The 72,089-nt window shown below is 45.7% G+C and overlaps 1 protein-coding gene and 2 long non-coding RNA genes across 8 annotated transcripts; 1 reads left to right on the forward strand and 2 right to left on the reverse strand.

Annotated features, from left to right (window-relative positions):
- Positions 1-14,103: 14,103 nt before the first annotated feature.
- LOC120699065 (probable pectinesterase/pectinesterase inhibitor 6) lies at positions 14,104-21,111 on the reverse strand. The gene is made up of 2 exons (XM_039982928.1): positions 20,616-21,111; positions 14,104-14,184 (listed from the first exon to the last, which is right to left on the reverse strand). Exons 1-2 carry the CDS (start codon positions 21,076-21,078, stop codon positions 14,153-14,155), a joined length of 495 nt encoding a protein of 164 aa, XP_039838862.1. The 5' UTR covers positions 21,079-21,111; the 3' UTR covers positions 14,104-14,152.
- Positions 21,112-37,210: 16,099 nt separating this feature from the next.
- LOC120699066 lies at positions 37,211-39,046 on the forward strand. The gene is made up of 3 exons (XR_005685195.1): positions 37,211-38,087; positions 38,177-38,539; positions 38,753-39,046. It is a non-coding gene; the product is annotated as an uncharacterized LOC120699066 (long non-coding RNA).
- Positions 39,047-51,465: 12,419 nt separating this feature from the next.
- LOC120699067 lies at positions 51,466-58,690 on the reverse strand. 6 transcript variants are annotated; one of them, XR_005685198.1, is made up of 7 exons: positions 58,043-58,690; positions 57,305-57,365; positions 53,975-56,746; positions 53,624-53,857; positions 52,839-53,083; positions 52,062-52,144; positions 51,466-51,943 (listed from the first exon to the last, which is right to left on the reverse strand). It is a non-coding gene; the product is annotated as an uncharacterized LOC120699067 (long non-coding RNA). The 6 variants fall into 6 exon arrangements; XR_005685197.1 differs by having other exon boundaries at positions 57,305-57,408; XR_005685199.1 differs by lacking the exons at positions 57,305-57,365; positions 58,043-58,690 and adding an exon at positions 57,144-57,216.
- Between the last annotated feature and the right edge of the window lie 13,399 nt (positions 58,691-72,089).

A 72,089-nucleotide genomic window follows, 5' to 3' on the forward strand; every position in this document is an offset into this window, starting at 1 on the left:
CGCGGCGCGACGATATCGGCGGGGACGACGGAGCTGACAGGTGGGCCAGCGTCGGCAGCAGCTGAGGCGGGGACGGGCGTGGGACGCTGGCAGGTGGGGCCAGCGGTTCAGATGGGTCGCGCGCGCGGAGCGTGCCGAGTGCGGGAGAGGGGGGAGTAACGGTGCTGGGCTGGCCGAGCGGAGGGAGGCGGTGCGCGCTGGGCCGCGGGAGTGGGCGCTGGGCTGAGCGTGGGAGTGTGGGCCGGAATGGGCTGGTTTGGTTGCTGGGCTGCCTGGGCTGAGGGTTGGGTTTGGGTTTCTTTCCTTTTTCTAGGTTTTCCCTTCTTTTCTTTTTCAAACAATAATCAACTCTATTTGAATTCAAATTTAAAACTTGAATTCAAACCCTATCACTCAACCAGAATAAAAATGCACCAGCATGAATGCAACAACAAATTTTAAACTTAGACAAATTTTAATTACTTGTGAGGGAAAATTAATTTAAATGCAAGTCTAAGCATATAAAACCTTAGAAAATTAAATAAAGCCAATTAAATTTATTATTAAATGCTGAAATTTAAATTAGGGTGTTACAAAGACCTTTTGGATAAGGGTTACATTCGACCAAGTGCTTTACCTTGGGGTTGCTCAGCCCTGTTCGTGAAGAAAAAGGATAACAGTTTGAGGCTATGCGTGGATTATAGACCTCTCAACGCAGTGACAATTGAGAATAAGTACCCTCTTCCCCGCATTGACATCTTGTTTGATCAGTTAGCCGGAGCTATAGTTTTCTCCAAGATTGATCTTCGTTCCGGTTACCATCAAATAAAAATCAAGCCACCTGACATACCGAAGACGGCCTTCTCTACCAGATATGGACTCTATAAGTATCTGGTTATGTCTTTTGGCCTCACCAATGCACCGCTTATTTTATGTATCTGATGAATTCGGTGTTCATACCAGAGTTGGACAATTTTGTGATCTATTCCAAGAATGAAGAAGATCATGCTAACGACTTGCGAGTTGTTCTTCAAAGACTACGGGATCATCGATTATATGCTAAATTCTCAAACTGTGAATTCTGGTTGTATAGTGTGAAATTTCTGGGACATACTATCTCCTGTGAAGGCATATCCGTTGATCCAAGCAAGGTTCAGGAAGTAATGGATTGGAAGCCTCCTACTTCAGTCCATCAAATTAGAAGTTTCCTTGGCTTAGCCGGATACTATCGCCGTTTCATCCCGGACTTCTCCAGAATAGCTAAACCTATGACGGAGTTATTTAAGAAAAGAGTTAAGTTTGTTTGGGATGACAAATGTGAAGAAGCATTCCACACTCTTCGAGCGCAATTAACCACTGCTCCAGTGTTAGCTCAACCAGATAACATCAAGCCATTTGATGTGTATTGTGATGCTTCTGGTACCGGACTTGGATGCGTTCTTATGCAAAACAACCGGGTAATTGCTTATGCATCACGAGCACTTCGGACCCATGAGAAAAACTATCCTACTCATGACCTTGAGTTAGTAGCAGTAATCCATGCTCTCAAGATATGGAGACATCATCTTATGGGAACCCACTGCAATATTTATACTGACCATAAGAGTCTCAAGTACATCTTTACACAAGCTGATCTGAACATGAGGCAAAGATGATGGCTAGAGCTCATCAAGGATTATGATCTTGAAGTACATTATCACCCTGGAAAAGCAAATGTGGTTGCGGATGCACTTAGCCGCAAGTCACACTGCCATTGCTTAGAGGCAGAATCATTCAACGAAACTCTATGCAATGAAACGAGGAAATTGAACCTAGAGATGGTTCCACAAGAAAGCTTGAATCACCTAGCTATTGAGCCTATGATTCAAGAAAGTGTTATCTCAGCGCAACTACGTGATAAAGGTGTCAAGATCATCAAACAAGAGTTAGCTCAGGGTGAAGAAAAGTACAAGTGTTTTCATCTGGACCACAAGGGAGTTTTATGGTTTGACAATCGTATTGTTGTTCCTAAAAACCATCAACTCCGAAGGCAAATTCTTGATGAAGCACACCTATCAAAGTTCTCTATTCATCCTGGCAGCACCAAGATGTACCAAAATCTTAGACAGAATTACTGGCGGACCAGAATGAAGAGAGAAATAGCCAAGTATGTTTCTGAGTGTGATGTTTGCCAAATAATTAAAGCTAGCCATCTCAAGGTAGCAGATACACTTCAACCCTTGTCAATTCCATCTTGGAAATGGGAGGACATTAGTATGGACTTCATCGTTGGCTTACCCAACACATCCCAGAAGCATGACTCTATATGGGTGATCATTGAGAAACTGACCAAGACTGCTCATTTTCTCCCAGTGCATACTACATACTCCGCTAAAAAGTATGCAGAAGTCTATCTTGATCAAGTTATTTGTCTCCATGGTGTACCCAAAATGATCATATCTGATCGCAGAGCACAATTTGTTGCACATTTCTGGGAGCAGCTACAGGCTTCTCTAGGAACTAAGTTGATTCGTAGCTCTGCCTACCATCCTTAAACAGATGGACAAACAGAAAGGGTAAATCAAATACTCGAGGATATGCTCAGAGCGTGTGTCATCCAATACGACAAGAACTGAGATAAATGTCTGGCTCTAGCAGAATTCTCATACAACAACAGTTACCAGTCCAGTTTGAAGATGACACCGTTTGAAGCATTATATGGCCGAAGATGTCGGACTCCTTTAAGTTGGTCATAGGCCGGAGAACGCAAAATTTTTGGACCCGACCTAGTAACTGAAGCGGAGAACCAAGTGAAAGTTATTCAGTCAAATCTAAAAGCCGCTCAATCCAGACAAAAGTGCTATGCAGATAAAAGAAGAAAGCCATTGCAATTCGAAGTTAGGGATCACGTATATTTGCGGGTATCTCCAACTAAAGGTGTTCAACGGTTCGGCTTAAAAGGAAAGTTAGTGCCTCGCTACATTGGACCCTTCGAGATCCTTGAAATATGTGGACCCATGGCTTACTGAATTCGACTTCCTTCTCGGTTAGCAGCTGTCCATGACGTATTCCACATCTCCCAGCTCAAGAAATGTGTTAAAGTCCCTGAAGAAATTATTGAGCAACAAGACCAAGAAGTGGAGCCAGATCTGTCATATGTGGAGTACCCAATGAAAATCCTCGACAGCAAGGAAAGAAATACCAGAAGGGAAAAAGTTAAAATGTATAAGATTCAGTGGAATCATCACACCGAGGAAGAAGCTACTTGGGAAACTGTGCATTATCTCCAACAAAACTTTCCCGATTTCCTTAGGATGAATCCAGGTACCTAATATCCCAGTCCATTTCTAATCTCGAATCTCGGGACGAGATTCTTTTTAGGGCGGAAGGTTGTGACACTTCAGGTGTCTAATCATTATAACATAAGATAATGAGTGCATTTTGTGTTTATCTTTGTTTGATAGTTAAAATTTTTTCAGTGCAAAGACAGGGGTATATTTGTAATTATGAGAAATTACTAGCCCCTTTGTGCAAAAAGTTTTGTCTTAGGGAGCAAATTCAACTTTTTGAAGGGCCTTCTTGCAAATATGCTAATAATCATTACTTTGGCAACTTTGTTGCAAATAAGTCCCAAATTTATTGAATTTTGCTACCAAAAAGGTATTTTCTTTTTATTAATTCAAGTTCATTCAAACTTTTCAAAATACTTCAAAATCCTTTGATCTAGTGAAAATTTTCACAACATGAAAGTTGTAGATCTTGAAAAACTGAACAACTTTCATTTTGGGCACTTTTTCATTTAAGCCCTAGATCAGTGGGAAATTTCAGTTTACAGTTAAACCCTTAGACTATTCTATTTTTGCAAAATGATCCTCTTTTCATCTTCTTCCTCATCCCGCTTGGCCGGAATAGCACCGCCGCTCGCCGCCGCTGTTTCCCTCACCCACCGGTTGCCCGCGCCACCGTTTGGCGTGCCGCAGAGCCTTCCCAGCTCCTCATGGTCCCACCTCACCCCTCGCTGGCCTCGTTTCCCTCCTCCACGTCGCGCCGCAGCCGCCGCCCCCTGTTTCCCTACTCCGGCGAGCTCCCCGCCACTGGATTCACCTCCCCAAAGCACCTCGCTGCCTCCCCGCGCCGTGTACAAGGGCCTGCCGCCTCTCCACCGCCTCTTGTTGGCCTCCCTGCCCCGTGCCACGCCATCCCCAAGCTTCCCGCTCGCGCCACCTCACCGGCCGCTGTGGTGAGGCAGATGCCGTCGCCGAATTGCCCTTCCCTTCTGTCAAACTTGATCCCAAACTAATGAGGAAATCACTCCTATGGATACAAACGACCCTCCTCAAGAAGATATATAAGGTCCTATTACTCGCGCACGCGCTCGACAATTGAACTTGCAGGGGAGCTCGTTCCTAAGTAATGTTTATTATGAATATGAGAATAGATTGCTACCTAATGACTTAATTGTACTTATGAACAAAGGAGAGGACCAGCAATGGCGTGGAGAAGGCCTTGGAGGCATGGAGGACAAGCAAGGACGTCCGGACCAAGATGGAGGCCCAAACCGATTCGACTTCATTTCAGTTTCAGACTCCAGGAACAGATCGCACTAAAATGGACAGCCAGGTTGTATACGGAGTCAGATTTGGGTGAAATTGATATGGATGGAAAGATAATTTCAAGAAGTTTTTGATGGCACTGGTCTCAGGCCCAAATTCATCCGGAGTCGACAGGAATCGTCCATGGAAGTTGACGTCCAGAATCTGTCCCAGTGCTGCATCACTGTTTTTGGGCCGATGGCCCGTGTATCGTGTTGGAGCCCAATAGGGGCACGTCCAGGGGGTCTTGCATGACCTAAACCCTTATTAGCAGCCACCGCCGCCATCGTGAGACTTGGGTTTTGCTTAGATTCATTATGTCAAGAACAGTTGTCGCCGTTCATCGGTTTGTGAAACTCTAACTCGTGAGATTAATCATTCATCTGCAGAGTCACTTCATTTGAGCTGCGTTTCTTTCGAGTTCTTGCTTGTGTTCTTCATTGCACTTGCAGGGATTAGCCTTCTTGGCAAGGTCAACCGGGTTGTGACACGGTTGATAACCAGAGAAGTTGTGGTGCTAAGATTTCTGGATTCGGGTCTTAGGATCTGAAGCCGGATCGGTGTGTCTCGCTCCGCCTACAACGAGAGTTATCCAGAACCTAACGGAAGATTGGGAATCCACGTCCCCATTATTTGGTAATCAGAGACTCATATTTACCGTCAGGTTTACATCTATCTTTAGTTCGCATGTTTTCTGTCTTTCGTCCCATAGTCCACGAAAAAGCCAAAAAAAAATTAGGGTTTAGTTTTCTCGTCCCACAGCCGTGTTTAGCCTTTTTCATATTTCTTTTTCAAAGTCCGTAGTGTTGAGTTTTGTGTCCTAGTTCATCGTCTTGTTGCTGGTTAGTTCGTGTTTTGGTCCAGTAGTGTTTTCCATCCCTGTTGCCTTCAGATCCACCATCGCCTTCCACCCGATTTGGGTTTTGCTCTCTACCGAAACCCTAATCGGGCCCCCGAACTTCAAACGGCTATAACTCTCGCATACAGATTCGAAATCAGGCGAAATTTAACTTTTCGGACAAGAGAAAAAATTTTTGCATCCGTCTGTCCCTTGTTTATCTTAGGTTGGGCGAATTCAGAATTTCAAAATTCGGCTCAGAAAATTGTTTGTCGGAGCTCAGAAGTTTCTGCACGCTTTTTAAAGTTTTTGCAGAATTTCCATAGGCCACATCTTATATCCGTTTGAGCTGAAATTTTTTGGTGCACCTATTCTGGTGAGGCAGATTGAGAAAAAAAATATCAAAAAAATAAAAGCAAAAAAAAAGAAAAGTTGATTTCTACTAGTGCCTCCACCTCACGACGAGCTCATTTGAGCCCGGTTCAGTGCTGTTTATCATATCTATACTTGATCTTGATCCTGTTTGTTACCATTACTGTTCTAGGACATGTATAGGCCAGCAACTAGGACAGGTGTGCTTCTGGACCATTATTCAGTGTTGCTATCTGAACTTGAATTGTGTTCCACATACTTATATTTTGGAGCCTCCCAAAGCTCCACATATTATCTTCAGATCAATACACCCAAAGGATCTTGCAATCTTGGTACCACTTCCTCACAGGTATCACGAACCAGCCATCGGTTGTACCATCTACTGCTAGCGCTGGTAAGAACCTTGTAAGGGCTTGGTAAGACGCTCTCTTTAGTTGTGACCTTGAGAGGCACCACCCCACCTGAGTAGTCAGATTATTAGGGATAACCTTCACTGTTTGTTCCTATTTTTGTGTCTACCATGGCATGTGATGATGGAAGTGGGGGTCATACTCCCAAGGACTTCAACGAGTGTGTTAGACAAGAACAACTAGATGATGCCAAGAGAGAGATGCAAGAGGTCGTCACCAAGGCAGTCACCGAGGCGATCATAGGCCTCAAGCTTGGTGAAATCATTGAGAGAGTTGACAGGCGGATATCCACGCTTACTGACAGGATCGATGTGCTGGAGGCTCGTCAACAGAACAATCAAGATGAGGACATGGTGTATGATGACCAGGGTAATATAGATGAAGCGGCCACACGGGAAGCACGGCTACGCCATCGTCTTCGCCGCAACACGCAAGGTATGGATGGTACTCACAACCACAACCACCAACAAGGTAATCAGAATCGTGTACCCGATGATCCTTATGCTAAGGTTAAGTTTACCATACCTTTCTTTTTGGGATATTATGATGCTGAGGGGTACCTTGATTGGGAGATGACAGTAGAGCAGAAATTTAGTGCACACCTTGTACCTGAGCAACATAGAGTTAGACGAGCCACTAGTGAGTTTAAAAATTTTGCTATCGTTTGGTGGACCGGTCTAATTGCTGAGGATGCTGCACCTACTACTTGAAATAATCTTAAGTTTGCTATGCGTGATAGATTTGTTCCCCCATCTTACCATAGAGATTTGCGTAAGAAATTGATGCACTTAGAACAGGGAGATAAAACTGTGCAGGATTATTATGGTGAGCTTCAAAAGGGTTTGATGTGTTGTGCCATAGTTGAGGGAACTGAGGATGCTATTTGTAGATTTTACTTGGGTTTGAGGCGTGACATTCAGGACATTGTTGATTACAAAGAATTTCACACTGTCAACCAGTTGTTTCAGTTTGCCATGCTTGTAGAGAAGGAGTTGCAGGGACATGATTTGCAGAGCAGGAGCAAGGCCACCTACACCCCACGCTCGGAGCCGTCTTCGGGGCTGACCAAGCCTTCCTCTTTTCGATCGCCCACACCTGTGAGCAACAAGCGACCAGCAGCTTCGGAAGCTGCCACAATGCCAAAACCATCTCCTGCGCGAACTTCAGACTCAGGTAAAATTCTTTTGCAGGAGCTAGCCAAGAGTTCGTCCTCTGTGGCCTCGACGGGAGGCACGACCGGCATTTAGTGCCACCGCTGCCATGGATTTGGACATGTGTGGAAGAATTGCCCAAGCCAGCGGGCATACATTGCTACAGAAGACGGCTACATTAGTGCCTCCGAAGACTTGGGATTTGGGTGCACTTGATATGGATGGAAAGATAATTTCAAGACGCTTCCGATGGCACCAGTGTCAGGCCTAAATTCATCCAGAGTCGACGGGGATCGTCCATGGAAATTGACATCCAGAATCTGTCCCGGTGCTGCGTTAATGTTTTTGGGCCGATGGCTCGTGTATCGTGTTGGAGCCCAATAGGGGCACGTCCAGGGGGTCTTGCATGACCTAAACCCTTATTAGCAACTGCCACCGCCATCGTGAGACTTGGGTTTTGCTTAGATTCATTCTGTCAAGAACAGTTGTCGCCGTTCATCGGTTTGTGAAACCCTAACTCGTGAGATTAATCATTCATATGCAGAGTCACTTCATTTGAGCTGCTTTTCTTTCGAGTTCTTGCTTGTGTTCTTCGTTGTGCTTGCAGGGATTAGCCTTCTTGGCGAGGTCAACTGGGTTGTGACACGGTTGATAACCAGAGGAGTTGTGGTTCTAAGATTGCTGGATTCAGGTCTTAGGATCTGAAGCCGGATCGGTGTGTCTCGCTCTGCCTACAACGAGAGTTATCCAGAACCGGACGGAAGATCGGGAATCCACGTCCCCATTACCAGCCATTCCTGGTGCTCATCCACTCTCTCTTTGGCCTATAAAAGGCCCAGACGAACCCCATCGCCGGCAAACCCCGCTTCGCCCCATCTCCATCGCCGGCAAGCACCTGTCTACCGTCGACCCGCCGCCACAGAGTTCCCCCAGCCACTACGACCCTTCGATTAGCTTCGCCATAGACCTGTGAAGCTTTCCTGCTCCCTCTCATCGCCATTCCTTCACCGGAATGCCTTCGCCACCGTCGACCTCCGCTGCCGCGCTCTGTTCTCCATCGACAACCCCTCTCCGGCCACCGTTTCTAGCACCCAAGCACACCAAAAGGTGTGCCATGGTCCCCTCTAGCTCTCTGTGTGGCAGAACCGCCTAAGTTAATCTGGTTCAAGTATGTTAACCATTATCCTAATAGCTAAAATGGTTAACACGCACTTTAACCTAAGTTTGAAGATTTAAATGAGATACGTCAGGAATTTGAAGTAGATAAGTTCTTCAGAGTTAAACAGCTGAAAAGAAAATGATATTTAATGACGATATATGACATCATGATGAAGCCCGTACATGACATCAATCTCACCATCTATTCTTAAAGTTACCTGAAAACAAAGTCACAAGCAAGACTGATTATACTAATACTCAGCAAGGTTTACCCGAAGAAGGGTATATAATATCCCTTTAACTAGACATGCAAGGTTTGTGAAGGCTCTAGGTTTCTTTTGCTGAAAAGCAACAAAGAGTAGATCCTTAATTTCAAGTTTTAGCTTTCAGATTCTAGTTTGATTAACCAGTCTATGTAAGCATCTATCTACACAAACATGGTAGAGGAATTATTTGCATCCAGTAAGATTGAATATCATCACTCCATTGGCAAAGTGATTAAGCAGTCTCAATATCCGTGAGAGGCGGAACAGTTCGAACCGAATTTCAATCCTTGCAAGGTAAAACCTAAGACACACGCTTGGAGTACCGTTGAGTCACTCCAAAGCAACCTTTGGCTTCTCATTCCGATTCATGGATAGGGCCACTCTCCCCGACTATAGGGCACCACTCCTCGTCCTTATAGTCGTAGTGAAGCTCTACGATTTAATGGGCACCACTCCTCGTCCCTTAGTCATGTTATTCAATTATCCCTAAAAGAGAGTGGGAAGTATGTCCACTTACCAGGCCGAAGAAGTTACTAGGCTTGCCGCTTACCCATAATTCACGGCATGTGGCTAGTACTTTCAAACGCTTAACCACAATCACCAGCACACTGCGGCCTTAACAAATTTATCAACACAGATGGATTTCAAATGAAGAGGTTGACCAAATCTGTCCATGGTCCTTATAGTGATTGCATAAAGTAAACAATCAATCCTATAAATCTCGTGAGAGATAGGAAATCCCTCAACTTTTACCGATCCTATTAGCAAAGCATTTAGTCGAACTCTATTTCTAGTGTTCAATCAATAGGTACCTAAGATTATGCATCTAGGTTTTCATTCAACTCCAATAACTTAAATGCACAAGTAAATGGTAATAAGTTGCATAAAATAATAGGATTATGCACCGGGGCTTGCCTTTAGAAGGGTTTATAAAGTCAGTAAGCATTAGCGCTTCTGAATCTGGGTTCGGGACTTCAGTTAATTCCACGATGTTGGTTGGACTTCATGTAGTTCATTCTTGGACTTCGGATTCACGTTCAGGTCTTCGTTATCTTCCGTAATGTTGACTTGGACTTCAGAAGTATCCTTGTCTAGTTCCTGGAATAGTTCATATGTTCCGTCGACAAGCGATATCGTTTCTTAGAAAAGATTTGGGGCTTGCAATCAGGTCCTCAGACCATGGCCGGCGGCAGAGGAGATGGAGGCCGGCCAAATCCCGGCGAGATGGCTCGTCGGCGGCGAGTGCCGAGGGGCCTGGAGGCACGAGTGGACCCTGGCGAACCTGTAGGTGGCTCGGGATTGTCTTAGGACGGCCGGACAAGGCGCGGCGGAGCAGGCGGTCAACGGCGGCGCTAGGCCATAGCGGCGGCGCGCTGGTGAAGCAAGGAGAGGATGGCCGGGCTTGGGGGCTTCAGGGAACTGAGAGAAAGGTGGCTGCGCTCGCTCTCTGGATCGAGATGGGGTGGAGAGGGGGTTTCCATGTGCGACCGGCGAGCGGCGGCGCTAAAGGGGCCGGCGGCCTTGTATGAGCAGGGAGGGGTCGGTCGTGACAATATATAGGCTAGAGGAGGGAAGGATTAGCATGCTGGGGTAGGGGATGAGCTCGGCGAGGCCGTGGGCGAGCTCCAGTGGTGGGAGTAGCTTTCCAGCGGCGGCGGCGGTGATGTGGCGGGATGGGGACGGCGTGGCGTGCGTGCAGGAGGCCAGCGAAGGCGGTCCGAGGGCGGTGAGATGCTCGTACGTGGCACGTAGAGCGGCGTGGAGCAGCTGACGATCCTGTAGGTCGGCGGCGAGAACCGGCGGCGGGGCAAATCAACGGCGACGGCGGCGCCCGCAGTTTAACAGAAAGGGAAGTAGGGGAGGAAGAAGAAGGTGTGCGGGATGATTTTGTAATTTTCCAAAATTTTAGGGGCCAAACTGTAAAACAAAAATTTCCCGTTGATCTAGGGCTCAAATGAAAAAGTGCCCAAAATGAAAATTGTTCAGTTTTTCAAGACCTACAACTTTCATGTTGTGCAAATTTTAATTAAATCAAAGGATTTTGAAATATTTTGAAATCCGCCAATCCTTTTAAAATGCAAAAGAACGCGACTTGGTTTTTAAAAATTACAAGGGTAACTTTGAACATAAATATATCCTTTTATGAGGATAAAAGTGAAAAACAAAATATGTATTTTAACCCCTCATAAATTTTGAAATTTTTCCTTTTGCAAAACTATTTTGTAAAAAGGACTTTGTATTTTTCAAAAATAATAAAAATACCCTTGCTAGGATAAACTTGGTTTAAATTTTTAAATGAACACAAAAATTTTATTTTTATTGACCCTTAAAACCTGGATTGTCACATTCTGGACCCCTGGCCCTCGCCGCCGGCGATCACCGTCGCCGGAATCGCCGGTCAACTCCCTCTCTCATCTTTGACCCCGACCAAGGACCCAATTGCTTTGACTAAAATCATTCCAAGGTCCTTTCTGTAAAAGTTCAAACCTTTTCCTTTTTCTTTTCTAGTGAAATTTGATAAATCCTAGAAAAATGAAGAAAAATAAAAAAAATGTGAAATTAATTTTGTTTTGTTCCTTTTAATTAGCTCTATCATCTGGTGTGAAGAGTTTGAAATATTTCCTTGTGTGACAAATTTCAAAAAATAAAACTTAGTAATAGCTCTTTTTATTTATACCCTTTGTTTTAGAGCTCTACTTTAAATTATATTTGAACCATGTGTTCTATAGACCACATCTAGCTCTTTAAAAATTTTGTAAATCTTTACTAAACTCTAGCTCAGGCTTTTAAAAATTTAATTAAAACATTTTTGTGGATTGTTTAATTGGTCAATTTCCAATTTTTAGTGAAGGAAAGCTATACTCAAGCACTTCACTAATTTCCAATTATTGCATTGCATATAGAAACAACCTCGTTAGCAGACGGAACGTACGAGCTCATCCAGGATCCCGACGGGGATTTCTCTGAAGCTCTAGTTAATGTTGTTAACATAACTGAAGCTCCGAACCCCAATTCGGAGGAACCCTAGTTTACTGACCCTATAGACACCACTACAGGCAAGCCCCGGTGCATAATCATATTATTTCAAATTATAACTACTTATTATGCTATTTACTTGTGCATTTAAGTTATTGGAGTTGAATGAAAACCCTAGATGCATAATTCTAGATACCTATTGATTGAACACTAGATCTGAGTTCGAAATAGATGATATGCTAATAGGGCTGGTAAAAGTCGAGTGATTGCTTGTCACTCGCGAGCTTTATAGGAGTTGATTGTTTACTTTCTCACAATCACTATAAGGACCATGGACGGATTTGTTGAAATCCGTCTGTGTTGATAAACTTGTTAAGGCCGCAGTGTGTGGTAGCGGTGGTTAAGCGTTTGAAAGTACTAGCCACATGCCGTAAATATGGTATGCGGCAAGCCAAGTAATTGATCAGGTCTGGCAAGTGGACATACCTTCCACTCTCTCTTAGAGATAGGAAATTAAATATATTGAAAGTTAAGTTATATTGCAATAACCACGGGTGTAGAGAATGGCGGTTCTCTATAGTCGGGGAGAGTGGCGCTGATCCACGAACCGGAATGAGAAGCAAACGGTTGCTTGGGAGTGACTCGTCAGTGCTCCAAGTGTGTGTGTTAGGTTTACCCTTGCAAGATTGGAAATTCGATTCAGAATCGTCTGTTTGTTGCGGATATTAAGACTGCTTGATCCCTTTGCCACATAGATTAAGAATTGAAACATTTATAATACTTAATCTTGTTGGATGCAAATATATCCTCTACCATGTTTGTGTAGATAGGTCCCTATCTAGACTGGATAATCCAACTAGAATCTGAAAGCTAAAACTTGAAAATAAGGATCTACTCTTTGTTGCTTTTCAGCAAAAGAAACCCCAGAGCCTTCATAAACTTTGCATGTCTAGGGCTACTATATACCCTTTGACGGGTCAGTCTTGCTAAGTATTAGTATACTTAGACTTGATTTGTGACTATATTTTCAGGAATGACTTTGGAAGACTGTAACACCCGGTTTATAAAAGGACATAAACCGAGCAATCATATACGTGCCAGGATCAAGTCACACATATATACAACAGAATGAACAATATATCACAGCACATATCACGCAAAAGATATAATAAAGCGAATACGAATGTTATTTATTACATTAATGACAAAATGACTGATACAAAGTATGCGGAAGCGTAAAACATATACGAGAAACTCTCGGAAGCAGGGCGCCATAGGGACGTCGACTGGGAGACGAACGCCTAGAAGTCCTCGTACTCCGGTAGCTCCGGGTGAACTCCCTCGCGTCGGCAGGAACTGAGCAGCAGTAGAGTATCCCCAAGAGGAAAAAGATTAGAGTAGGCAAGAGTGAGTATACAACTTGTACTCAACAAGTATAACACAAACTATGCGGCTCTAAGGTTGGCTGACTCAACTGCATTAGCTTTTAAGTCTTGGCAAAATTTTATTAAAGCTAATTACTACAAGTTGATGAATTACCATAAACCCAGTTACATAGTAATTAATCAAAATTTATCATGTTACTACTGAGAACCAAACCAAACCAACCACCCGGGGAAACCCTCCTAACCAAAGGAAGATAACCCCACTAATCAAAAGTAGGATCTAGGCCGTTCATGACCGTGAGCACGGCTAGTATACCAGTTTTACACTCTGCAGAGGTTGCACATATTTACCCACAAGTCGTGAGCTACGCTAGTTGTTCATCACACTTCCTTAGGTGAGATGACTAGCAAACTCACTACGAGGCCGTTACAAAGGATCACGTTGGTAAGGTGTAACCGCTAAGGATTCAGGCAATGCAACAATGGTGCCCACCTCGAGGGGGTACACAGACCAAGCCTCGTAGCGTAGGGACCATTGAAGCTCAACCCCCCTCTTGCCCCGTCGGTAAGTTACTCCCGAACCAAAATGACCTAATTATTAAGCCAAGACCGTCCCATTCCAGTCTTGTGGCAGCGCTATTGTCCCAGGTTGTCACTCTATGAACCGGTCCATATGGAGAGTGGCCAACCTAGCAGTAAGCACCGTGCTGGCCCCCTAAACCATGTTTCTAACAAAACCATTTTATAACGAGACGTGATCCACTCAAACGGGCCACTCCCAGAATTAAGTTGCATATACCATTAATCAAATTAATTAAAAAGGATCAAGTGTGTTATAGCGCGGCACCTAGCACAACTAACCAAAATGCAACACAAGGATATATATAAAGGATATAAAGTGGCTAGGAAAGTCCTTATGGGCATACAGCATTAAAATGCAGTATGAAAATGTATTTAAAGTGATAGGTGTTGTTCATGTTATACTTGCCTTCCTTGAACTGCTCCTACTACTGCTCAAACTGCTCAGAAGATAGCTGCTCCGGGTACTAGTACTGGGGCTCCTCAGATGGATCAACGTCTACTCACGAACACATGGCCAAAAACAATACACAACATAAACATACAAGCAAACAAGAGCAAACATTAAGAAACAGTACAATAATACATAAAAAAAGCTAACAAAACTAAGCTAAAACTATTCAACGTGTTACAATGATCGCGTGGACATAAAGAACACCTAAAACGGAGTGAAAACGCGAAAACTAGGCCTAAAACAAGGTCCAGGGGCTTTTCTGCAAGAAAAACTAAGTTTCTGGGGGTTTTCTGCAAAAAACCAAGGGCCTAAACATAATTAAACCTTGGATCCAGGGACTAACATGCAAAACCGCCGGCTCTAGACTGCGGGTTCCATTTCTAGAAAGCTTGGGGGGGTTTGTTCAAAATTCTGGGCCTAACTGGAATTACTTTTCAACTAGCAGGGACTGCGGATTGAATATAGAAAAGCTGAGGGGCTCTTTAACAATTGTGCCAGGCCGAAGGGGTACGCGTGATCCTCGGCCGTTGGATCTGGATCTGGCGGCTCGGATCTAACCGTTACGGCATTCTAATCCTACGCGTCCAACACAGATCGGACGGAACAGGTGGAAAGGGGGTCGACGGCGGCGGCGCTGGTCGCCGGGAAACCCTTTCCCGCGGCGGCGCCTCGCCGGAGAGGCTCGAATCCGGTGTTCCAGGGGTTGATTCGAGCTGGGTTTTGGCCGTGGAGCACCGCCATGGCATACGTAGTCCACTAGCGGCCTTGTCTTTGCTCGTGGGGGTCCGTGGCGGCGAGAGCAAAGGCGGCGGTGGCTCTGCACGGTGGCGCATCACCAGCGCGCGTGTTCGTGTGGTTCTAGGCCTGGATCAGGAGTGCAAAGCATGCGCAAGGGCTCTGTGCAGCACGGGCGAGCCCGTGCATGACTCGTGCGGGGCTGTGCGGGGTTGCAGAAGGCTCGCCATGGCGAGTTCACGGTGCGGCGGCGACGCTGCGCCGGCGTGCCAGTGTTCTGGTGCCTGGGGTGCTCTACCAACCCTAATAGCTAGCGCAAAAGGCAGCGGAGGCCGAGGGATTGCTCACCGAGGGTTTGGATCGGACGGTGCGGTGGTGCAGGGAGACCGATGTCGATGGCGAGCAGCGGCGCAGGAACGGAGCTCGTGGACGGGGCACTGCCGGGGTACTCCGGGCCTCGGATCTCCTCGAGTTGAAGCGGGGTGTTGCTGCGGAGGCGTACAAGTGGTCAGGGCGAGCTAAGGGCCACCGGCGGTGAGGAATCGCAGTGGCGGACAGGGTTTACCTGAATCAGGCTCCGGTGGAAATTCCGGCGATGTAGTCCATGAACCGGAGCGTGGCTGGCTTAGGAAGTCTCCCGGGGGCCGAGGCGGAGCTGCTGCGGCGGTCGGTAGGGCCTGGGGTGCGGTGGCGTGGCCGGTGCATAGCGGCACAGGGAGGTCTGCGTGGCGGAGCTAGGTGGGCACGGCTGGATCTCGGCCTCAGGCAGCACTGGAATGGAAGGTGTGGCGCAGGGGGCTGTGGGGGTGCCATTTAAGAAACACAGCTGAGGATTTGGGCGTCCGTGCCGTTGCAGGCGAGGCGAGATTCGCGGCGGTGAGCTCGGGCGGACGCGCTGTGGGAAAGAAGGAAAGGGATGGATCCGACACGCGGGCCCGGGCGAGCAGAGAGGGATGCGCTGCGGGAAAGGGGCTGACAAGCGGGGACCACTGGGCAGCGGCGCACGCGCACGCGCGGGCGAGCGGGAGCGGCTGCAAGCCGAGCGCTGCGGTCGAGCGGGACCGGGTGGTCTGCTGGGCTGGTCGCGGGGAGCTGGGGTATGGGCCAGACGGGAAAATGGTGCTGGGCCGGGTGAGCGGGACGGCCACGGGAAAGAGAGGGGGTCGGGCTGGGTTGGATTGGTTTCCTGGGCCGGGTTTTCTTCCTTTCCTTTTCTTTCTCTTTTCTAATTCAACTCAAACTAAAACCATTTGAATTCAAATTCAAATTTGAATTTAATCCTATCACTCAAACAAAAAGAACAATGCACCAGCATGAATGCAACAACAAATTTTAAACTTAGACAAGTTTTAATTACTTGTGATACAAAATTAGATTAAATGAAAGACTAATCATAATAAACCTTAGAAAATTAAATGAAGCCAATTAAATTTATTATTAAATGATGGAATTTAAATTAGTGTGTTACAAAGACCCAAACACTAGCTTGACTTGGCCTAGTGTGTCACCTCGTCTCCAACTAGTGATAATTCAACTAAAAGATGTCATGTTCAGGCTTATCATGATATCTATCCTACGATGGTTCACTAGTTTGACTTGGCCTAGTGTTTTACTTTCCGCTGCAGAACTTCTCTCTTATACTTAGTTTCTGTGAAACTTCTCTAGTTTCCTTTGGAATAAAACTTGTAAAAGCTAGAGCTTCGGCTCACTAGCTTCAAAACTCTGAAGTAAATTATACCTCTTACCTATGTGATGTAAAATATTATGGAATTGTTGTATCTCTGACTCACCTTCGTGCGGGATGTATACTTGTGTTACGATCCAATATCAAGTGGTTTCATCGGGATATTACCCGACAGACCAATAATTATACCGGTTGAAGTGTGTGTAGATGTTTAGTGCACTCAAACTGGTGTAATTTAAAATGGTTCTGCCACATGAGACAAGGTGATCCTTTATCTCTCCTTCTTTTTGTGTTGGCAGCTGAACTGTTACAGTATGGGGTTAATGACTTGTTTCATCCACCATCCACCAAAAATATGCACACACTTGCACATCTTGATCAAGGTTCATGACTTGTTTCTTCTTTGGATCCGGTCTTTGACTTAGCAAAATATGACAAGCAGGTTTGCCATCATACCCTCCATACCTATGGATCTACCAAAATGAAACGATTAGAAGTAGAATGGAAAATAAAGGCACATAAAAAGGCCTTGGTGAGGAAAGAAACACATTTGAGCGATACGAGAGATCACTCGTGGAACTTACAAAATTCTTTTCAAAAACTGTATAAAACCTCCGGATTGACAGTTGAACAAAGAAGTGGATAAATGGTACTCTACAAGCTGTTCTGACCCTCAACCGCCAAAGATGAGGATGATGTTATAAGCCCCACAGGAGTAAGGTAAAAGGTGCGAATAAGACCAACTTATTCAGAATAAAGGTAAGAACACTCGGTTGTGCCTTTTGCATAAGTCAGGAATGCGACATTGTAGCAACTCCTGATCAACAACCTAAGTCTAAAACTTTGCTCGGGACTGAGAGAAAGGCTAGCTTGGGGGAGTTGTTGATGGTCCTTAAGTGCCAAATCCGACTGTCATCTATACTCAATAATAAAGCAAAACTATACACTTTACTCACATATTTGTATCACTAACCTTGCTCCACAATTATTTTCGAGTTTATATGATTTCAGATGAGCAAGAGTGGAACAAAATGAAAACACGCAGCAGACGCCATACAATTACGCAAGAGATCAGATCCGGCGTCACACACTTATTAAGAGGGTCCACCTCACAGAGCAAACGGGCGCGCCACGCATAATGCACACAAGGAAAGACATCAGGGCCCACACGTCAGCCTACCAGAAGAAGATAAGCACGAACGGCTGATAGGTGGGGCTGGCCGACCCCTAAGGTCCGCCGAACCTGGCCTGAAGCGCATCCAGGTGCATTTCGGGGAGGAAGTCATGGCCAAGGCACCTGATCACCTTTCATATGTGCGTTTGGCGGGAAACCGACCTCCACTAGTATAAATAGGCCTCTCCTCCACCCACCTCAGCACACACACTTCATTCCACCATTCCAAGAAGGCTCGCCTCTCTCTTGCTGTCTTAGCTAGGTAGTGGAGCTAGGCTAGTTTCTCTTAGCAAAGCAAGTCGTCTTCGGGGTCGTTGAGCTATCCTCGGCTCCCAGTATGGCTTTGTATTCGACTTGTCATACTTCTATTCATAATATAGAGTTGTGACATGGTTGCTTTACTATTTTGATAGTTTATCAATCCATGCTTAGTTCGTTCATGAGTTATGCTAAGGTCTTCGTTAGGCCAGATGATCCGGGTACGGATAGGGTTCATTGTGCTTTCGGGCTTGCTCTAGCGTTTTACTTGTCCATCCGAAGGGTAGGAGACTCGGGGACACTAGCGTAGTGACTTCATGCATGAGCGTGGTGCTCGGGTATGCGGGATCCTTCGGATATGACCGTACTCCATGGTGTGACTGGGGTAGATGGCAGGTGGTGACAGCCCTGTCTGTCCGGCGTAACAGCTGTGTTGCGTTTAGTGTACTCCCCGACGTTCGGGTTCAGTGTAGGAGTTCATGAAAAGAGGTAACGGGACTGGATATTCTCCAGTGCGGGACCTTCTCCCCGCTATCCCATTTTCCTGGCACCTGTAGTCCTAACCATGTCCTAAAATGACCCCAACTTTGGATAGAAGCACTAGGACACCTAACCTAGCCTAAGCTCCAGCTGACTTGATGTAGGATAGAGTAGTCCTTTGTTTTGTTGTTTATCTATTTTATTCCTTTCTCTTGGAGTGTGGTTGTGTGCTGTGACACATTATCCTTGCTTATTTATTTACCAGGACTTACCCCTGCTAGAGTTTTATCTATTGCTTGAGGTATAATGTCATGGTTAATGTTAAGTACAATACCTTATGTTAAGTACAATACCTTTGCCACCGCCATTCCTTTGGGAAACAAATAAATAACAATATCGTTACTGTCTGGGTGAAATATTACAACGGTATATCCGTGCACTTGCGGACCCATCTGTAATTGTATAGATTATACCACGACAGTGGCACCCCTTGGGTGCAGTTGCTAGGACGGGTTGGCGCCCTCATTTCTAGTGATTGCACTAAGGACCGCCAACAGGCAATTCTGAGGCCCTTGCCGAGGTCTTCGCAAACCCTATATCGACTTAAGAAATGCCAACAATCATCCACCAGCAGCAGGGAGTAAGCGTTTCCGCTTAGTGTCGCCAGGCGCCACCGGCCCATAAAAATCTCCGTGGACCAGCTCCAATGCGCGCTCCGCCCGCCACAACGCTTGGTCCATTAATGGCGTCCTCCTCTGTAGGCCTCGCACAACTGGTCCACCTACTCGATGGCCGGCAGCCCTCGCACCAGCTCCTCGCGTGCCATCCTGCGAAGGGCCGCCATGTGACCGAGCCTGGCATGCCAACGCCAGGCATTCTCCTCGCCACGAGCCGCACAATGTCGATGTCGAGGATGTACAGTCGATTCCCCTGTCGCGGTACGCGCGCCAACAACCAGCCATCAAGCTCATGGAGCCGCATCACACCAGACTTGACGTGGATGTCATAGTCAACCACGTCAAGCTGTCCCACGCTCACGATGTTGGTTGCGAGCTGGGGGATGTCGTTCTTGCACGCGAACACGACCGTGCCACAACCCTCAATCCGCGCCACCAAGTCGTCGCCGTAACGCACCGTGCCGCAGACGCCCTTATCCAGCTCCGCGAACGCCGCCCGGGACCCCGACATGTGATTTGTGTCCCCGCTGTCGAGCTCCCACGACGCAGCATTCTTCTCCTCATCTTCTCCAAGGTGGACGAAGACGTTATCCTCCCGCAGATGGACTTGCAGCCCCTGAGCCCCGGCTTCCTGGATCTAGTGCCTCCTGGACGTGGGCGCTGGGCCTGGTGCAGGGGACGGAGGCCGCGTCGGGGGCAAGTCCCTGGACGCAGGTGGTGAGGCTGGTGGCGGCGGAGTCTGTGCGTCCCGCGCCGATGGCGATGCGGGGGAGATGTGGATGTCTGATGTAGACTGAACCAGCTGCATCATCTAGAATGATCGATCAAGCTAAAGAATGTTAGCAGCCCGTCGCCATCATCTACCGGGTCAGGAACATCACGGCAAGCAGGAGGCCCAACAGCTGTCCCGCGCGCCGGTTCGGACCGGCTACTCGCGCTTGCAAGCAAGCCTCTCTCCTTCCTGCCCCAATATATTCCGCGCTCTCTGTTCTCACATTCCAGTTCTTCCTTCTCGCCCCCGCTATTCTGTGTTAACGTACAAAGAAGCTACCCCGGCCCAGCTAAAGAAGCTACCCCGGCCTATCGATCAATGCACAATAATGCCCTTTTTTTTTTCTTTGCCCATTTAAGATAGGTATGTAGCTTGCTTGAAGAAAGGGATCATTCGATCCATATGTACATGATGATGGATGTAAAAAGATGGAATTAATTTGACAATGACGAGATGACCAGATAGATCAAATTAAAGAGAAGCAACTATGATACATATACTAGTACGTACGAAATAAATCCGTTCCGAGCGAGCAACGCAGGCATGTACGACATCAGAAACTTTTAACACGCGGATCGATTGAGTAAATCACGCCCCTACCAACGTATGTAAGCAATGCAAGTAGGTAACTGCCTCGCAAAAAAGTACGTAGCAAGGTAACTGAAGGACAGCGGAATATTGAGGAAGATAACTTACTGACGGTCGCTGTCTGGTCCATGAGGGTTTGCGTGCCGTTGCTCTTACTCCCAGTTATCACGGTCCTGTCAGCTCCCTCCCCGAGCAACATGACGTTTTTCCTTGTTATTTTGATGAACGGTTCCTCAGAGACGCCGGACTTGACGAGGACAACGTAGCGCTGCTTCTCGCATGGCACGAGATCCGGTGCTGCCTTAAGAGCTTGTTGGATCGTCGTGAAGCAGGCGAAGTCGTTGCCGCAGCCTCCCTCCTTTGCCACAACGGCATCCGCACGCGGAGGCCAAGTAGTGCCCGCCGCCGGAACGCCGCCGGGCGGCTGGCGAGCACCGCGGCACCCCGCAGCAGACAGCTGGGTCTCGGGCTCGACGGCGCCGCTGCTGCCGCTGCTGGCATCACCAAGCAGCGCAGGGAGCAGCAGCAGGGCCATCACGGCCAGCCTGCAACTCCTGCCTGCTAACATCATCCCTCAGCGCATTAACTAGCTCAGTGGAGTGAACGAACACATAAGCCCGTGCCGCACCCAGCAGCAGCAACCTATATATATAGGCAGGCGGCACAAGGAACTAGGACAGCGCCGCCGGCCCGGCCCGGGTGGACTGGGCCGATGGGTTTTGAGTATCAAATTAATTTTAGCTTGAAATTGACGTGGCATGGTGATGGGATTCTTGTTGGATTGATCTCCTTCCTAATAGGTATTAGGCCCTTAATCCGCGCCCTGGTCGGGGACGCCCAACCCTTAATGGTTGGTGGGCCCCCGCTGTACAGCACCAAATAAAAGGAGTGAGGGGCCGGGGCACTCGGTACGAGGTTCACCGCGCCGCCAGCACCCTCACCAACATTTTCTAAACCCTAGCCGATCTGGAGGGGGCGCTGGAGCAGCGGGAAGACTCACCACCGCCGCCATTGACCCTGGTCCGTCACTGTTGGCGTCGTCGTCCACGACAACGCCGCCACGACCGTGAAGCCGCTGTATCGCTCGCCGCTACCCTAGAGCAGATCTTCATCAGCAAACCAGTGATGGCCGCCTCAAGCTCCTCCGGTGGTGATGGTCTCTCCCTCTCTCCCTCTGTGTACTCTCTCATTTCTCCCGTTCTAGATCTAGGACTCTTGTACTCGGAACAAAGGAAAGAACATAGAATCCTCTCGATCTATGCACTGTGTGATCCTATGGGCCGCCTAACAATGGTATCAGACGCCTACACTAGAGTGTAGATCGAGTTGGGAAAGGATGGATTCGACCACGAATCGAAAGAAACAGAGGACAGAAAAGCATATCAATGAAAATCGAAAAAGAAAAGAAAATACAAACCCTAACCCTTGGGGATAAAGGCGGCAGGACCTACCTGCGCACACCACCGCCGACCTTCGCCGCGCGGCACAGGCGCCGGCTCGCCGGCACAGGGCCGCCACTAGCCGCCGGGATGCATGCGCGCGGGATCCAAAGCGAGGCACCGTCAACAGCGAGCTCGACGATGGCGCGCTCACCCAACGGCGAGCGCACGCGCCGGCGAGCAAGCCACGGCGGCGCCGCCTCGTCACTCCTCCGCGGCCGCCATGGCCGTCGCCCTCTAGGTCGCCGCCGCTCGCATGAGAGAGAAAGGGGGAGAAGGAAATGACTTAGGGTTTCCGCCGGCCGCCGCGTTTTGTTCCGCCGAGGTGGGGGGGCGGCGGACGGCCGTCGGATCTGATCCGATGGCCAAGAGCGAGCTTTGGCCTCGCGGGCTGAATGCGGCCCAAGAGGTGTTGCGCGGGAGGCCGCTTTGCCGGCCCAGGCCCAGGCTGCGGCCTGGGCACGGGTGACGCCGTGCGCGGGGTTAGACCGCATGCTGCTGGGCCGCCCATGACGGGCTGCCACCGGCCCAAGAGGGAGCTGCGCGCGCAGTGAGCGCGAGTTTGGGCCGCGGGCTTAATTTGAAGTCGGGCCGCTTGAACAGTAAAAGATTCCGAATTGTTTTACTCTTTTTCAGAAGCATTTTTTTATGTTTTTTGTGTAGTTTGATTCTTTATTCAAATTTGAACCAACGAGATAATTTGTCTTAGAGAAAAGTAAAGTTTTACAGTCATATTGCTTCTGAATAAATGTATTTTACAAGTTTCCGCTGCAAAGTTTAAAGTTATTGCTCTCTAATTTAATTCGAACCAACGAGACAATTAAATTTAAGAGCATGTTAAAGTATTTTTGAGGATTATGGTATTGTTATTTTCTTACCAATGTTGTTAATAGCAATACTGTAATTTTAATGTTTTTTGCATTTATTTCTATTTCTGCCCAACAGTGATATAGATTTAATTGGATAGACAGTTATATGTTTTAATTTTGACCAACGTTGGAATTATTACATGCCATCATTATTATTATGTTCTCACTGTTTTTTGAAATTTTCAGCGGGGATGAACTTGATGGGATTCATCAATCACATCCCGACCCTAAAAGGAGATAACTATGACGAATGGATCAAGAAGGTTGATCTTGCTTTCGTCTGTGGAGAGGTGGATGAGATAATCATCACTCCAAAGCCCACTGAGCCACCGGCTCCAGTGAGAGGGGAATCTGACACTGATGCTGAGTGGCAGAAAAAGGAAAGGGACTATGCTCCCTTAAAGATGGCTTATGATCTCAAAAAGACAAAGTGGAATAATGCCAACAAAAAATGTGTGGCAGTGATAAAGAACACAATTGATCCTAACATTTTGGCTTCAATTGGAAAGTGTGATTCTGCTGCAGAGTACCTTGAAAAGATAAAGAATAAGTTTACTGTTTTTTCAAAGACTTATGCCACACAGATCATAGAGCAGTTGATCACAAAGAGATACTATGGCAATACCAGTACTATAAGAGATCATATCATGGGGATGTGCGTCTTGAACTCCAAGCTCAAACAAATGGACTTGGACCTCAAGGAGGAGTTTCTGGTTCACCTGGTGTTTGCTTCTTTGCCAAAGGAGTTTGCACCATTTGTTGTAAATTACAACATGCATCCAGAAAAATGGAACATGGAAAAGGCAATTGGCATGTGTGCGCAAGAGGAAGATAGACTCAAGAAACAGAATGGTGGGTCTATCAATTTTGTGCATAATAACAAGAAAACGCCCTTCCATGCTGCTTCTTCCCCTAAGGCAAAAGATAAAGCTCCCATGCCATATCAGCATCAACACCAGCGTCCTCCAACAGGTAAGAATGAGTGCCACTACTGTTACAAGGAGGGACATTATAAGCAAGATTGTCCCAGCTACCTGAAAATGATAATGGCAAAGAATGGTGAGAATGTTATTTCATTTGTAAATGAATCCCTGTATATAAAGTTTTCTAAATCTACTTGGTGGATTGACTCTGGTGCAACTGTGCATTTTGCAAATTCTTAACAAGGGTTCCGTTCGACAAGGACTACGCTAAGAAGCGAAAGACACATTAAAGTCGTGAACGGAGTACAAGCAGATGTGGAAGCTGTTGGCGATGTCTCCCTCGAGCTAGTTAATGGTTTCATGCTTGTATTAAAAGATGTTTTATTTGTTCCTTCGCTTCAGAGAAACTTGATCAGTGTATCACGCTTAGACACAGATGGTTTTGGTTGTCATTTTGCGAATGGCAAATGTGAACTATGGTTTGATAATAATTGTATTGGTAATGCTTTCTTTTACAATGACCTTTATTTATTATCTATGCGTGATAAAGTGCATTCTGTATGTGATGTTAATGTGAATGAATCCTTGTCAGAGAAAGAAACAAAGAAAAGAAAGAGAACTCAAGATACTTCATCGAAATTATGGCACTGTCGTTTAGGCCATATTTCGAGGGGGAGAATTGAAAGATTAGTAAAGAGTGAAATTCTTCCTCCGCTAGAGTTCTCTGATCTTGAACAATGCATTGAATGCATTAGAGGAAATTTTTTAAAGCAAATTAAAAAGGGTGCCAAACGAAGTGCAGGAACGTTAGAAATAATCCACACTGATATATGTGGCCCGTTTCCTGTGAAAAGTGTGGATGGCTATGATTCATTCATAACATTCACAGACGATTACTCCCGCTATGGTTACATTTATCCAATTAAAGAAAGATTTGAGCATTGGATAAATTTAAAATATTCAAAACTGAGGTTGAAAATCAGCTTGACAAAAGAATTAAAATAGTAAGGTCAGACCGTAGAGGGGAGTACTACGGTCGACATACCCCTTATGGACAAGTTCCTGGACCTTTTGCAAGGTTTTTACAGAAAAATGGTATAGTTGCCCAATATTCCACGCCGTGGGAGCCTCAGCAAAATGGAGTAGCTGAAAGGTGCAACCATACACTGATGGATATGTTGTGCAGTATGATGAGTTATTCCACACTGCTATTGGGTTTGTGGATGGAGGCGTTAAAAATCGCCATCTATATTCTCAACAGAGTGCCAAGCAAATCGGTGCCCAAAACACCGTATGAGCTATGGACAGTAAGAGAACCCTCACTGACTTACCTGCGGGTTTAGGGGAGCCCAGCTGAGGCTAAAGTGTTTAATCCAAGTATTGGAAAACTGGATCCCAAAACTGTAAGCTGCCATTTTATCGGCTATCGTGAAAAGTCGAAAGGTTTTCGTTTCAACTGTTCAGACAGACATACAAAGTTTGTAGAAACGAGACATGCTGTCTTTCTAGAAGATGAAATGATCAGGGGGAGCATGGTACCTAGAGAAATTGACCTTGAGGAGAAGCGGGTGTATGTGCCTAATCCTATGATTCAAGAGCCATTTTTCTCACTACCTGTTGATGCTGCACCAAAAGTTCCAGAGATAGTGACGCCAGCACCTTCTTCGGTTGTTGCTGCGCCAACTATTCCAGATATTATGGTGTCAACACATGTCGCAACTCCACCCATACCAACAGTGAGTGAAGGTTCGGAACCTGTCATCCAGGAACCGCCTGAACCCGCGGTTGGACATGAGGAGGAGGAGCTACAGCCCCCTATAGAAAATGTGCCAGAAGTTGAGGCACAAAATGTGCCACAAGCAGTGGCCCTTAGATGGTCACAAAGAGAAAGAAGGTCGGCTATTTCTAGCGACTATGAAGTATATAATACTGAAGAGATTCATATGGAGGGTGATACCACTTCATATGAAGAAGCCATGAGAAGTGTTCACTCATCTAAATGGCTGGAAGCTATGAAGGATGAGATGAAATCAATGAGTTCCAATGTTGTTTGGGACTTAGAGGAAATTCCTAAAGGAGCCAAAACAGTAGGCTGTAAATGGGTCTACAAGATCAAACATGACTCCAAAGGTAATGTAGAAAGGTTCAAAGCACGACTCGTGGCAAAAGGCTTCACGCAAAGGGAAGGGATAGATTATAACGAAACCTTTTCTCCAGTTTTGTGTAAAGATTCCTTCAGGATTATAATGGCATTAGTGGCACATTATGACTTAGAGTTACATTAGCTGTCGGAAGCCTACAGTATGCTCAAGTTTGTACACGCCCTGACTTAGCATTTGTTACCGGGATACTTGGCAGATATCAAAGTAATCCAGGACAGGCACACTGGATCATGGTAAAGAAAGCTTTACGTTATGTGCAAGGCACAAAAGGCCTCATGCTAACATACAGAAAATCCAATTCTCTAGAGATAGAAGGGTACTCAGATGCGGATTTTGCGGGGGACATCGATGACCGAAAGTCCACGTCTGGTTATGTGTTCACACTCGCAGGGGGAGCTATATTGTGGAAAAGCTCCAAACAAAGTGTTACTGCATCATCGATGATGTACACTGAATTTGTGGCATGTTATGAGGCCTCGGGGCAGGTTGAATGGTTAAAGAAATTTATACCCGGATTAAGAGTGGTAGACAGCATTCAAAGACCACTCAGAATGTACTGCGACAATGAACCAGCAGTGTTTTATGCTCACAACAATACGTCAAGTGGTGCTAGCAAACACATTGACATAAAGTTTTATGTTGCGAAGGAGAAAATCCAAAATCACTCTATTACACTCGAGCATATAATTACAAAGAAAATGCTTGCGGATCCGCTCATTAAAGGCTTACCACCCAATGTGTTCATGGAACACATAGCCGGCATGGGTTTAAGGGAAAGCCTGTGATTTGTGGAGAATAAAAGGGCCCAAAAGATAAAGAATTTGTTTAAAAACAGTGATGTGTGTGGTAGCTGTTGAGTCTATCGGTCTTGGACCGTGAGGATAAAGCATGCTCTATTCATTAATCTGTGATGGAACAATTAAAGGAAAAAGTTTCAAGTTAAAGTATAAAGTGAGATCAAGGGGGAGAATGTTGGATTGATCTCCTTCCTAATAGGCCCAACGGCCTATTAGGCCCTTAATCCGCACCCTGATCGGGGGCACCCAACCCTTAATGGTTGGTGGGCCCCTGCTGTACAACACCAAATAAAAGGGGGTGAGGGGCCAGGGCACTCGGTACGAGGTTCACCGCACCGCCAGCACCCTCACCCACATTTCCTAAACCCTAGCCGATCTAGAGGGGGCGTTGGAGCAGCGGGAAGTCTCACCATCGCCGCCATCGACCCTGGTCCGTCGCTGTTGGTGTCGTCGTCCACGACAACGCCGCCACGACCATGAAGCCGCTGCATCGCTCGCCGCTGCCCTAGAGCAGATCTTCATCAGTGAACCAGTGATGGCCGCCTCAAGCTCCTCCGGTAGTGATGGTCTCTCCCTCTCTCCCTCTGTGTACTCTCTCATTTCTCCCGTTCTAGATCTAGGACTCTTGTACTCAGAACAAAGGAAAGAACATAGAATCCTCTCGATCTATGCACTGTGTGATCCTATGGGCCGCCTAACAATTCTATAATATTTCGAGCTACATTACATCTTTAAGTTTGCCGGAAATTAAAAAAACATATGTGATGAGGTGCTGAGTGCACTACCCCAAACTGGAATTGCCTTGGCAGCCAAATACTGCCAAGGAAAATACCAAAACCGCCAAGGAAACGATCCTTGGCGGCTGGCCGCCAAGCAAAATCCTCCAAGAGTAGAGCGCCATTGAAATTCTATTAACTTGGCGGCTAGCTGCCAAGAATCATTTACTTGGCGGTTTGGCTGCCAAGAAAAGTAGAGCACCACTAAAATTGCCAAAGCGCCAAGAAAATGTTCCACCCTCCAAGAATATAAATTTACTTGGCGGTTGATGCCCGCCAAGAAAATGTATTAACTTGGTAGCCTTCAACCGCCAAGAAAAGGCATTAACTTGGCAGTTGATGGCCGCCAAGGAAGGGTATTTACTTGGCACAGAAATCATAATTTCCATGGCTACCAACCACCAAGGAAACACATACCACCAATAAAAAAAATATAAATTTTGAAACTCTAGCCACAACTAGAATTCATAATAGCTGTCATGGATTTATAAAGCACAAATTGGCAAGAATACACGCATTTGCCTCAAAATTCACATACTCTCAAGATCATTACATATCTATTTACCCTACAAGCCTCGATTAAACATCATGCATCACAATACATAGCTCTATCATTTAACAATATTACCCATAGACTGACCTAACCTCACATCACTACAATCACAGCCATCGTCGTCATCACCATCTGAAAATAATGAGGAAATAATTAGTATATCAGCTGACAAAGCATGGCACATTGTAATACAATGTTTTACCAAATGTGTAAAATGGAAAGAAGAAAAACACATATCTCTAGTGAGTGATAAGCATCTGCTGTTCTTGCTAGTTTTTAGAGATTGAAAGATGGAACTTGCTGCTCAATTTATGTATTTATGTACTCATTGTAATACAAGTGGAACTGTGCCAGCTACCATGTATCTGAGTGACCATCCTAGGCACTGAACCACAAACAGAAAGGATCAATAAAGGCTTCAAGTGACAAGGTCAACTCAAATTGGAAAACTCGCAGGGTAGCATGTTCTATCTATCAATCTGCATTGTGAATCATTTTTTTTAACTTGGTATAAAATGATTCAAATCATACCCAATCTTTGCTGAAAGGCTTTCATGTTTGAAATACAAAGGTTGGGATCAGAAATATGTAAACCTAGCTGAATCTAGATAGGAAACATGATTCAGAAAAATTATCTACATAACATTCTAACCTCAAATGCTTCCATAGAAGTATATTTTTCAGGATGGCTCCACAACAGCAGCTCTGTCCACGGCTCCCCCTTCTCCCCATGCACATTCATCCTGAAAAATAAAAGGGCATTCGTTGTAAAAACTTATCCGTATGTCATCCAATCAATCCAGGCACAAGAGGGCGTCAATAGAAACAAATCTGACAGGTGTGTTTCATCAAACACATGACAAGTAAGCTACAGTGAGAAATTAAAAGCTCAGCTGCCCATTTAGATTAAAAAGGTAGCAACTGCAAGCACAACAACATAGTCTGATCTCGAGATGCACCAAAGCATAACATACAGAAAAAACGCTGCAAATAATAACCATTTAGATATATGCATATCGAAGGCCCAGAAAAATCACTATATGCTGCCTAATGATCTTTATTTACACCTAAAATTAATAAGCTTCCAGGCTAGCAGTCTTGTTTCAGAACAATGACATCTTCAAAGAAAGAAAGATCCTAGGCTAATCCATACCTCATCTTAAACTAAGTTGACGTTTAAGCAAACTATTATATTATAGAAGTGAAGTAGAAACCATTATGTGTATAGACAGATGCTATTAACTAGAAGAACCAGCAGTGCCACACAAAAGTATTGGCGACAAGCAATCGCTGCTACTGAATAACCTCACAAACATCCATCAAGAATTGCAATACCAACCGGCCAATAATATCCAACAAAAAAACCTTAAGCGTGGAAGGAGAAGGGAAGAGAAGCATACCTAGATTTGGGGCTGCAGCGAGCAGTGGGGCTGAGCCTGAAGCTCCAGCGCCAAAGGAGCTGCCGTGACATGGGACTCCGGCCTGACGCAGGAGAGATCGAGCGGCTCCAGCACAGGGTGAGCTCGAGTTGATCTGCCGAGGTGGGTCTCGAGCAGATCCAGTGAGGTGTGCACTCCAGGGGATGAGGTCGGGGTGGGGTGCTACCTTTCTTCAACGGGATGTAGTGGTGGTAGCATCCTGGTTGGTGAGGAAGTTGGGATGCGGCCAGCGTCTTGGTTGGTGTCGAAGTTGGGGATCTAGCGGCGATCTGGTCGGTGAGGCGGCGGCGGCCTGCTCGGATCGGCGTCGGGGAAGCTGCGCGGTCCGCGTCGGAGTTGCGGCGGCGGCCTGCTCAGATCGGCATCGCGGAAGCCGCGTGGTCCGCATCGAAGCGGCGGTGGCGCGGCGATTCTGGAGGGGCACCACTGGACGCACAGCGCACGGGCCGCCACGCTCTTCTTGGCATCCTTCTTCTGGTCCACCAGAGCAAAGTCATCCGCGTCGGCCCCGGGCGCAGCCTGCTGGACGGGGGCGGGATCCTCACGGGGTGCAAGGTGGTGCGAGTGGAGATTGGGATCGATTTGGCTGAAATGGGAGCCGGGGCTGGTGGCAATTTGGGGGAGGTGAGCTAGGTGGGGCTGGCGGTGGTGAAAATTTTTGGTGAAGGGAGGAGGGAAAGCTAGGGTTTGGCGCCGCTCAAGCCGGGGAAGGGCACGCGCTCGCACACGCTGCGACCGTGGGAGTGGGAGCCGGAGCTGAGAGGTAGGGTTTCCGGTCGGCCAACATTTTATATATTCATGGATCGGGATGGACGGCCGAGACAAGTCGGGCCCTAGCGGAAAACAGCCCTTCATAAGTTTCTCTGCCCATTTAACAGTTTTTCTTTTTCTTTTCTATTGTATTGCACCATTGTGAAGTAGTACATAAAATAATTATCGTATATACACTAATATATTTTCTATATGTAATATACCACATATAAGATGACCTGTACAAGTTTCAAAAATTTTGGAATTGATTTGTTTTTTCTATATGTTAAATGAATTTCTAAATAATTATCAAAATTAATTCTAAGTTTAACTTAATGTCCATCTAATAAGATACACAAAAATTTACAAAAATTATATATAGGATAACATGGTCCATTCATGTCTATTTCCTAGAGATATATGAAAAATTCAACTGTTTTATAGGGCCAATTCAAACTTCTTTCTCCAATTTACCACATAATAAATATAATAATATCTAAATTTGGTTAGAAAATTCTACAAATTTAAATAACAATATATTTTTGGTTCAAGATTTTGCCATAAAAAAATTAAAAAGTTTTAGTTAAGTTAGATCATACATTGTTCTCAAAAATATACATCTCACACATAGTTTATTATAACTCAAGTGAAACTTTGAGATTTGAGTACCTCATAATGTTTTCAAACTCGTATGCACCTCAAATTTGGACACAATCTTATTTCCACCATAATATTAAAAAATTTGAAGTTACAAGACTAATTGTTATGCAAAAAATATATTTATATATTCTCTATTTGGATGGAAGAAAACAAGTTATATGTAGAAGATCCGAGAACAGAAATTAACATACAAAAAGGCAGCCTTAAATGAAAGGTAATTATTTTAGAAAACTTTAGGAAAAAGAATAATCAAATTTGGAGTTTATATGATAGAGAAATACCAATTATAAATTTAAAATTCGGATTAAAAAGAGAAATATGAAATATACATGTGTTCTTCACCATTTCTTGGCGGCTCAGCACAGTAGCCAAGAAAACACTCAGTTTCTTGGCGGCCAACCAAAACGGCCAAGGAAAGACACTGTTTTCTTGGCGCCTCGGCCAAACAGCCGAGGAAAGGCACCGTTTCCTTGGCTGTTGAGACAAACAGCCAAGAAAGCACACATTTTCCTTGGCGGCTAACAAAAATAGTCAAGAAAATATATTATTTTGGCTGTTCGTTGTTACCGCCAAGGAAATGTTATATTCCTTGGCGGCTGAATTGTGACCGCCAAGAAAAATTGAGGCCGCCAAGGTAAATCCGGATTGGTGTAGTGGTGCCGCGCCGTCGCCGTCGCCGTCCGCCCTGCATCCACTTCTCGTGCCGCCGGTCGGTGTGTGTGTCGGAAGAGATGCCCCAGCTGGCCCCTCCGCGTGGCATGGGCGCACGACGGAAGACGCCGCAACTGACGCCCATCCATAGCAGAATAACGTGACGCGCCATGATGTTAATCAGTTCATGCACTACTAGGGAAAGACTGAGACTGATCATCAGTATCGATCGGGTGAAATAAGGTATTGGTCCCACCACTTCTCCAACCAGTAGTAGCTAGGACACCGCGATTAAAAGTTCCGGTCTTTAATTACTAGTGATAACGGTTAAATTTAACCACCAAGTACTAGTCTCGGTTTTTAACACTGGGTAAACCATCCGGTTCTATAAAAGATCTTTTACTTTTAGTTCACCCAGCACCAAAGCATTTCACGTAAACAAAAATTATAAACTCGGAAGAAGCCTACACACCAGATCAATCGATTAGGACCAGCCCTAGCTAGCTGTTAGGAAAGAGGACCTGGAGAGGGGAGGGAATGTGGTTTAGATTAGCTAGGAAAGTACGCTGGCCAGGATGTCGTAGTAGCTGCTTTTGGCAGATTAGGCAGATGCATCAATGTGGTCCATCGCTCGCTCGATCCTTTAGCTGTCCTGAATGCTACGGTGTATGCTGTGACATGCAAATCATGATCAAAAGCTTTTCATTATCTTGTTCATGCCATCATTTGGGACCCAACGTAATCGGTGGCCGCGTGTGCTGGGTTGGACCGGCCGACCGACCCTAGCGGCTTACTTTTTGCCCGCTGCAGCGAGTTAGCACGAGATCGGATGTGGTTGGCACCGCAGATACTACCGCTTTGTTTAGATGCAAATTTTAAAATTTCAAAACTATCTATCTTGCGGTACATGTATGGAGCATTAAATCTAAATAAAATAGAAAATTAATTGCATAGTTTGATTGTAAATTACAAGGCGAATCTAATGAGTCTAATAAAAAGCCATAATTAGACAATAAATTGCTACAGTCAACATGTGCTAATGATGGATTAATTAGTCTTAATAAATTCATACGAGTTGTATAATTAATTTTATGATTAGTCTACATTTCATATTTTAAATGTGCAGAGTTCCATTCAAAAAATTTACACAGTGCATCTAAACAATGCCTAGGTAGTGTGTGGTTCACTTTGTCTGCAGTCATCTGTCCGTTCCGGTCTTGCACCGCACATTGATCCGATCCACATGCCTACATCTGGTGGTCTATGGACTAAGCTCGCATAGCCTCACATGCATATATATCCTTTGCTGCCGCTATTCCTGTCGAGATTATATTCCTTCTTACGTTGGGCAATTGATCGATCGACAACCCAGCGGCCTTTAGAGTATTGTAGCTAGTATATACCTAGAAACATATGTAGTGCTGGAGAATCTCTTGACAAGCACCGACCAACTATCAACATCATGATGCGCTGCGTTACTCGTAGCAGAAACATGACATTAATTAAGGCCCCGTTTGGCTCGAGAGAATGAAAGGCAGAATGGTACGGTGACAATGACGAGTCAACCAGCAATCTCCATGTCCTAACACTAGACCCTAGCGGGGATACGTACCATCCCTTGCGAGGGCCCCTACCCTACTCCATTTAAAGGCTCCCTTTGATGACGACATATTTGGAGGGGGAGTCCTACTGGTCACTACAAGACCCATGCTTGTTGTATCAGATTTCATCGCATCTCGCGCGAAGGTAGTTCCACGGAAGTGGTCAAGTGGAACATCCAAATCACCTACTACTGCATAAACACATATCATTATTGTCATATCACTAACGGTTGTTTTGAATGGCAGTAATGACATATCACTACTTGTTATACCAGTGCCGCTTCATTCATGTCCACTCGCTTGCAACAAAAAAAATCAACTTTTTCAAATAAAGTCAGACAAAAGATAAACTTTATATCAAAAATTGCCAAGCTCAACGTGATCTAAAACTTTGAGTGTGGATCTCCTGCAACCTTGAGTAGTAGCACTGCTACAAAGACCATTTTTCCACCCCCATTTTCGCCGGAGAAGATGGGGCTGCATTTTCACCACCAGCCCGAGGCACGGACCGGCGGTTAAAATGGAAACTATTTTCACCGCTGATCACAACCAGGGGCTGTTGCGGCGGTGATAATTTTTTTCACCGCCGGCCCTAGCCATGATCCGAAAGTGAAATAGTACATATATAACCTCCTCCCTCACCTCCATCCACTGTTGGAGAACGGCTTATTAGTGCCGGTCACAGGACGTGTTAGTGCCGGTCCTTGTGGCCGGCACTAAATGGCCGGCACTAACGTGACAGGCGTTAGTGCCGGCTACTCTGACCGGCACTAACGCACGTTAGTGCCGGTCCGTAATATCAGCCGGCACTAACGTGCCCGCCCCCGTCCGAGTCCTGACAGCAAGGTTAGTGCCGACTGATATAACTAGCCGGCACTAAATGTTTTTTCTTCTTTATGTTTCTTTTCTTTTCGTTTTTATACGTATGGCTATGCGTATTTCTAACGTATGTGACTACATAGTCGTACTCTTTGCATTGCACAGTATTATTAGAACAGCATGTTACACTAACATTATATATATATATATATATATATATATATATATATATATATATATATATATATATATATATATATATATATATATATTTGTCATGTATGGAACACTTAGGAGTTCAAAAGTACATGAGATATTACAAATTATTGCGCACATCAACTATAGTAACGTATCAGCTTCCTCGTCGTCGGATCTTCTTGGGCGACGCTTATACGGAGATCGCCAAGAAATTCGCCCTTAGGATTTATGACTTCATCGAGTAGAAATCCGCATATAGCTTCTTGAATTGCCCTGATCCGAGCGATTTCAATGAGTTCTTCTTTCATCCACCAACGCTGTCACATTTTTCGATAAAAACATGAGAATAAAAAATAATGAATTAAAATAATGAGCAGATGTGATTGTGCTCACATACATTGAATGCCTCCACTGTCATTTGCCCTTTTTCACTTGCAAAAGAGTTGATCCACTCGCATATGTAGTATCCACATAAGTTGTTTCCTTGGCCCTGTCTCCAACACTATGGACAAATGTGGGTTACGATATAGAATTTTTCTGATGTTTATTGCGAATGACATTAGTAAGCGAGAGTATATTCATACCGGAAAATCAGTCACCCAATGAAGAGGCTCGATTTCACCTATGGGCAAGCCTATGTGTTTGTGGAGGTAGCGACTCCATGCAGTATTTACCACCTCGATGATATCTTGGTACTTTGATTTATCTTGCCTTAACGAGTCGTACACCAAGACCTTGTGCTCCTCAATCCGAATACAAAGCAATATCAAATGAAAGCTGTGCATATACATACGCATAACCAATTAATGTTGATTATAATAGTTATTAAATAGTATTATTAATACGAAGGGATTGAAAAAAAAGGCTAACAAAGAACGACTCACTGATGGTTGTATGGCAAGAGAATGAAGGGACACATGCTATTTTTACGCAACCCCCTGTATATAACATTGACTATGTCTCCAGGATTTTGCGCTAGCGATTTCTCATGTATAATATCGGGGTCGAAGAACCCGACGTTATGGAAGTTCTTCTTTCGGCAAATTTGAATTTTTGACCAACGGGACACAAGAAAAACGGGGATCAGTCAACACACAAGGCTAAAATAATGAAACGAGAGACAATACTTACATGCACCATACACTAACGAGGCACTTGTGAAGGGCATCTTGATGGTATAAATTGTAAAGTGCTGCAAACTCGATATATACATCATCTCCCCCCCCCCCCCCGCCAGAAATGCTCATCTTTAATCCGAGCTGGGAACATCTCTAATTGATTAGCTTTAGATTGCATGGCATACCCAATGTATTGTCCCACCCCCTTCTTGGACTTTCGCATAACCCTCAGCACAAACTTTGAGCTTTTTCCCATAAAGAACAAGAAGCCCACATTGGGTCCTAACGGTGGTGTCGTCAATGGGGTCCCCCGGCCTGTCGGCACCCAAATTAGGGTGCTCCGTGAAAGCAACACTGCTACGACGCTGAGAAGGGGGGCTGATCTCCACATTGGCAGCTGGTTGGTCCGAGCGTTGCCCAACTGCTGCCTCAAGTGACATTATCCGGTTTTCTAGGCTATGGATCTTCTCTGCCACTACTGCCTTGCTTCTGCATCGGCTTCGGTAGGTTTCGAGATCTCCGGAAAAGCCATATTTCCATGGAACTACGCCCACGCCTCGGGTCCGTCCAGTGTGTTCCGCATTCCCAAGAGCGTAAGTTAGCTCGTCATTCTCTCTGTTGGGCTGGAAGGTTCCTTCTTCGGTACGCCTCATTGCGTCCTCGAGTCTTTGGGCAACCTCTCTTAGTACGTCGCTAGTCACAAACATTCCAGTGTCGGGGTCTAGTGTGCCTCCATGAGCATAGAAGTAATACCTTACTCGTTTGTGCCAACTCAAGGTCTGCGGTATGATTCCTTTTACAATTAAATTATTTTTCATCTTTTCCCATTTCGGAATAGCAACCTTATAACCTCCAGGCCCAAGTCTATGGAAGTTTTTCTTTTTGCTAGCATTCATTTTGCCTTGAATCGAGGCTGCCATGCTGTCAGCACTGTGCTTGTAATTCACGAATTCATTCCACCACTCTCGTTGCTTCTTCCAGACTTTATCAAAATCTGGTGTGAGGCCCTTGTTGACAAAGTTTGCCACCAATTTTTTCTTGAACGAGCCGAACTGAGTTGCCATCTTCTTAAACGCCCATCCCTTTACTTTGTCAGCTTTGCCTGGGGGAAAGTTGAAGTGCAACAATACCTCTTTCCATAACAAATCTTTCTCTGAATCTGGCACGATATCTTCAGGTCGATCAGAGACTTTATTTCTCTTCCAAAGCTTGTACTTTATGGGGACGGATTCCCTAACAAGATATCCCAATTGATTTACAAATGTCGTCTTAATTTGACCAGGGGCTAGTGGCTCGCCGATTGCTTCGTTGATCTCCGTGATGGTCGTACATCCTACCATCTTCCTCTTGGAGCCACGTTTCCGTTTAGGCTTCGTCGATCCTGATGCCTGAAAGAATCGCAAATTTATCAAGCGGGTTGCTAGCAACTAGTGGACGTCGCGGCAAGTATGCGTAACATATATATTGAGAAAATGTTTATCCTGGTGCCTGAAAGAATCACTAAACTTTTATACCTCGGCTTCCTCGACATCTTGGTCCTCCCCACTAATATCTTGGTCCTCGTCGTCATGATAATGCAAGTTTAAAAATTGGCTGCCATCGTTCTCGTCCTCATCAAACTCTGGAGCTACGTACGCAGTACTATCACGAATGAGGTCGTGCATTAACTCGTCTTGGTTGTCCGTAGGATCCATTTCCACTACCTGAAACAATAAAAAAACAGCAAGCCACATACTATCTGAGGGTCAAGTTCATTTCTGGAGTGTTTGAGCATCCATTTTCAGACCCATCTCTGCTGGATATAGTTGTAAGGTAAGTTTAAAAATTGGCTGCCATCGTTCTCGTCCTCATCAAACATACCAACTGGTTGCTAGATCGATAGATCCATGGAGCAAAAACAAAATACTTAGGTCAACCGTTAATGTGTGCCAAGTTAATAGAGTTTCGTTAATGTATCAATGGCAAGAATAGGACCAGAATAATCCAGGCACATGGATGTGAAGCAACAGATAGGCCCTAGCCCATAAAAACCAATGACCTCAGCCAAGCTTAGGCATCTTTCATAAGACAATAGTTAGTTTATTGCCATATAAACTCGATGAGACATATATTTCTGCGACATATATTTTCTCATATATAGTTCCACAAAATTAAATAGAAATAGTAGCATCACTTGCGAAATTGGGAATCGTTAGCAAGAAATTGCATAGTTTTGACATGTGGTATCGATCGCTCATGTTGAACTAAACTACACCAACAAAAAAAAAATCAAATATTGGAGAACAAGCTCACACGGCAGGCAGTCGGCAGCCAAGCTGACGCAGAAGTCTTGATTAATTGATGATTGATATGAACAAACAAATTTTGTCAGATAACTGCTCATGAGAACGATCCAGATAAAGAAAGACAGATTACAAAGAATATTTACTCAAGGATTAGAAAACAAAATTAGAATAAAACTCTGCTATAGAGAAGCTGTATAATGTTGAAATTCGTAGAAAACAAATTGCAAATGATAAGCTTGTCGGTAATATTCGTGTGCAAAGTACAACTCATTATGCCATTGGCAGTTACACCACAAAATAGATGTACTGGTATTTGCATTACATCCTAGCCTCAAGGATACACAATATGTGAAACTCAGGAAATATTTGACCCAAAAAGAATAATGCATTGAAATATGCCCGCACCAATCACCCATCCAAAAAAATGGGGATAGATTCAGCTGGAAATTACACTTGATAAATAATTATAAAAAAGAATTACATATCGTAAGAGGAGATTGTGGAGGCCGCAAAAGCTGCAAATGCACATGAGTTCATATCGTAAGTCTTAAACATGTTCTATTCCAAATACATATTATACATATTGCCCAACATGCCTTTGTCTGAACTCAAAGCCTATTATTTTTCAGATCATTGAAGGATGGATATGATACTGATTGTGGAGAGCATGGTATACAACTCTCAGGAGGACAGAAGCAAAGTATTGGTGCACTGCTAACTTGTAACTTGTTGATGTGATTAGTCAATTTTCTACTTTACAACACTGCTTCTGTTAGTACCAATAATTTGTGTTGCCATTTATACCATGCTGATACAATGCTCCTAGATTTTTTTTTCTGAACCACATGACTACTAGATTACTCTGCACTTATAAATTTCCTTGAACTTAATTGATAATTTCCCTGAAATGATAATTTCTTTCATTTGTTTGCATGCACAAGAATTGTGTCACCTAGCCACCTCACTATATGTAAGGGCAGGCAAGGCAAGAAGTAAGTCTAGCTCCTGCAACTCAAAATATATTGGTATATTCTTCATGTGAATGATGTAGAATCCTGAAGTTTCTACTTATACATATATTAACTGTAACTAGAGAGCTGCATTTGGGTTTGAGTTGAAAGGATAATCTCATTAATAGAATGTAAGTCAATTGTTCTAGTGGAAGTAGGAATTCACCATCTAATCTTTTCCTGATTTTGCTCCAGGAGATTACCAGCTAGCAGCTATATGCTTCTTCAAGGTTCCTTCAAGCAATCAACAGGTAACTGGAATATACTTTTCGTGTGCATGACCTGAACAGACAAAGAAATGGGATCTCGCTGAACTAAATTAACTTTGCCAGTACCATGGTATTTTTTTTATCACAATTGCGATTGCTTCTGCTAGCTCAGTCCAAAGATGCATCTGCATTTGTCTGTGCATATACATAGTTGATTACTTTGCAATTCAGGGATGCAGTGGGAAGGACGAGGTCACGAACAAACTGCAAGAACGAATACACAAGTTTGGATTGTGGCAGCAGTACGCAATAGAGAGATAGAACACATTACCTCGGCGGAAGCAGGGGCGGCGTGGTCGGGGCCGGGGCGGCGTGGGGGCAGCCGGGCGGCCGCGATGGCGCTGATGACTCGACGGGCGGCTCCACGGACCGGGCGAGGACGCCGAGGTGCGCGGCGGCGCGGGCCGGGCGAGGACGCCGAGGTGCGCGGCGGCGCGGGCCGGGCCGGCGAGGACGACGACGAGGCGTGGGGGCGGCCGGCCTGGGGACGACGAGGAGGGACGGCGGGCTGGGGACGACCTCGAGGGCGGCCACGGTCGAGCGCCGGCCGGGGACCCATGCACGGCCGGGGAAGAACGCGGCGGCGCACGCGGGCGAGCGAGCAGGGGCGGCAGAAGAAGTCGGGGCGGCAGGGCAACGTCGATCTGAATTGGGCGGCGAAGGGGGTTATTTGTTGGAGGGTGGCTCGGTTAGTGCCGGCTGGTATTACCAGCCGGCACTAACATGCCCCCGTGACGTCAGATGGGACACGTTAGTGCCGGCTCGAACTACCAGCCGACACTAACGTGTCCCATTTGGCGGGAATTGTAAATTCGCCACGCCAGTTCCCATTTACAATAAATTTTTAATATTCATAAATTTATTCATAATAGACTTAATAATTAAAATAATAAAACAAAAATTTATATCTTAATTTTTTTAGCTACACAATAATTATAGTAATTATATCTACACAATAATAATAGCAATTGAAGTAAATTAACAAATATGCTACTATTATTAATTATGTGTAGCTTATAGGGTTTATATGTTAATATGCTTCTATTATTCGTAATAAATCGAAAAAATTTCAGATTGATCCATGCAAAAATATTCAAAAGTATTTTCAGTAATAACCTATACAATGATGTAATCAATTCGCAAAATTACTTGATTATTTGTTTGTAATTTAATGTTTCAACACTCCTAGTAATGCAAAATTAGTGAAAGTAAATAATATTTATACCATGCAAAAATATAATATTATCTGAAGATGATATTGTGTCCTAATTGGACGAATAGTATCGAGAATTGAGACAAATACGACGCGGTGCGTTACATTACATCACTTAATGAGAAAATACAATATATAGTTTATATAAAAATACTACTCATCATCATTATCTACTGTAACATTGATAATCTTCCTTTTGATGAAAGTGCCTTGGACGTGATCACGGCGTAAGTAAGGCGTGTCCTCTTTGGATAAGAGGATGCTGGGGTCAACGTCAACTAAGAATGGAGGAAGGTCATCAATCTGGTCATAATCTTCCGAATTGTCCGAAATATTCTCGACTCCAACAACTTTTCTTTTACCTGGAAGAACTATGTGCCGTTTCGGCTCATTTCCAGCCTTGTCTGCTTGAGACGTCTTATCCGACTTTTTCTTCGGTTTGCTCGACATGTCCTTCACATAGAACACTTGTGTCACATCCTTGGCTACAACGAATGGTTCATCTTTATATCCAATCTTTTTAAAATCGACTATGGTCATCCCATACCGGTCCTTCGTTACGCCTCCTCCAGCCACCCATTCGCAACGAAACAGAGGGACAACTATGGGTCCATATTCAAGTTCCCATATCTCCTCTATGACACCATAGTAGTTGTTTTTTCTCCATTACTCTTTACTATACACATATGGACACCACTGTTTTGGTTAGTGCTTTTTTTTATCTTGAGCTCTCGTGTAAAATGTATACCCATTGATTTCGTACCCTTGGTATTGCTGGACGGTTATTGATGGTCCCCTGGCCAGCCATTGAAGTTCTTGATCAACTGTGTTGTTGCCCAATAATTTTCATCTGAACCAGCCGTCAAAAGTTTTTATATGTTGGCGTGTAATCCAAGCAAAATTCTGAAGAACCGTGAAGTTTGCTTGGCTGAATTCACTACAAGAGATGTTCATATTACATTTATTTCCTAGTGTGCCTTTTCCCTTTAGTTGCCCCTCATGGTGTGACACGGGGAGCCCAATCGGATTGAGATCAGGAAGATAGTCAACGCAAAACTCAATGACCTCCTCTGTTCCATAGCCCTTAGCAATGCATCCTTCTGGGCGAGAACGTTTGCGCACGTACTTCTTCAATACGGCCATGAACCTCTCGAAAGGGAACATATTGTGTACAAAAACAGGACCCAGGATAGTTATTTCTGTCACAATATGAACTAGAAGGTGTGTCATAATATTGAAGAAGGAAGGTGGGAAGACCATCTCGAAGCTGACAAGACATTCGACAATGTCTTTCTGCAGCTTTATTAGATTATTTGGATTAATTGCTTTTTGAGAAATTTCATTCATGAACGCACAAAGCTTTACAACTGCCAATCTCACATTTTCCGGTAGAACACCCCTTAGTATAACCGGAAGTAGTTGTGTCATCAGGACGTGGCAGTCATGTGACTTCAAGTTTTGGATTTTCTTCTCTTTCACATTTATTATGCCCTGTATATTTGAGGAGTACCCAGACGGGACCTTGATACTGTTCAAGTAATCGAACATACTTTCCTTCTCCTCTTTGCTCAGATTATAGCTGGCAAGTTTTAAATAGTGGCATCCTTTGTCTCTCTTCTTGGGTTGCAAGCCTTGTCGTCCAGCTAGCTGTTGCATGTCGCGCCTTGCTTCCAATGAGTCTTTTGACTTACCATACACTCCCAGGAAGCCTAGTAGGTTCACGCAAAGATTCTTCGACAGATGCATCACATCAATTGCGTTGCGAACCTGTAAGACTTGCCAATAAGGTAGGTTCTACAATATAGACTTCTTCTTCCACATTGGAACATGTCCCTGGTCATCCTTGGGAACAGGTTGGCTACCGGGACCCTTTCCAAATACTACCTTCACATCCTTGATCATCGAGAACACACGCTTTCCATTACGGAATAGAGGCTTAGGACGAGTTTCGGGCTCTCCTTTGAAATGCTTCCCTTCGGTTCTTAGGGGGTGATCGGTAGGAAGAAATCGACGATGGCCCATGTATACGCACTTCTTACAGTGTTTCAAATAAATGCTATCGGTCTCATCATAACAGTGGGTGCAGGCCATGTATCCCATGTTCGACTGTCCCGAAAGTTTTGCAAGTGCAGGCCAATCATTGATGCATACAAAAAGCGAAGCTCGGAGGTTCAAGGACTCCTGTTTATACTCATCCCATACACGTACACCTTCTTCTTTCCAGAGTAGTAATAGATCATCCATCAAGGGTTGCAGGAACACATCAATGTCGTTGCTAGGTTCTTTTGGCCCTTCTATAAGCACCGGCATGATGATGAACTTACGCTTCAGGCACAACCAAGGAGGAAGGTTGAACATACATAGGGTCACAGGCCATGTACTATGAGCGCTGCCAAACTCACCGTACGGATTCATTCCATCCGTACTTAGAGCAAATCTTATATTCCTTGGGTCGTTGTCAAATTGAGGATACTCTCGGTTAAGATTTCTCCACTGGGACCCATCTGCTGGGTGTCTGATCATGTGATCCTCCTTACGGTCTTCTTTGTGCCACCGCATCAACTTAGCGTTATCCTTGTTTTTGAAAAAGCGCTTCAGACGTGGTTGAAAGTGATCGGGTGCTCTAGCCTAAGAGGGGGAGGGGGTGAATTAGGCACTAATAAAAACGTAGACCTATGGCTCCAACTAGTTTGCACAAAGCTTAAACTAAAACAAGCTATCTAGATGTGCAACTAGGTTGTTCTAGTGTAAAACCCCTATCCCAAAAGAGTTTAGCAACCTATAGCCTTTCCTATCAAGAAACTATTCTATGAAAGTAAAGGCATACACATTACTAGAATGAAATGCGGAAGCTTAAAGAGCGGGATAGGAGATAGCAAACTCTTGACGCGGGTGTTTATCCCGTGGTTCGGTTAGCCACAAAGGCACACCTACATCCACGTTGTTGTAGCACTCACTAAGAGTATTGCTACTCGGCCACCAAGTCTCTTCCGTGAACACAATCACGGTCACCTTGGCCCCGGGTTCCACTAAGGAGCTTCTCCACAAAGGATGGGGGTCTCCACGTCCCCCGCACAAAGGTGTCGTCGCCGCTCCACACCAAGTCGGAGGGTCGATGACGTTGCCGGCGAGCTTCACGCTCCAAGGTGCCGGCGCACCAAGCTCTTGTTTTGGTTCACTAATGAACCACAGCACAAAGGCTCTAAGCCTTGCAAACTCACTCACTAAGAGCTAATCCTTTACACAACACTCTCAAAGTGTGCTAAGGGCTAAGGATATGATCTTGATGCTTTTGTATGGCTTGGAGATGTTCTTGGGTGTGTGTGGGATGTCCAGCAACTCCAGCAATCTTCAAATGGCCGGGGTGAGGCGTATATATAGGCCACCAAGTCTTGTAGCCGTTGCTCCAACGGTTAGCTGAAAATCTGCGTACCACCGGAAGAACCGATGCCTCTTGGCAGGGTAGCGTCGGTTCATCCGGTCACTCATAACACGAAGTAGCCGTTGGACTCCTGATGGCTGACGCAGAGACCACCGGTTGAACCGATGCAATGCACTGATGCCTCATCGGTTCAACCGGTGCTGAAAGAATCTTCTCCTGGACGCTGACGTCATTACACCGGTGGTATGCACCGATGCCCCATCGGTTGAACCGGTGCTGAAGACACTTCTTCTGGGCACTTGACATCGTCTCTGGTACAAAGGACGGCCAATGCACCGATGCCCCATTTTGACCCGTCGGTTCAACCGGTGCCTGTAGGCTGACTTGGCTTCGATTTCCTCCTGCACCAAACATCGTAGCGTCGGTTCTTCCGACAAGCGTCGGATGCACCGGTGCCCCTGGCGTCGGTTCTTCCGGTGCTCCTGATCCGAAGAGCTTTCAGGGCGCTGCCCTGAGACCCGCAAGGGGCGGCTCCCCCTCGACCCCCGTCCGCTAACCGGGTAGCGGAACCCCCGTAGGGGCTGCCCTTCGGGCCTTGCTACGCCTATTTTCTCTTTCTCTTTGTCATCACTTGAACCTAAAAGTCTGAGAATGATCATCTTAACAATCATATTAGTCCAAGTGTTGTGTTGTCATTCGATCACCAAAATCACTCGAAATGGCATAAATGGTGCCATGTTCGTTACAGTGGTATTATAGGGAAGTACCACACCAACTTTGCGGGAACTCTCTTCTTTACCGGCTGCCCATCAACATCACCTGGATCATCTCGCCTAATCTTATACCGCAATGCGCTGCAAACAGGACAAGCTTCCAAGTTCTCGTATTCGCCGCGATACAGGATGCAGTCGTTAGGACATGCGTGAATCTTCTGCACGTCCAATCCAAGAGGGCAAACCATCTTTTTAGCTTCGTATGTTGTTGACGGCAGTTCATTACCCTCAGGAAGCATGTTCTTTACAATCTTTAATAGCTCACCAAATCCCTTATCGGTGACACCATTAGTTGCCTTCCATTTCAACATCTCCAGCGTGGTACCCAACTTCTTTTGCTCCGGTTTGCAACTAGGGAACAACAGCCTTTTGTGATCCTCCAACATCTTCTCGAACTTTAATGCCTCCTTCACAGTCTCACTATCTTTCTGTGCATCAAGTAACGCCTGACCTAGCTCGTCAGGTGGCTCCTCTTGTGCAACATTTGCTTCACCCTCGTCCATTGGTTCATCTTGAAAGCCACCTGCTTCATGAACCCATGCCCAATCTGGAAGGTTGTTATCATCATCGGCATTTTCTTCATTATGTTCCATCATAACTCCAACTTCGCCGTGCTTGGTCCAAAGGGTATAGTTACTCATGAATCCATTCAAGGCCAGGTGATTCCATAGAGTATCTCTTTTCCGGAATTCCTTTTTATTTTCGCAAATACTGCATGGACAACACATTAAACCCTTTTGCGACATATTTGCCATTGCCGCCTTGAGAAAAGAATCTAAACCCTGAATCCACGCCGAGGTGCTCCGGCTTCCGTGCATCCATTGCCGGTCCATCTGTAATAAATTACCGTATAAAAACAAAAATCAATTCTACATATATCAAAACAAGTTACTATGATGTATTTCGAAAACAAATTGTAAATGTGTCATAGGCCACCTATCTAGTAAACCTAAAGTAAATAGCAAAATAAATTGACACAATAACATATACACATGTCACCATGAAATAATTCGGAAAAAATCATTCTAAATATGTGATAGTCAAACTATATAGTTAACTTTCTCTAAAAAACAACAAATAATTCTACCTTGCTCAAATTAATGAACAAATTGATAAATCATGTTCATTTTCCCTCATCCTTAAAATCCTTAAAATTTTGCATAATAACATATAGACATGTCCCCATGAAATAATTCAAAAAAAATAATCTAAATGTGTCATACTCAAACTATCTAGTAATCCTTCTCTAAAACACAACAAATCAATTCTATTTTGTTCAAATTAATGAACAAATTGGAAAATTATGCTCATTGTTCCTCAACCTTAAAATCACTATTTTCTTTACCTAGAAAGCATGAAACGAAAGAATAAACACTGTGAAAGAAGAGTGGAAGAAGCTGCTAACCTTTAATGCACTTGGATGGCCCAAATCCTCACAAATTTTGGAGAAAATGGGCAGCATCTCCCCTCTAACACGCCATGGGAGAGAGGAGAAGCTCGGCCAAATGGATGGGTCGGGCTGGGGAAGAAGGGAGGGGGCAGTATATACGGGGCAACTTAGTGCCGGCCAGTGAATTCAGCCGGCACTAACCTGCACCGTGCCAAGTTAGTGCCGGCTGGAGATTGCAGCCGGTACTAAATTGGCTACTGACCGTTAGGTGGCAGGCTGTTTACCGTTGGGGGTGACACTTTAGTGCCGGCTGTAGAGTCTAGCCGGTACTAACGTGACTGTGGTGTACTGTAGATACACGTTAGTGCCGGCTCACTTGTGACCGGCACTAACGTGCTGGTACCGATAAGCGTTTCTCCAACAGTGATCTACTCGACGCCACCACTTCTCCTCACCATTTTTTGCACCCATTTCTCATCAAATTGGCCATTGGAGGAGAGTATTGCCATGTGAAGAAACCCCGTATACTGTCGAACATGCAATCCGTACAAGAATCATAGATAGGAAGTTCTCACAATTTCACATGACTATGCTGGAGTCGCTGCGATCCAGTGGTACCAATCACCATCACCACCTAACCCCTAAAATTACAAAAAACCAGTGTGTGATGCTCAATGGTTAGTTGGTTACTGTATATTGTATACATAGTGTCGCACCCGCTTTTTATTCTTCTATGTGGCGTTATAGATATCCACCTTGATCTACGGATGTGGTAGCTTTAAGATTTGTGCTGCATAATCCTTCGTCAAAGGCAACAATGGATTTTATATAGTTTAACTCACTACTATGGATCAAATACGATGCACGGTCAAACACTATGACGCAAATTGCTATGATGTATACTATCTGGTACTAGTTCATACCTGGGACAGTTATTGCGATTTCTGATAGGGAAGGAGGGAAGATATTAAATGTTAAAAGGTTTTTTTGGTTGCTTGACGCAGGCTTATGAAAGAAGGCTCAATAATGGGGCTTCATTTATTAGCCATGGCCCATGGAGTCTAAGTTCGTATTCATGTAGAGTCTATTTGCTTGCAACCCAAGCAGTCGGAAAGGAGATTGGTGCTGCCAGCAGTTACCCAAGTAGTCGGAAAGGAGATTGGTGCTGCCAGTAGTTATGGAGGAGAGGATTGTGGACGCCATCACGAAGAACAAGGTTGTTATGCCTTTTTTCTCATGTTATTATATGTGCTTAGTATATAATTACATCATCTCTGATTTCTCCGTGGTGTGTCTCCGTGGTAAAGTGCACAGCAGATCTCCATGGAGAAGTATTATTTTTCTTTAAAAAAACATGGCACTGCGATTAAATTTCATATTTGATGACTTCCACAAGCAACATGCATGAATATGAATAGAAATACTGCTCTTTGTAATTCGGTTGCAATATGAAATGAACTTTTACCCGTGAAGCTGTAACCAGAAACCGCATACAGCACTGCTGCAAGCACACTAGCAGCAAAACAGAATTGCTGCCTTATCATGTCCTGTCACACCATCGCAACAACCACGGTGTTAACCATGTTATGGAGAACTATTTTCCGAAGTTCAACCATGCAAAAATAATTGCACCTGGATATAGTATTAGTATGTTCTCCCAATCTCCCTCCACTCACAAATAAATGAATAATTGCAGGTGCGTCGGCTGGTGTGCCGCATGGAAACTCCTAGCCTTCGCCCTCCCCAGACGCTGCCCCAGAGCTGCAGGAGCCTGTTGTTACCGGCCCACATGCCAGCACCGGAATCCGCCAGATGGACGCACCTGCGGTGGGAGTGAATGCGGAGGCTGAAATGGGCACGCTGGAGATTGACGCGCAGCTATGCAGGCCCAGCCGGTTTGCAGCAGTGGTGGCGGGTGAAGCAGTACGCTTTGCCTCGCCCATCGCGAGAGCCGAGGACCCCTCTCAGTAGACTCCGGAGGTGTCTGATACTGCAGGCCCACATCCGGAGCTGGCAGGCGACACAAACGAACCTGACTTTGCCACCAGGCTCGAGTTATTCATCAAGGAAGTTCAAGCGCCGGTTCGTACCCCTCTGGTCCCGACGGTTCCTGCTCGCACACCAGGCCAGGCTAATGCCCGCACGGATCTCCAAGCGGCCGGTGCAACCATTGCATTGCCCCCTCGTAGTCGATGCATCGCAAGCCAGAAACTATCACATGTGCCGGTGGCCAAGCGTGGTGAGGGCCTCCTAATGTGTCGCTTCGGTTTGGATACCGATGCACCTTCTGCGGCGTTGGTCGACGGCAAGAAGGCATATGATGCCGGGTGCAAGGCCTCTCTTCAGCCGAAATACCGTTCGGCAATCAAGGAGCTATTCCCCAACACTAGGGTAAGATCAGCAGCGGGCCGGCGTAGAGCCATCTCTACTGCTGCTTGAGACGGTAGCTGCGATAGAGCTAGGTTGTTCAGGTTGTTTAGTTAGTGAGTAGTTAATTTTTGAGTTCCATTTCTAGGCCCAAGCTTTTATCTTGTAATATCTAACAAAGGTGGGCCAGCCCATGAAGTTGTGGCGCATTGTGTAATTTGAATCGTTTTCTTCTATCTTAATGCAAAGAAGCTTATCTCTCCCGCGTTTTCAATAAAAAAAACTCACAAAGACTCGACCAATTTGTTTGACCTAGAATGTTGTCATGTCTTTTTATACCCATCATAGGAAAACAATAATATGTATAGATTCATATGGACGAGACATAATTTTCGGTCCTCCAGAAGAAAATAATTTTTGACTGGACGAGACGCGTAAGGATGATATCCCACAAGTGACAGATCTAGAAAATGAAGCTTTTGTTGAACGATTTACAGAAGAGGAAGTGAGAAAAGCTATCTTTCAAATGGAGCAAAATAAAGCACCTGGGCCGGATGGTTTCCCTGCTGAATTCTATCAGGCCTTTTGGGGTACAATAAAGGATGATTTAATGGCTTTATTTGAGGATTTCCACAATGGTACACTTCCCCTTTTTAGCCTCAACTTCGGCACAATAATCTTGTTGCCCAAATGTAAAGAAGCTAGTAGAATTTAGCAATACAGACCTATATGTTTGCTATATGTTTGCTGAATGTTAGCTTTAAAATCTTTACAAAAGTAGCTACAAACAGAATCACCACAGTTGCACAAAAAGTTATTAGTCCTACACAAACAGCTTTTCTACTTGGTAGAAACATCATGGAAGGTGTCGTGATTTTGCATGAAACCATCCACGAGTTGCACAAGACAAAGCAGAATGGAGTCATATTTAAAATTGACTTCGAAAAGGCATATGACAAAGTAAAATGGTCTTTTGTTAAACAAACTCTAGAAATGAAAGGCTTTTCTCATAAATGGTGCCAATGGGTGGATTCATTCATGAGAGGAGGACACGTGGACATTAAAATAAATGATCAAGTAGGACAAGATTTTCAAACAAAGAAAGGATTGAGACAGGGAGATCCGTTGTCTCCTATCCTTTTTAACATAGTGGCAGACATGTTGGCCATCCTTATAAACAGAGCTAAGGTGCAAGGACAAATAAAAGGTGTCATCCCGCATCTGATTGACGATGGTTTGTCTATACTCCAATATGCGGATGACACTATACTCTTTATGGACCATGATCTAGAGAAAGCAATCAATCTAAAGCTACTCCTGTGTGCTTTCGAACAATTGTCTGGACTCAAGGTCAATTTCCATAAAAGTGAAATCTTCTGCTTTGGAGAGGCACAACAATGTGAAGCTCAATACTCACAGTTGTTTGGTTGTCAATCAGGGAATTATCCTTTTAAATACCTCGGTATCCCGATGCACCACAGAAAATTAAGCAATGGGGATTGGAACATTATTGAACAACGGTTTGAGAAGAAATTAAGTAGTTGGAAAGGGAAACACCTATCTGTGGGGGGCAGATTGGTGTTGATTAACACAGTTTTAACGAGCCTAGTGATGTTTATGCTTTCTTTCTTTGAGGTCCCAAGGGGAGTTCTAGAGAAATTAGAGTATTACAGGTCCCGTTTCTTTTAGCAAAGTGATAATCACAAAAAGAAGTACAGACTAGCTAAATGGAACATTCTGTGTCAACCAAAAGATCAAGGAGGCTTAGGCATAAAAAACTTAGACATTCAAAACCAGTGTTTACTAAGCAAGTGGTTGTTTACACTGATCAATGATGATGGCCTTTGGCAAAATCTTCTAAAGAGGAAATACATAAAGGATAAACCAATTGCGCAGGTTCAAAAAAGACCAGGTGACTCACAGTTTTGGTTGGGCTTAATGAAGGTTAAAGACAAGTTCCTGAACTTAGGTAGTTTCCAACTAAACAACAGTGAGAACATCAGGTTTTGGGAGGATAAATGGCTGGGCAATTTCACTCTTAGTCAACAGTATCCTTCTCAGTATAACATTGCAAGAAAGAAGCATATTTTCATTGCAACGGTTTTCAATTCCATTCCTTCAAATATCTCTTTTTCGATGTGGTTTGGTAGGAAATAATTTGGTATCATGGTATAACCTAGTTGCAAGGATAGCTCAAGTAAGATTGAATGATAGGGGAGATGTCTTTAAATGGGGTTTACTCCAAAATGGAATTTTCTCTGTCCATTCACTGTATAGTGCTTTAATTTGCAATGGTCATGTAAGGCAGAATAGGACCTTGTGGAAGACAAGGATTCCCCTTAAGATTAAGATTTTCCTGTGGTACTTGCATAGAGGAGTTGTGCTAACTAAAGACAATCTAGCTAAGCTTAATTGGCATGGTAGCAAAAAAATGTGTGTTTTGTTCACATGATGAAACTATCCAACACCTTTTCTTTGATTGTCATTTTGCAAAATTCCTTTGGAGAGTGGTACAATACACTTTTGGCTTGGTACCACCAACTAGTGTTGCTCAATTCTATAATGATTGGCTATTTCGCTTTGACTGTAAATCTAAAACGCAATTATTATGTGGAGTTTATGCGCTTTGCTGGGCTCTATGGTTGAGTAGAAATGATATTGTTTTTGACAATTCTCCGATGAAAACTTATATGCATGTATTGTTCAGGGCCACACATTGGCTTTGGATGTGGTCGCTGCTTCAAAAGTGTGATGATGATACCAACTTGTTGAAGGATGCATGCCGATCACTGGAGACAATGGCTATGCAAATTTTCGCCAACCATGGATGGAGATTTAGCAATAGGATTGCTACTTAATAAATTCCCATGAAAACTTTGTTGGTGTCTCCTATTTACTTTTGTAAACTTTATGAGTGTGTTTGCAGATGGAGGTGCTGCAGTTTGATGTAATAAGTGGGTTGTAGGCTGTAGCCTCTAGGAGGTCAAGGCCGGGACGTTTTTTCCCATCATCTAAAAATGTATAGATTCATATTGGAAAATGCTTTCATAATATCATGATTTAATTGGTTTCAAGTATATACTAGAAATTAATGGTCAACCATCCCTTTATGGACTGTGTTCATATCCACAACACTTTGACACTTTGTGACTAGAAAAGTTAAATACAAATATCACTAGGCTAGAAACGATTTGCGCTGACACAACCCTTTTACCGTGCTGGCGGGCGTAGTTGAAACCCGCCAGCACAAAACTATGAGGACCCACTTGGTTAGTGCCCGCCAGCACAAAGGGTATCTGTGCTGGCGGGCCTCTTAAACGCCCGCCAGAAAAGACTAGCAAATTTGTGCTGGCGGGCCGTTAAGCCACCTGCCAGCACAAATCATCACGCCCAAAAGAGCCCAGAAGGTCCATTTCCAGGTTCCATATATATATATATATATATCGATTCGGTCTGGAAGAATTTTTATCCGTCCGAATCCGATTCCGTGTATCCACTATCCATAACCAATCCGTATCCGAATGCTCAAAAGTTACATTTTTATAATGTCGATATTTATTACAATCTTATTCAACAAAAACTAACACTATCCGTATCAGACACCGTATTCGAACACAAATATGAAAACAAATACGATATCAGTGATAGCCGTCCGTATCCGATCTGTTTTCATCCCTACGTACAAGGTTAACAACACTAACAAAACTTTGCCTGCCACATCACTGTTCCATGTTTCCACCAGACATCTCCATCAGGCCAACAACACTTGGAGCGAAATAGCTAAGAGAGACTTAATTTCTCTATGCTCTTGGGAGCTCTTACGAAATTATGACACCGTCAATACATGTTACAATTACAAAGATGCAGTGGATACTATGCGCCTCTTGATCTTGCTGACTGCCTCCTCAAGTTTTGCTTCTAATTCGGTTTCCCCAATCGACTTGGATACCAGAATTACCTGCTGCAGAACCTCCTCCATCCTCCGGATAGCCCTGATCAATTCAGGAAAATTAATACTAGCTAATAGACTTATGATAAGACAAAAATACTTGATAATGCTCATGTACTAAATTTTGGACACAAAAACAAAGCTAGTCGTTGCTTGTGTACCCAGTCATCTGGGACTCCTAAACCACCTTGTTCTCCTCGGATTGATAGGCATCATATGCACTGACCTCGTACCAGAATCCATCCTGGATATCAAAATAAAATGTGAAAAAAATCAGATGGTTAGGAATCAAAGCATATTACTAGTTGATGTTTTTATTTTATAGATCACTTATTTCATTCATTTTCAGATTCCATAAACCATGTTAGTCTAGCATCACCATTCCATCAGTGCAATCATGCTGACACTGTATAGATGGACTCAATATTAACAGTAATACCATCCAAATTAAACAAAGCAATATAGAGTATTGGATGCCATCTCACCTGCAAAGTATCCTAAGAAAACCATTTAAAGTGTAACAATCAGGATTCTTAAATATGTAATATGAGTTACTACGTAGATATATCAAAGCTGCAGGCAGGAACCTAACCTAACTAGTTTCAGTAAGCTAGCATGATCTGAACAATTTGAACTGGGCACCAAGGTGCAGGTAAAAGAGAAATTAGAAGTTTCCAAATTATTGCTGATAAAAAATAAACCTAATGTTTGCCAAAATACTAGGCAAGACAAGAAGCATCTGATACTTCTACACTTAGAACACTTATAATTTTTTACATTACTCTTACACAAAAATTTTACATAACTGAGAGACTTCATCAGAGCATTGCAATTGGACTAGCTAGGATGTATACAGGTCTAAGAAAACATAAGTGCACATCTAGGTTGTTTGACTTGCAGAATCACTGAACATCTAGTTTTAATCAGTTAGTAATAACCTCTGATTCCGATGGCCAAGCTCGCCATGGTCCATGAGAAGCTGGATAGAGGAGATGCCACAAAAGATTATGGTGTGGACCTCCCCTACCCCCAACTGATGAACATCAATGGCTCGACAAAGACTCTGGCAATGGTCTCCATGATGTTCATGGAGACAACATTGGAGCTCAAGCTGAAAGCTGGTATGAACCAGCTTGCCCATCAGCTCCTTGTGTCCTCACAATGCACGCAAGTGAGAGGTAAACTGAGAGCAAAGAAATCAAATCATCTCAAATCTTGTATTAAATTCAAACAACAAAGCAGGAGAAAGTAGTAATTAGTGAACAATCACCACTGCAAGTAATCAGAACAAACTCATTACAAGAAGATAATAGCTGTGCTGAGGAGCCTAGTCGCAGTTCCCGTTGCCAGAAGACTATCAAAACTAAGAACAATTCTCAGACAAGCCTAATAAAGAGCTCAGAACTGCACATAACCTTGTTAAAAAAAAATAAATTCCAATGTTTCTACAGCTAGTTCAGGAAATGAAGGGTATGTTTTTATCCATGTGAGATTCATCTAAAATGCATATACTGCCCTACAGTTCGTCTGCCTCCAGCAACATATTTTCTGTATGCATGCTAATTGAAAATTATATAAAATTATTAGCAATCCTGAATATGTATGTGAAGCACCTTATAATCACTACCAATCTTAATGAACCAGGAAACTAGGACCTGGTACTAACTAAATGCGCACAACATCAAGTTAAGGAATATGAAAAGTAAAAACAGGGAATATGAACCTCTCGTGCTTTGTCCAGTATGGGTTCGAGGTTGTTGTTCTTGTTCTTGCACAAAACATGGCACCGGCATCTAAGTAGACTAATGCACTGGCCGTCGTTTGATCCGTATCATCAACATCATAGGGAGGAAGTCAGCTTGCCCACCAAACAAAGCCGTCGGTTGTGTCATGTAGCAGCCACTGATGCCGGCAGCAGAAACAAGAGAATTGACTGCTTGAAGCACCAATCTTCAATCTGAGGACCAGACGAACAAAAATTTGGGGACAAAGAAGAACCACTAAAGATAATCAGCATTGGGATGGAGAAGTAGGGACTAGAACGGCGGACAAGCGTGGAGGAAGCCTGCAGTACCTGGGAAGACCTCACCAGCAGACGGGTGGGTGGCTGTGGAACGCTCCGCCGCCGCGCCAAGTCTCTCTGGGCCATCCTACGATGACGAATCAAGAAGATATCCATGTCCCTTTTGGTCATGGGGATTACTAAGAGCTTACTACCTAAACAAATCCACACATCCGTGGGAAATAAAGCAAAACCGTGGGAATTGAGTGGAGGGGAGGTAATGGCACTATGCATACCGAGGATAAAACCTTCGAAGAAATTGCAAGCTTGAGGAGACCGTGAGGAAGCTGAGCTGCTGCAGGTCTCCGTCGCCTTTGCATCCTCGCCCCCATCCCGCATGAGGTAGCCGATCGAACGAAGGGCACTCTATCCTGGCGACGAAATCGAAGAAACCACCACCCACAATCCCGATCTGACGCGGGGAAGCCTTGAATGTGAGGATGCGCAGGGCCTGGCCAGTAGCTGGCGTGCGGGAGGCGCCATTCACCGGATCGGCGATGGGAGGATCGGAGCGGCATCACCGGGAGCGGGCAGCGCAGGGCGGCACCGGAGCGGGAGGCGCAGGGTGGCACCGCGGCACCGGAGCGGAGCGAGGGGGAAGATTAGGATCCCTGCAGGACACCGTGTCGTGAGATCGTGGCCACGATCTGGGAACTGGGAACCAAAAAGAAAACCGTTTGGAGGAACCGGCCGGACAGAAAACCGGCCACGGGGCGGTGGGTTGAGCTCAGCTCGGCGTGATGGTCGGGTTGGGGGGTTCCACTACTGAATACCCAGGGTTTACTAATATATATATACTATTAGGGTTTGAGATTTCATCTCAGTCTCATTCTCCCCCCCCCCACTGCCTCCGCCGCCGCCACGCCCCTTCGCACGCTTCCCCTGCGCCAAGAAGCTGGACACCGGCGCGGCTCCCCTCCCATCCCGTTTCTCCCTCCCCGCGCGCGAATGGCGGCGCGCGGGTGAGGACGAGGCGGCGGCGCGCAGGTGAGGGCGAGGCAGCGGCACAGCCGGGATCCGGCAGTCGGCGGCGCGGCCGAGGCCGGGACGGCTCGTGGGCGAGGCGGAGTGGCGGCGCGGGCCCGGATCTGGCGGTCGGCGGCCCGGACGAGGCCGGGACAGCGCGCGGGCAAGGTTGAGCGGCGACGCTGGCTCGGATCCGGCGGTCGGCAGCCCGGACGAGGCCGGGACGGCGCGTGGGCGAAGTCGAGCGGCGGTGCAGGCCTGGATCCGGTGGTCGGCAGCCCGGACAAGGCCGGGACGGCACGCAGGCGAGGCCGAGTAGAGGCTCGGGCGAGGCCTTGGCGGTGAGGCTAGATCCAGCAGCGGCGCCCGTGCGTGCGGCGGGCGTGCGGACACCTACGCCGATGGCGGATGGGCTCGCCGGGCCCGTGATGTGCTCAGCGGGCTTCTTTCTTTTTCTTTTTTGTATTTGTGCTGGCGGGTTAGTTAAGCCACCCATCAGCACAGATGGCAATTTGTGCTGGCGGGCGTGTTAAATAGTCTGCCAGTACAGATGCAAACTCTGCTGGCGGCCCGCCAGCACAAATTGCCATTTGTGCTGGCACACGAGTGCTGGCGGGCCTCCCACCCGCCAGCACAGATACGATTTGGCCGCCACGCCAAATTGTTTCCGGCCTAGTGTATATTAGGGCTTGTTCGGTCACAGCCAGAGAAAAAGGCTATTAGTACCGGTCGGAAACCCCTATTTAGTATCGGGCGCCCGACCGGTACCGGTTTTCCGGTACTAAATGGGACGTCACACGCACCGGTACTAAATGGTTTTGAGCCCAAAAAAAAAATTGACAAACCCCTTGGAGGCCTACACACGCGCATCGTCCCAAGTCCCAAGTTACACAAAATTTTCATGCGTAGATGCGCGTGCGCGATCATGAGGATTCGAACCCATGACCTCCGGCTTCACATGTTGTTTCCTTACCATCTCACATATGCATCACTTGTGACTGAGTCGGAGATGCATTCATTTCGAAGTAACACCGACTGGTACTAAAATGCAAAATTTAGTATCAGCTGGTGGCTTGGCCCGGTACTAAAATGGTTTTGAGAACTTTCAAATTTGGACCCGATACTAAAGTGGCGTTAAGGCAGCTTACGGCGGATTTGGAGCCCGCGTGGACGTGGGCGGCGTTGAAGCCTTTTGCTCTCGTCCGTCCGTTTGGAGGCCGATGAAATCTGGTCCCTCCGTTTTGTGTTGTAGGGGATTGCGTGGGTACAATTTTTTGGTGCGCATGGAGGTGCTCTCTCGGGGGGGGGGGCGTCGACGGGGTAGACCAAGCAAAAATCGCTTTGGTGCTTTAGTGGGTCGACTAGTAAATTGGCCCGTGCTAACACAGTATCACATAATTCTACTCAGAAAGAATGCATACATGGCTGTGATAAGATGAGGAGCCCAAGCAAATAGCTTGCATCTCTTGTCTTGCAAATCCATTTATACAATTCCACACATTGAATGTGTTTTAATATAGATGTCAATGGGATAGTTGATAAATAAACTGGAACTAACATCACATGAATGGAAGAAATATGCATAAACAAAAAAAATAACAATGTAATGGCCACATGTACAGATTAGGAAAATTTCATAGGCATAGACAGCTGAAAAAACATCACTGCCATATATACATGAACAGATTGTAGGCATGGACATATACTCAGATTAGCACAAGACATCACAGGAGGGGGTGGGGGGAGGTTTGCATATACAGAACAAGCAGCAGGGGAATCCGAACCAGCACCACACTAAGAACCCAGGAACCAACAGATCTGCAACCTTGCACAAAATCAAGATGGGAGCTACATATCAAAGGAGCTACATATCAATCACGAAAACAGTGGGCAAAAAGCAAATATGCAGGTGACCAAGTCTGCATAGGCTATTTATTCGTCATGTTTATTTCTGAACATAAAAGTGGATTCTCTATGGCTTTCTACAATCCTCACACTTAACAGTTGCACCTAATTACGTTACTGAAGCATTCAAGCCATTTTTCGGTCACAAAAGTATACAAACTACTATTTTCAAATCCACATATAGACAAAGCATCGATAGTGGACTCTGTTCCACCAGCCACCATCACATCGACATCACCATCACATATGAATAGCTACTAAAATAAAATTTGCAACCAGAAAAGATAAATGCAGGAGTAAGGATACAGACATTTTCAATGTCATTTGTGATGCATCTAAAATGTTTGAGATGCTTCCAATGCCTCCACCAATAGAGACTCCCAGATACAGCTCCAATCAGATCCCAACAGCTCATAAATACATATATAAAAGAAAAATGTGTTTCCACAAAAGAAAATGAGAAAATGATACCATTTTTTCTTTCTTCTCATCTTCTGAAGGCAACCAATTTGCACCTTCAAAGCCTCATCAGCTGCACAGAGAGCATAGGATATAAATCCTGATATAGATTTATCCTGGCAACAAGAACATTCAATCAATGATTCAGAACACGAAAATGAAAGTTTGACCAGACAAGCATTTAGTATGAGTATTACATACTTATTGTCAAAAATAATGTAGGTCTGATTGGATTAGAGAGAAACCACAACATAACACAGGAAACATACACATCTTTCTTACTTATACCTACTTCTCAAAGCTTGCGCATGTCTAACTGAAGGGAGGTGCAACACACGCTAGTTTTGTAAGAACTACACACTTGACGAAGGTAACAAGTCCATAGGAAGACTATTATAGTACCACATGATGTAACTGTCACATTTCTCTTATGCAAATATACCAGGCATACAATTCACAATTCATCAACGCCTACATGTCGTTACCTGGCTGTAAAATGGTGTTAAGTTGTATGTGATTTAGAATTGGAGCCAAAATCTGAACTATTAAATCCTAAATTCCTAATGCCAAAAACTGGAGCCACAATCTGCAATCTTAAATCCTAATGCCAAAACAAAGTATATTGCCTAAGCATGCCCCGCACAGGGACCAATTCAGCTTTCATAAGGTCTGCACGCAATGCTCCACTGCTCGAGAAGCTCGCACATGGTCACAACTCACAACGAGAAACGATAGGAGTAAGCGTCAGACCTTGGTCCACGCCTCCTCGCCGAACTCGTCCTCGCCCTTCCCGCGCGGCACGACAGCGACGACCCTGGACGGGAGCTACTCGAGCGTCCTCCCCGCCGTCTCCGTCGGGAGGCGGAGGCCCTCCGAGCAGGCCGGATGCCCAGGCCGCAAGCCGCACGGCTCGCCGCACGGCGAACGCCGAAGGTGCCTTACGGCGGGAGCTCAGGCCGGCCGCGCAGGGCTCCCGCCAGTCCGGAGGGCCACGGCGGCACCTCACGGCGGCGGCGCAGGGAACCGCACGCGCGGCTCGGCGCACGGCTCCCGGCAAGGCCGTGCGCCAACGGCGGCAGCATACGGCGGCGGCGCCGGGCACCGCACACAGGGCGAGGCGCACGGCTCCCGCCAACGCCGGAGGGCCCGCTTGGCCCACCCCTGACTGCCCAAGCCGGCCGCGGCACGCGGCAGGCCGGGCGCCCTGGACGCCGGCCGTGCATGGCGCGCGGCACGCCAGCCCGCCCTGGACGCCGGCCGCGGAGGAGCCGAGGCGCGGCGGGGGACGCGGCGGACGACGGCGTGGCCGGACGCTGAGGACGGCGGCTGGGCCAGGCTGAGGCGGAGCTGGCTGAAGCGGTCGGCGCGGCGGCGGCGCTCCGAAATTTTGATGGGAAAATTCGTCTCATGGCATTGAAAAATGACGACTTCCGTGAAATATCATCAAAATTGTTCAGTTCCGTAAAATACCACCGAAATCTACAAATATTACCTCAAATTAGCATTACATCACGATCACGATGTCCTTCTTCCTTCTTTGCCACGCCCAACAGCCTTCTTCCTCCTTTCGCTAGCACTGCGGCGAGAAAAGCAAGACCGAGCCAGCGGGGCCAAGCAAGCGGCAATGCGCCGCGGCAACCAGATTCCGACGGGAAGCAAGCGGCGGATGGACAGCGGCTCCTAATTTTCACAGCCAGTGAGTTCATCGTTGTGCCAAATTCCCCTCTCTCTCTCTCTGTAATTTCTCTCCCCATCACCTAATTCAGCAACGGCGCGCGCAGGCGCAGGCGGGCTCCAGCGCGCGCGCAGGCCGGGTCCAGCGGCGGGTGGGACAGCGGCTCCTTGTGGTGGGATCAGGCGTCCGGCGAGGAGCAGGCGCGTGGTGGAACGTAGGGTCGCGACGCTGTCACGGCTGAGCATGTCCGGCGGCCACGAATCGAGTATGGCGAGTGCGAGCCACGAGCTTGCAGAGCGCGGCGATCGGCGAGCACGAAACGTGCCGAGGGCTCCGGCAGCGCGCGGGGGCCGACGACGGCGCGTGCTTCACCGGCGATTCCCTGCGGCGGCACGGTGGGAGGGTTTCAAGCAACGCACAGGCGGTCCCACGGAGGCGCGGGGTCCTGGCGATGCACAGGCGAGGTGCAGCGGCGAGTGCGTGCGGGGAGCGAGAAGCGCACGATGGCTGCTAGGTGTGGCGGCTCGCCGGGGATTAGTCGGGGGCGCGCAGGGGGGGGCCAGCGGCGGCGGGCAGGTAGGGGCCGGCGGCTGGTGCACAGGCGTATAGACGTAGGCGCGTGATCTGGTGCGCAGCGGCGCGTGTGGCGTGGTCCAGCAGTGGTGCACTGCTGAAGATGAAGATCTCGATTCTCTCAGTTAGTAATTGGTCTTCCCAGCACCTAATTTCGATACCCAGTGAGTGGCGGCGACGCAGATGGCTCGGGCTCAACCGCGAGCGCCACCGCGTCCCCGAGCGCCACGGCAGCCCCGCAGTAGGGGAGGAGCGGCTGGGGAAACGAGGGAGGAGATGGGAAGGAAGAGTAGCGGGGGAAGCCAGGGAGGAGCTGGAGACGGCCGCGCTCACGAGGAGGTTTTTTTTTGATAGCTTCGCGACGAGGCTCTCGAAGCACTAGCGAAAGGAGGAAGAAGGCTGTTGGACGTGGAAAAGGAGGAAGAATGACGGAGTGACGACGAGTTAGTGGAAAATGTGACGGAATGCTAATTTGAGGTAACGTTTGCAGCTTTCGGTGGTATGTCACGGGGCCGAATGATTTCGGTGGTATTTTACGGAAGTCGTGATCTTTCAATGCTATGAGACCAATTTTCCCAATTTTGAGACGAAGGGCACCTGCCGTTGGCTCGGCCCGGCCTAGCGCGCCCTAGCCCTGCGGTAAGAGGTTGCTGTCGGCGAGACGGGGGCGGAGGGGCTCGCGTGGGGTGAGGGCGGACGTGAGATGCGAGTCAGCCATAGTCGATTGAAATTTCGGGTCCGGAACAACACGCGGGCAGGCTTCAAGGCCGTCGGATCACATTGAGGGCTGGCAGGGACCGCTGTGAGCCGTAGATCCTGATATGCATGAATTGTTGGGTACAAATTTGTGAGTGCAGAATACTGTGCTCCTCAGCGGGAAGTTCTTTTGGCGTGGATCTAGCGAAATTCGCATTGGTGCTTTAGTAAGTTGGATACTTTCAATCCACATATATAGAAATATTATGTCGGAGGTACTTTCATATTGCTAAAGTTACTGCTTCATAAATAAAATTCTTGTTCTCGAGCTATCATTGTTACCTTAGGCAAGACATATAGCCTGAATGTCTCTTCATCAAGTAGGACTGAATGTCTCTTCATCAAGTAGGACTCATTGTCAGCTGCATTTGTAGTCAATTTCATTCTTATTTTTGCATAAACCTGAGGATCCATATTTGGCTAGTATTGCAGAGGCAAACCATCAAACATATTGTGTGGCTCCATGGCATGGCACAAGGCCACATCTCATAAGAAAATCATCAAACACATGGTGTGCATCCCCATAGATGACAGGACGAGTCACTTGTAAGCAACGGGTGTGCAGACCTATGCCGGAATGGTGGCAGATGCTGCATCGCATATTCGCATGCCTCGTCACTGAGACGTGTTGTCCCCGTTCGTGAGCTGCACTGCCGTAGCGTAGCCCCGCCTTCTCTGGGGAGCCATCCTAGCCAGCAAGCTTTGCCTCTGTAATACAGCATAACCCTGCCGGTGAGCTGTGATGCTAACATCACCTATTAGCTGGTGCAAGGCTCCCATACCAAGCGGAAAATGTGCGAGGCGAGAACGTTGATCTGCAACAGCAAAGGCAAGTGCAGAGGGGATGGGCACGGTGAATAGAGTAAATGGATTAATGGAGGGGATCCAACAATGTTAGATTGAGATGATGCAGTGAGAATAAGCACCCCGGATTGATCGCTTTGCTTAATCACACACAATACTATATACTGTATGGATGAGCAGCTAGCTAGGAAACAACAAAAGGTGCGTGAGAATCAAATATACTAGATTTTTTTATTCTTGACTGTCAAATCCAGTGGTGCATATAGCAAGATGCAAGAGTATATTAGTACAATCGATTGATGATTGGAATGACAAAGCAAGCAGCAACGAATACAAATATAATAAACCAACAGGTTTCTTGCAAAAAATCGATCTATCATGGCCCGGTGTCGCTGCAGTGGAAGAGCTTGGCCGCGGCCTCGTACTCCTACAGACTCCGCGACACGGCGGCCGCGTCGTGCTCGTCGATGGCCTTCTACAGCAGGCTATGCACGCACGCGTTGGGTAAAGAACCAGACGAAGGAATTGGCAGTTTGGCACCAGGATAAGCAACCGTAAGGAAGGCTCTGACTATGCAACGCGAACCGCGAGATGAAGATGGGACGGGCCGCGGATTTCCTGCCTGCGTAGCCAGGCTGCGCGGCCGCCGAGCCCGCCGCGAATGTTATGTAGAACTAGTGTATAGCGCGCGCGGGTACGTGAAAGGTGATTCACTTTGCGATCTTGCTTTAATTGTATCAACTGGTTTGATTTGTGCATTAAATAATAATAAAAGCTTTTAAGTGATTGAGCAATATGAATGTGCAATATAGAAATAGGGACATTTAACGCGCAGATGATTTGCATTAGGAATTAAAGCATATGGCTGTTCAACTAAAGTAAGGAAACATCGAAATAGGATAACTAATTTGCCAGTTCACTGATATGACGGCAGCTAAAATAGCAAGTACTACTACATAGCACAAATATTACAAATGTTCGGATAGGTATGTAGGAAGAAACAATTAATGATAACAAGATGATGCATCGCACGAGGGGAAACTACAAAATAACTTAAAAAACTTTCAGCTTCTGCAGGATGAAGGAAGGTTGAATCATGAAAATAATGAAAAGTTCCTGCTGGGAAAGCATCAACAGATCAATATACAAATGTTCATATGATCAAACTGTAATTATGACAGGACTAAAAGTATCAGAATTCATGGTCCAAGCATGAACCAGACACTTGCGATCTGATGCATAGGACGTGTAAATTTCTAGTAGGAATCATCACTCCGCGGACTGCAACCTCTGAAACTGCAAATTGGTGCTATTTGAAGAATCCAAATTCAGAAAAGGAAAGTGAGATATATTAGAATTGACACTTTAAAAAACCCAATCAGCAGACTGTCTGATGATGTTTCTGTAGATCTTCTTCATCCTATTCAGTGGAATGTGAAAGAACAATTATAGGCAAAGTACATTCAACCTTAGAATAGGCTAAGGCCCTGTTTGGGACCGCGACTGCGTCGCGAATGAGCAAGAAAAGCGAAAAAAAACCCGCCAAACGCCTGGCGACTAACGAGCGTTCACCGGCCGCCCACAACGCAAAACGCGGATAAATGAACTACGCGAGGGAAAATCGCGAACGCGGCCTCCGAGCCGCTTAGAGCCTAAGTTGCTTGCAAAAACGATGAGTAAAGGCTTAAATGCTTGAAATCTTGCATTCTTGCTTCATTTTTCCAGTCACCATGTCCAACAAAGCTTTGAATAAATCCATAAATAGAAAGAGGTAAAAGATGAGAAAACAGTGTTAATTCTCACTTGGATGATAAGATATCATATATTGGCATGTCCAATGTCTGACTATCTAGATGACACCAAGATAGGTATGTCAGGTTGTGCATGTTTTGACCACAGCACATGTAGAAGTATATGTATATGTAAAACTGGAATATTTTGCAGTAAAAAAGGTACAGTTTGGTAATGGTTAATAGATATAAACTGAACCGTGCTTTAATCAAAACAAATTCAAATGAACTTCTATATGGCAAATCGTCCATAAAGTATCATCTGTCAGATAACCAACTGAAGTATTCATTTATGGAAATGAAGCTTCACGAAAGTTTGACTTGGAAACAAAGACAAATCTAGAGGTAATATACATTAGTTAACTTATCATTAGCATAATTGATGGACCGAATGATCCTATTGTTTGATGCTGCTACCGGCAGCGGTGAGCCATTAACATGATCTGGAGCCCAACTTAGAGTGCAGAACATTCATCCTTCTGTAATATAAAATAGACAGCAGGAACATTAGAGAAAGCACATTATAGCAAACTTAGATTATCAACAACAGGCATCAGGCATTGTCTTTCTTACATCCTTATCAGTGTAAGCTTGTAGAACAACAAAGCTACCATTCTCAAGGCAACGGTAAGCTGGCACTTGCAAGATCAAGAGGAAAAATAGGTGATCTGTGGACATAAGAGGTAAAAGTACCATTGTTGCATTATAATTAATATTGAACGATTATCTCACAGGCAAAGCAATGTTGCTGCCATCTACTCGATCGGTAGCATGTTTACTCTGTATTTTGAGTATTTAATTAAAACATACCATTCAATATTATTGCCTAGAATAGATAGGAACCACATTTTTTATCTAGATATTAATGTAACCTATACTCAGCTTACTGTCACTGTATCATATGCCTTCAAGACATGGATAACTCAGGATCATTGAAACAGGTGCAAATATCACTATTCAAAATAGAGAAAATATTTAAACGATGTCGAAATGACCTGCAAGAGATATACATACTGTTTAGTGACAGGAAATGTAAGGACCTAATAGACCAAGTTAATTAGTTTGTTCAGGAGAAAAAGTAATAGCATGAGGATTCCTTTCATGAGTTGGCGCAATGATAAATCAAATATCCACAGGGAGCATAAAAACTTCTATCTAAACAGTGGTAAAATTCTAAAAGGCAACAACAGAGGAGGAGAGATTAGGGAAAGCCAACCTGTCAGCCATTGAGGAGCACCGTAGTTAGTAATGGACAATATGTATGTATATAACTAATTGTAAACCTCACAAGAATTGTACACTATAAGAAAAATTGTAGATATAGTTATAGGAAAGCCCCTTGTTAAGACAAATTACATATATACATTTATAGACAGATAAAAATGTTGCTGCAAAAGGGAAACTGAATAATTGTTTTATCAGTGCTGTATACTTTCAGTGCTGTATACTTTAAATTATTCGTAGAAATGGAAGACTGTATTATGGTTCTTTGTCTCTTTATTTTTTTTAAATTCTCGATCAGTATTCTGTGGAATTTGTTTTAGCCATCAGACTAATGCATGCAGTAATAAGTATTAAAGCAGGAGTTGTTTAGTAAAGTCTATGAAAAGTGAAGTTTGTAGACATCTTAAAGCAGCATGAATTGATGGGACATTCAATAGCAACAAAGGGAGGTTGTAGTTGGCTCAGAGTAAGCATACAGCATACCATTAAGTGTTTCCTAATTAGTTTTTTTATCTAATAGGAAATATAAAGTTAGGAGGGGAAACAATATTCATTTCATGGTAAAGGAATGACTGTGCACGTACCGTAGCTTGTTTGATGGCCGGTTAGTGGAGGTTCAGTTGGTCTTGCTACTTTTGGGTTCTCATAGGATCTGCTATTGACCTGTTGAAGGAATGTTGTTTAGGAAATGACATGGTTAGACTAACAGAGTTACTTATTACTATTTGAAGTTTAGATAAAAAAATTTAGGGTTGATAGAAGTAACTTATGCACAATATGCAGGAGGTTTTTCGACATTGGTTAACACATTTTTAATTATTGCACATATCCTTCACACAAGCTTGTTTTTCCAAGGGTCCATGTTCATGTTCTTGGTGAACCTACATTGTCAAGAATCAGAAGCATAATCACAGAGACAGTTTGCACTCTACTCGCAAAATTGGTTACACCTCTTTAACTTGTCAGACAAACACACAAAATATACAGTCGCTAATTGCTATCATTTGTGCCAAATCAAAAAAATTAGAACACAGAATCTGAATTGGGTATCATAAGAGCAGAGGACCAAAAGAGAAGAGGTTACCAGTAATCAGAAGCTGATGCTATGCGTGGACCTATTCCTGGCCTCGTCGTCTCCACGATGCAGAGCTTGAATGGAGACCGAGAACCTGGACACAGGCGCTGTAGGCGTCGCGGGCGGATGATGAGGGGAGATGCGGCCGCGGTCACAGGAGCAGTTCCGGCAGTCTCGCTCGCCGGCGACGCCCTTCCAGCTGTTTGCTCATCGCCCGCTCCCTGTGTCGCACGCCCTCGGCTGCCGTGGCCATGGTCTCCAAGCTCCATCACCACCGTGGGGGGCTTCCACACCAAACTGCCTGACCGTGCGCCGGTGCCGCAGGATGTGGGTCCGCGGCGGCCGGATCTGGTGCATGACAGACCCATGGCCAGGAGTCGGAGGAGCAGTAGTGTGGCCGGCGCCCACTCAAGCGCCACGCGCACCGCCACGAAACTGCTACAGAACGGCGTGGCGCGGCGACCGCACGCTCGCCGCGCGGCCGCGAGAGACGCGGCGAGGAGGTGCACAAGGACGTACGGCTGGGGCGCAGCAGGGAAGCGCGGCGAGGTGGCGCGGCAGGGAGGCACGCCCAGGGGGAGCCGCCGAGCGAAGTGAGGAAGACGGAGGAGGGAGGCCGGCTGAGCCCGCCGTCGCCGCCGAGACCCCACGGAGCTCGAGGCCGACCGAGCTTGAGCACAGACGAGGGAGGCCGTGGAGCTCGTGCTCCTGATCGGCCGCCGGAGAGGGCCGGTCAGAGCAGGAACCGCGGCCGGAGGAGCACGACGCGGCCAGAAGGAGGAGGGCTGCGGATCAGGCTGCTGCAGCCACCGAGCTCGTCCTTCTGCCGCGCCGCCTGGAGTAATGGCCGGGGGGAGGGGGGAGGGGACCGGTCAGGTCCGAGCTCCGCCCGGCATGCCGCCGGGAGCCGTGGGCGAGCTCCTCCCGCCGGTGGAGGCTGGCCTCCGGCCTCCGCGCCGCCAGGAGCCGTGTCCGAGCTCCACCTTGGTGCAAGACGGAGGGGCGGCAGTGCGGGGGTGGGGCGGGGGTAGTGGCGACCCAGTGGAATACCGTGAGGATGCAGCAAGATCTTTCAAACTAGGCAGTATGAAGCTTCCTGAAAGTAACAATGGGAAAGGGAGCTCACGAACAAAGAGGAAATGGCGGGGCGCAGCGTTGTGAATTGGAGGGAGTTGAAGGCGGCGATGACAAAAACTGAAAAGGCCATCTGGGTACTAGAAAACACGAGGAATCAGCTAGGTATATGAACGCCGTGGATGTGAAATCAAGCGGCCACCGAAATTCGAGACGACGTGGACTTGCTTACACATATAGAAATATTGTGACGTTATTCATTCTCTGGGTTCACACCTTCGTTGCTGTTGGGCCGGGCCTATGTGCGGCCGGACGGAGGTACCCCGCTCAGGCACCTGCCGGAGCGGCTCGGCGCAGGGTGCGGCAGGCGGAGAGGCTCGGTGCCGTCGGCCGGCAGAGCCAGCCCACACCCCCGCAGTTGCTTGAGCTGGTCGTTGCGGGCCGGGCATGCACACGATCGGACAGAGATGCCTGGAGCAGGCGATCGCCGGACGAAGCGGTCTGTCACATCTAATTTTTAAAACAAAACTGAATGCATAACTATATGAATGTCAGATCAAGTTTCATATATATAGTGACCTCATAATAGAATAATGAGTAACAATATATCATGTAAAAGAGACTTAAAATATTAAATGACTATCAGAGATGTACAACTTCTCCTGGAAACGAAGGCTCCACACTTCACAGGCTATCGACCGGGGATTGCATACGCCTAGAACTCAGCAATATCTTTAACAAGTTTCATTGCAACTTTCTCCTCTGAGCTGTGTGGTTACAGTAAGGGTGAGCACATGTCGTACTCAGGAAGTATATTAAGAAAATAAATGACATACAAGGCTTAAAACAAGGATATAGGCTGGATGAATAAAGCGGTAAGCATTTTAATTAACGATTGAACATTAGCATCTATTTACTAAACAATATATGAAACCATCTCACATTTATAAAAAGAAAATATATGTCTGAATAAATAATTAATTCAGAACATTAAATACCTCCATTAAAGTTTAGATTCCAATTAAATAGATATGTGAGGGTCCGAGTAGATATATCAGTTTGCACTCTATAGAGGTTGTACACTTTCACCATAAGTCGTGTCTCCCTTTGTGCCCGGGTTTGCAAGGCCCTTAAATATTTACTTTGGTGAGTGGCAGTGATTCACTACTAGACCTTTACAAAGACTCCCTAACTAGTACTAGCCCACTAAAGTCTCAGCAACTGCGTGAGTGAACCTCCCCCAAGGCGTGACCAAAACCAAACAAAATGCACCCTTGGCAGGCAGCGAACCCCTCATCACAGGCCCCCCTCATGCGCCTTTCAGTAAGCTACTAACAAGTTAGAGACATCTAATCAATCAGCCAAGACCAGAGCCATATAGTCCTTGTGGTTGGACTATTTTCTGGGTGGTCGCTCCATTGTTGATTTTAATCAAGTTTATCAATTCATCATATTATTTCAAAAAATGTATCAAGTATAATATCATGTCTGAAGAATCATTGATGTAAACCACTCATAACCACTGTTCAGTAGCTAAGCAAACTACTCAAAAGATTTTGTAAAAGTAACCCGGCTATTCAAGGACAGGGATAATCAATAATGATAATAGGTACTCATCAAATTAATGCATGCAAGCATAAAATAAATGTTATTGGGACAAACCATGATCAAGAAATATACTTGTCTTAAATCCAAATAATAACTGCTCAGAGTCTTCAGCTCTTGTTCTTACAACTCTTCATTTCACAGCTCTTGAACTGTGTTCCTTCTACTCACAACAAGCATCGGGACAAACATACAACAAACAAACAAGTACAACTAAGAACAGAGCATCAAGCAAAACAAAAACACAAAAGAGCGCACTAAAGGACAAGCCTTGAAGCTACGATCGCAAGAGCGCAAGAGCGCAAGAAACGCTTAAAACAGAGCTACGGTTGAAAATATACAACTATCGAAAGATTTATATTGTAACCGAAAAGAAAACTATAGGCTAGATTTATTTTAATTATAAAAAACACAAGAAAAAATATATTAGAATTACCTCAATTTAATTCATATTTGTAAGGTAAACTTAGATCATATTTTATTTATTAAAATTTCAGTATACATTAAACCAATTAACTATTTAACTAGAAGATAAAAGACATGTGAGAACATCTAGCGTAAAAAGTAATGATTCGTGGTTGAACTTAACCAGTTATATGAAAAGACATTTAAGTTGGCATTTAATCGAACATAACATTAATTATGAAAACCGGTGTAGAGCTCTAATTTGCTTTTAATTAGAAACACTAGTTGAAATAATCATTAAGCAAGTTAATTATGAATTTAATTATAAAACATGCACCATGATGCAACAATGCTGCAACCCGATAGCTTAAGCGAAAACAAAGCTAGCACAACAAGATCGAACTAAAACGGAGCTAAAACGTGCAATCTATCAGCAATATGGGTTTTAGGGACTTAAAAGTGATAAAAGATAGATTCCAGAGAGTAGATCGCAAAAGCTTGGTTGCTTTGGCCATTTTGTTTAGAAAAAAAGAAAAAAAGGAATGCAACAGGAGGACTTTCCAGAAGGTCACCCATCCTAGTACTACTCTTGCCCAAACATGCTTAACTTCGGAGTTCTGATGGGATCCGGTTACTTTGGCCATGGCGTACAGGGGCCTGGTGGTTTTCCTTGCCGGAGTTCGGGTGGTCTAGGGGCTTGGGCGAGCGGGGTAAAAGGGAGAGGAGATCGAGGGCGTTCCGTTTTACCTATTACTTGCGGCGGGATCGATCTTGGTCGGATTTCGGCGGAGAATGAGGCGACGGTGGTCTGCTCGGCTCTGGGGATGGTGCTGCACGATGCAGAGGCAGGCATGCAGTGCAGGGGCTGGGGGGACGATGCAGCGGCGTCATCAGCTTCTGCTTCCCAGGCGACGGCGTGCTGGACGAGGAGCAGCCAGCAAGGGCGCGATGGGAGGCTGAGGCGCTCGTGCTCCTGGTGGTAGTTGCTGGCGTAGCTTCCCATGACCACGGGATAGATTAGTTAAGCTGAACCAATGACGGCAACCAAGGATGAGCCTTCCTGTGTCCCCGTGAGGCTACGGATCGGAGGATCAATGTTAGTCAGGTACGTAGGGCAGCATGGAGAAGGCAAACGTACGGCGGCGGCGACGTACGTTTGTTGGCCTCGCGAGAGCCATGCCTGCAGGGGCAGGGGCAGGGGCACGGCACCACGGCCGCACGGGGTGGCAAGGCATGCCACGCAGGGGGTCGTCGGGGATTCCTGAAGCAGCTGACGATGATAGCTTCTGCTCAGCTTCTGCGGCATCGATCTGTTTGAGGCTAGACCATGGGCGGTGGGAGCGCACTGGGGGATGAGGAGGCGAGGAGGGGCACGCAGGGGCGATGGCCTCCTGGCGGCGGCGCTGGGTAGGGTAAGAGGTGCGTGCGAGCATAGGGGCGTGAGCATGCACGTCTGGGCGCTTGGCCCCTTTTTGCACGCGTGGCAGGGAGGGTAGCATGACCTTGTGTAGGCCTGGGCCGGCGGAGCAAACAGCAAGCGGCTTGCCGGGCTGGGACTCGGACTCGGTCTTGACTCCACGTTGGTCACGGGAGAAAAGATGTGGGGCTGGCCAGCAGCTCCCATGATTCATCAGCAAGAGAAAGAGAGCAAGCTAGATACATGAAAGTGCTCCCCCACGTTGGACCAAAGCGGTCACGGTTCAGGTTTTCGTGACGCCGGAGCTTCTCAGCAACGAATTGAGAGCGGTGACCAGCGGCAAGGCTACGGCACGTCGCGACGGGCGGGTGGAGGAGTCGGCGAATCGGATAGCCAACAGCCGGCAGCACTCGGCCTTGGCAGGCTGTGCTGGCTGAGGGGGATCGAGATGGAACTAGTATTTCAGAGCGACGGTGCTAGTCGTCGGAACTGACGTTGCTGTTTGTAAATTAGAGAGTTGAAAACTCGATGGGTTAACCAAGTTGAATACAGTCCGGAAATAAAAGATAAAAGAATTTTGATCGCTCAGAATATATTTTCGACCTAAAAAATAAATCTAGAAAAGTCTACATAAATATTTTAATCCACTAAAAATATATCCTTAAATTTCAAAAAAAAATCTCAAGATAGTTTGGGACACGAGGAGTCCAAATAAAATACTTGAATTTTATGAAAAAGATTCTAGAACTTTTTATTAAATAGATTTAGCTCTATAGAAAATGAGAATACTTTCCAAAAAATTCTGGAAAATACTCAAAATATTTAGAAAAAAATAATTTTATTCAAAAGGATATTCAAAACCCAAAATTGAAATTTTGGGGTGTGACACGGTTAGGCTGTAAGGGGCTCAGCACCGTCAGCCGGCGGAGTGCGCAGGGCGGGTTAGCGGCCGTCACCCCGTGGTCCAAGCGTTGCTCCGCCTCCTCTCTCCTGCCACCTCTGCTGCTGTGGCACCTAGTACTGGCTCCAAGGTTCGTCCAGGCCTCGACTTCCATCTATTCCCAAGCTTGGCGGCGCTTCCGTGAGATGACTTTTCCCGGAAATAGCCACGATTGATCCCTAATATTTGTGAAGTAGGTATGTACTATTAATAACCGATAATTAATTGATGAGCTTCTTTGTTAGACTTGCTTCTTTGTAACTATTGGGAATAATCTGGTGTAGTTATGTGACTCTTGCCTACACCATTTTAAAGTATCTCTCTGTATACGGTATTTTTAGTGGTTGTCCCACATGTTCCATCCTCATTTTCTATCAATATTTTCAATCCTTTTCTATTTCTTACTTGTGATACTGGAACATATAATTGCCCGTGTGTAATACTGATTTTTTCAAGTATACTCCTACCTTTGATAGAGTCTGTCAGTTGCTTTTATTTATCGTCATAGAGTAACAAATTTTTATTGGAAACTGTCGTCGACGTAGAGTGAATGGCCAGCGACATCCTCGTGTTGCTAGATTTATTCTTGGTATATATGTTGTTTGCCCAGTATGTGTCCCTGTTATTATCAGAGCTTCGATAACATTATGGCCTAAATTAGTTATTATCAGCCTTGTTCCATTACATAGGCCTAGACTTTGATTTAGGTTTCTAAGTAGCATTATTGGAACACCAACTTTGAGTTTCAATTTATGGCATGGAAAATTGTTTGCATTTAGAGTGTTTAGATATTCGATAGGATAAAGTAAGTGAGCATCTATTGACAGCCAAATTTGGTCATGCACCGAGGCAGATCGGTCGGACCGATCGGCCTGACCGGTCTGAGTCTGTAATCCGAGTAGATATAGATTTAGATATAGATTTCCTTTGTAAATCGACTCGTGAAGGGGTACGTCTTCCCCGGCCTATATATATGAAGGCTAAGGCCGATTGAGGTTATTCTCAATCGAATCAATCAAAAATCGCATTACTTTTTGTCTCTCAAACCCTAGCTTTTTCCAAACCCTAATTGCTATTCTTCTTTGACGACGATGTTTGAGGACGTTCTGTGTGGTTTGCCGAACTCAGAGAAACCCTAGCTACAACGAGCTCCGACGGGGTCCCTCCTGAGCTCGCCATTCTAGGTTTTTATGAAGCCCTTCTTGCACTGGTCAGACCGGTCGGCGGCACCGGTCAGACTAGCCTGCCTAGGGTTTTGCTAGTGTTGATCATTTTGACTGATCGTCGCGCGTTCTAGTGCATTCAAGTGTGTTTTGACGCGATTATGTGTCAACACACTTTTTGGTGACTTCCGCTGGTGAATAGATTAGTATAGACAATGTCATCAAGGCAACCATGGAGGAGCCCACTGAAGACGAGCGCCGGGCTTACCTCATCGCTGAAGAAACACTTGAAGGAA

This window comes from Panicum virgatum, chromosome 3K, assembly GCF_016808335.1.
Source record: "Panicum virgatum strain AP13 chromosome 3K, P.virgatum_v5, whole genome shotgun sequence".
NCBI lineage: Eukaryota > Viridiplantae > Streptophyta > Magnoliopsida > Poales > Poaceae > Panicum > Panicum virgatum.

Bases quoted from the DNA above. Each gene is read 5' to 3' on its own strand.
- LOC120699065 (XM_039982928.1), bottom strand. From the start codon at position 21,078: ATGATGTTAGCAGGCAGGAGTTGCAGGCTGGCCGTGATGGCCCTGCTG. The intron at 14,185-20,615 runs GTAAGTTATCTT...GTTCGTGAGTAG, and splicing joins GGACCAGACAGCGACCGTCA to ACGTTGATCCATCTGAGGAG.